At 40.0% G+C, this 65,423-nt stretch overlaps 3 long non-coding RNA genes across 6 annotated transcripts; 1 reads left to right on the top strand and 2 right to left on the bottom strand.

Moving 5' to 3' along the window:
* The first annotated feature begins 6,527 nt into the window (after positions 1 to 6,527).
* LOC111923414 (uncharacterized) lies at positions 6,528 to 16,438 on the top strand. Of its 3 annotated transcripts, none has more exons than XR_015285737.1 (5): positions 6,528 to 6,847; positions 11,864 to 12,083; positions 12,847 to 12,922; positions 13,919 to 14,134; positions 14,731 to 16,438. It is a non-coding gene; the product is annotated as an uncharacterized LOC111923414 (long non-coding RNA). The 3 variants fall into 3 exon arrangements; XR_002861072.2 differs by having other exon boundaries at positions 6,530 to 6,854; XR_015285738.1 differs by lacking the exon at positions 11,864 to 12,083 and having other exon boundaries at positions 6,541 to 6,854.
* Positions 16,439 to 20,776: 4,338 nt separating this feature from the next.
* Positions 20,777 to 22,286, bottom strand: LOC111923415 (uncharacterized). The gene is made up of 2 exons (XR_002861073.2): positions 22,230 to 22,286; positions 20,777 to 21,030 (listed from the first exon to the last, which is right to left on the bottom strand). It is a non-coding gene; the product is annotated as an uncharacterized LOC111923415 (long non-coding RNA).
* A 22,645-nt stretch (positions 22,287 to 44,931) lies between these two features.
* Positions 44,932 to 62,681, bottom strand: LOC147653695 (uncharacterized). Of its 2 annotated transcripts, XR_015285729.1 has the most exons (6): positions 62,606 to 62,681; positions 61,813 to 62,006; positions 54,545 to 54,606; positions 53,506 to 53,650; positions 52,930 to 53,014; positions 44,932 to 51,147 (listed from the first exon to the last, which is right to left on the bottom strand). It is a non-coding gene; the product is annotated as an uncharacterized LOC147653695 (long non-coding RNA). The 2 variants fall into 2 exon arrangements; XR_015285728.1 differs by lacking the exon at positions 52,930 to 53,014 and having other exon boundaries at positions 47,164 to 51,147.
* Between the last annotated feature and the right edge of the window lie 2,742 nt (positions 62,682 to 65,423).

Below are 65,423 nucleotides of genomic sequence, written 5' to 3'. Positions count from 1 at the left end.
TGCTGCTTGACAGCTAATGCACCTTATCTGTCTGTCTCAAAATCAGAAGTGGCCCAGAGCATAAATGCAGATACTTGCAGAGCCCCAGGTGACAGGTGATAACTTCTGAAAACACTATAATGTACTCACATCTGATCAGATGTCTTTATTCTCGGTTGCTATATGGTTCTTTTGTCTGATAAAACCATACCTGTCTGCAGTAGCACAGAGTATCTACTTATAACAAGTCTCATCTTAGAAAAATCAGCAGAGCTGTTTGGAAGATGTGATATTTACAGGCTTGAAACACAATTTACAGAGAACTGGAGGGGGAAAGGGGGATTTTTTGGGAGAGAGCAAGGCCCTGACAATTCGCTGCTTTCTTTTTCCTTTCTAAATCTTACTGTCACAAAACCTCTAGGCTTGATTTGATATGTTTGCTTTGTGGAATTTCCAGAATACAATCAATTAAGAAGCCTACAGTTGCCAGAAGATGGTATTTCTACACAGGCCAAGGTTGCTGGTAGCACCCAATAGCAGTAAAGTTTTGAAGCCTTTGGCATAGTACCCAGCCAGGCAGAAAAAAAATAGACATTAAATAAGATGAAACTTACCTTATACAACAAATCCTAAGATGACGTAACTGTTTCCTTTATCTTTATTAGGGTTTGTTCTAAGCTGAGCTCTGCAAAGCTTGCAGGTGGTGCAGCCTGCTTTTGTTTCTGCTGGTATTCAGATGCTCTGCCATCCTCAATTGCTCTCAGGAAATCAAAATAAGAGAGCTTGCTGTCATGAATGCTGATTCCTAAGCTAAGGGAAAAACATGGAATGAGATATCAGTGATTTTAAATCATTATCTCTTCTTGTATAAACTGATTAATTATTATGATGTATTATTTATACTGCAGCAGCACTTCAGGATATACTTGAGGTGTCAGTGCAGAAATCTTGTTAGTTCCAGCCCAAGCTTTTTATCAGGTCTAAGATACCCATCCTGTCATTTAAATTCAACCACAGCCTCAGATGCACATCCAAGTCAATCTGCAGATGCTCAGGAGGAGACTTGCTTTAGCCTGGGCACAAGTGCGAAACCTTCCAGTCCATCAGGAATGACTCCTTGATTTTAAACACAGCACAGTGTTTTGATCCCCTTTTACTGACGGGCTCACTATCCCCAGTGTGGCTGAAGGACATGCAGTCTCCCAGCTTTGTCTGTGGAATTCTTTCACATCACAGTGCAAACACAATCTAATGGACTCTGCTGAGGAATGGATGTTCTTGGTGCTATGAGCTGCTACTGGCCCTTGCCTTCCAACTTTACAAATATACCTTTGACTGCAGATGCTGAAGTGCTGCTAAACCCTCCAAAATGTTGTGATCATGCTGAGAGGAAGCAGCAGAACCACAGACAGCCTTTTAAGCTGCTGCCTGACCTGAACTATGACTATGATACCCAGTACCTTTCTGTGGTTGCTTTTTTGGACACAGCAACACAGATCTCTACTCACAATTTCTCTAGCATGTGGGAAGTAACCAAACTTTATTCCATGCAACGCTTCTGACTATGGTTATGACAAAAAGCTTAACTTCTTTCTCAACTTGCTCTTCACTTAGCATGGCTTGGCAGGCCACTAGAGAGTTATTTTACACATTCTTGGCAGGACTCAGCCTCACTGTCTCAAGCAGAGGCCCTGCCCTCTTTGTGGTGTCCAGTGAGCTGCACAGAGGGCATTTGGCATTTGGCCCTGCTGCCGGTGCCTTGTGGTGTGAAGTGTCCAGCAAGGGACACTTTTCTCTCCTGTTCACTTGTGGCTAGCCCAGAACTGGAAGCCCATTCCATTCCTGGGAGCCCATCCTACACCTGGGAACCCTGCCCACGGGCTCTGCAGGCTGCACTCAGAGCTTCCCAAATTTCTGTCTGTCACCTGAAACATCTGCTGGATCAGAGACACCGGAGAATTCCGTGTTCTGTCACACTGGAAATGGAGTGGGATACAGAGCTGACTGCAGATAGCTCCAGGTGGCAACTGTGAATATATTTTTGCATCTGATATCAGCAAGGGGAATCATGAGATCTTGCATATGATTTGGGAATGGGATTTTTTTGCAAAGGACTTTGTTATCAAACTAAATTAATTTTAATTTGCATATTTCACTATAGAAGGACTGAAATTCAGGCAAGCTTAACTTATACATAAAATATGTGACTATAAAAATTATTTAGCATGAAAAATTAAGATGATGAATAGCACTGACCATTACATGAAAAGCTAATCTCAATGTCCTGTGAGTTGTAGCTTCTTAATGAAAAGGCACTTGATGTATTTTAAACAAGGACTCCAAACAAGCCCAGTGAACTTGTAGAGTTCATCACCACAATGGATACAGGAGCAGGGGCTTACTCTTCCCTCGTTTTCCCTGTATTAAGCCAGTGCAGCCAGACTGGAATTTCCTGCTGTTAAAAGATCACCAGAAAGTCTCCAGAAGGCAATTTACACCAGGCATGTTTGATACAGGTCCACTGGCTGCCATGGAACTATTCCAGACTGACCTTAGAGTTACTATCTTTGGAGAGGTTTATAAAAGACTTTAATAATTTTATAGCAAATTATCAGAACCATAGGTTCTTCACACACATGTGTTAGGCAGACAATTCCTATGCTGCAGGGGAAAGGATGCATGATTTTTTCAGTGTTGCACTCAGCTTTTTTGTTAGAATTATGGTCATGGCAAGTCCTAGAGGGCTGACAGAGGAGATGGCCCCATCACACAACCCCAGTTTTCTTGTTTAAAAATGAATTACTGTAACACACTTTTTTCATCTGTTTCCACAGTAAATCACCAGGGACCAATGCCTCAGCTACCAATCATCAGAATATCCAGTTACAAGAATGTCTAATTAATGGGGAGAACCAGTAAAACAAAGAGGAATCTTTATAAAACAGGCTGGAAAAGAAATTAACTATAGACCCCATATCTGCTAGTAAGAAAAAAAAACATTCAAGAGCTCTGATTTTGCATCTTGCAGCTGCACAGCACTCCCACATACTACCCGTGTCAAGCTGGCTCCAATATTGGAGACAGTGTGTGGAAAAGGAAATAATCAACACCATTTCAGCAGAGAAATAAATTGCCAAGTGGGCATTAAAATTTTAGTAATAAAACTAAATGCATATGCTAATCCACTCTGTATTATTTAGAAAAGACTATTTTGGATCAAGAAAGGAATAATCTGCACAAAATTACAATGAATGGAGGTGTTTATCATCAAGAGGTCTTTGAGAAAGAAACAAGCAGTAGATTCCTATTAAGGTTTCAATTCATAAAAAGTTGATCACCCAATTAAAGGTGAACTGTGAAGAGACTTTGTTAATTTTATTTCAAAAATGAGTCTGGTGTGACAAAACCCAGTGCTGCCAGGCATGTGACCTCTGGGGGCTGGCTTGGTGCAGAAAACTGCAGTACTGAATGTTGGAGCAGGTCCTTTGTGTTCTTCTACTTCTACAATAGAGATTTTTCTTCTTTCTCTTATTAATACAGAGAATTAAAAGGATAGCTTGTCGTGGCAGCAGCACTGGATCATTTGAAAGCTAATGTTATCTTACAATGTTGATTTGTGTTTACATTTTGAACAAGATGTTGCACACCCTTGCTCAGTTAAACTGAAATAAAATAAATGAAACAACTTAGCAAAAAAATGCTACATACTCAAAGAATATTTAAAAAACAACAAAAAAAGTAATTTAACTTTTTTTCCCCTACAAAATCAATTCATTATGCAGAAATATTTTTTCACACATCTGCAGTTTTAAACCTGTGGGTATCTCCACTAGTTTTAACACAGTTTTTCCATTTACTTAACAGTCAGTGAAAGCTTATAGGCCTTGGTGGATGTGAACAAAAAGGTCCTAAGGAGATAATCACACAAAACTGTTTATTAAACTGCTGAAATCATAATCATCAATATAAGGCTTGAATTCTTGTAATGTCCTGTGCAGGCCATATATTTTTACATAGCCATCTCTATTTTTCTCCTTTATAAAAGGTATTATTGAAATCTTGGAAGTAATCCCTGAATTTATCTCTGAAAGAGAGCAGAAGTTTATTTTAGCTCCTTTGTCAAATGGGCTAAAAGGATAGAAAAAAATACAGAGAATAGGGGTGGAGGGGCAGGGAAAGATTTTGAGCTTTTTTATCTGTGTATGGTAAGTGCATAAAATTTAATCAAAGACTGCAAAATTGTTCAGAAATAATCTTTAAATCCAATATGCCCTCCACTGAATTTGTACATGGAATTGTAGTGTTCGGGCCTCTTGTTATAAGGAAATGCTACCTGGGAGATGAACTGGTTCCTCTCTCCATTCAGAACTGCAGATGCAAAACATAGTTCTCTCTTTTAAAGTCTGTCCTGATCAGAGTTACAAAATGATTATTATAACTACAGCCATTAAAATTATAAGGGTTTGGAACCATAACTTTCTGCAAGTCTGGAGGCTCCTGAAACTCTGACACAGCAAGACAACTCCAACAAAACCTGCTGGATCTGACCAAAACCTGAGCACTACAAGACCTGACCCATGCCCATATGCTGGACTTCAGATCAGGACCTTCAAGCCTCTCTCAGATATCACTTCTTGCACATGATTGAAATCAAGCCTCCAAATCTTAACTTTTCTTCCCCCTTCATTTTGTCGCCTAGACTTCACTGACATCAGGGACTTTGACCAAACTTTGGAAACTCAAATTTTTTTATGTTTTGCATTGTGATTCTCAGCATCTTGACTCAATCGATTTGTTCTCAGCTTTCCAAAATCCTTGTTTTTTTATTTGTTTTCAAGAAGTTGTAAGTTCAGTCTAGCCTTTACAAGGACAATATATTTTTGTTGCCTATTTTTCTCCTAAGAATCCAAACTTTTGGAGTGTGCTCTTCATAGGAACAAAGATTCCCCATATAAATTCCTCAGGGTCCAGGAAACACCATTGTGTATGGAATCACCTACCTTAAAAAAATCTGAACTATTATATGACTTAGGTGGGTTGTTAGCAGTTTATTACATGCTCCAGCTCCACTGTACCTTTCACTGTTACGTGGGCTAACTCTCTCCTTAACCAAGCTTCACTGGCAAGAAACCATTTTTCAACATTTTTCTCAAGGTCAGTTGAAAAGTATGGATTACTTCTCAGCTTCACAGCTTGCTTGTTCTGTACTTTAAAAGTTTTGGCTCAGCTCAGCATTGTAGTCAAATTATCTGGAGATTCCCTGCATGCTCTGTAAAGCGTCTTTGTTCAGTAGGTATTTCTCCAACCTTAACTTTATTATCAGGGTGAATGGTTTTACCTAAAATAAAACCCCAAATCACTAAAAGTCATGATATTTTTGCATTCTGGAAACTGGTCTTTCCTATGCCTGCAGAGTGGTTTGTCTCAGCTCTGACCATACAGGTGAATTATTATTACAGGTGATATTCCTTACAACCAGGGAACAGAGCCAGAGTTTGGCTGATTATAGAAATATTCCATATTAGTGTGAGCCAGAGTTTTGCACTCAGTCTATGCCCCACTCCTGTTTTTTTCCAGATGTTGTCCTAGAAACAAAGGAACAAAGGACATTAAAGGACATTTTCTTTTTTTCCTTTTTTTAATAATACTGCCTGAAAGCCATCTTTTGAAGATTTTGAGTGTCTTCTAGTGCCACTATATGTAAGGCCAGGGGTTGTCTTTATTAATGCCTTTAATTTGGAAATTCCTTTCCCACATTTACAACTTAGTATGTCAATTTTGTATACTAAATTAAAAGATACTTGCACAGATTTCATATATGAAATGAACTGTCATGTAACATTCGTGTGCAAAGGGACCTCTGGACACCTTTGTTATCTTTGTTGGTGGTATTTTTGTAATGACTCGGGCTTGTATTGTTGAAAGTTAATCTTTTATGATATTTCTCCTCCCTTACATTTGCATTTTTGTCTAATCACATTTTCAGGTCCTCAGATGTTTTTTTCAAATTCCTTACTGGTTTTCTCTTTACTCAACATCACCAGTTCAAGCAGGACAGTTTCTTCCAGTGATTGGCTCTCCCTGTGAAAAGTCAAGAATGACCTTTAAGCCTAAAGGAAATCTTTGAAAGCAAAACCTCTTGTCCAGTGGTCTAAAAATGCAATGTGTTAAATACCTTGTCAGACATAACAAAGTTTGCTTCCAGCAGAACAATCTGGATTTTTAATTTTTGTAAAAAACTACCGATACCTGCAAAAATGTATGCAGCCCTTTTATCTGAAAATATCCCTTACAGTGGCTGTCCTGAAACAGATACTTGGTCCCAAAAACAGTCTCAGTCACTTGTCTGTTCATCTTGCTGTTTCTAACTGGCTCATTTTCAAACTTCCCACTATTACTCCTTGTCCTGGGGTGACTTTATGATACTGGTATCCCCCAATCGTCTGGTTTATGTTATATATTAAGTTCTGCACCTTTAAGACTGGCTTTGAGAGCAAGAGAGGGAGAAGAAGAAGCCGCAGCTTGTGTTAAAGAAAAACATCACTCCCACACATCCCGCTCCTGGACTGTGGTGTCTGCAACACGGACAGACAGAGGGACAGAGCTTCTCTCTGGCTTTTAGTTAGTTTTAGCTAGCTGAGGCAGAGGAGTTCCCTGGACCATTTTTTTTTGTTCCCTTTTTCTTGGATCTGTGCAAACCTGCTCTGGACTGAACACCCAGCCAAACCCCGGGAGCTCACGCCTGTGGCCCACTGGGGCCTGGGCCTGGGCACTTTCCAGCGCCGAAAGGACTGATAAGAACCTGAGTGAGCTGAGCTACACCACATGAAAAGGGCTTTTCTTCCTAGACTTGCCATCCCATCGAACAGTGAGAGGTTTTATTATTTAATATTATTCAATTTCTGTTAAATGAACAGCTTTTTCCACTTCTCTCCAAGGCATTTTTTTTTCCTTTCCCAGACCAGTTCGGGGGGGGGAAGGGTCATTTGAATTTTTTTTTTCCTCCCTGGAGAAACCCCCATTTGGAGGTTTTCTCCCAAATTTGCCCTAAACTAAGACACTCCTAAAGAATCCAGCTCCTTTAAGGTCTTCTCTCTCACAACCAGAAGGATGCTCCTAGCAGCACACACTGCTGCAAAAATACAGCTCTGCATTCTGTGTCTCCTTTTTCTCTGACACTAAAGATTTTTGGGTGCTGATCTCCTGTGTTTATGGATCCTTCCTCAACTCAATGCTTTAAACAAGCCCAGGGATAGGCATATCTAAAAAAAACAAACACAAATTCTTTCTGCCTATAAATTTAAACTTCCCTGTTTATCTTTTTCAAATTAAGATAATTTGATCCTTTGATACAAATCAGACTCTTGCTAGACACCCTCAGTTTCAGTAGTCTTTCCTCTACATGGAGAGATCCCTGGGCCACATATTTTGCAGTGTGTTTGGAGGTAGCAGTGACTGAGCACCAGTTTTTAATTTAGAGGTTGGCTATTCTTAGTCTGCAGCCCACTTTTGAAGATTTTGCATAGCATTTCTTTGTGATATTTTGTTGTACTACATGTTTGCGCACCATCACATAGATCTGGGGATATGAAGGGTATTCTCTTTTGCCTCTGCTTTTCCAGTTGCAAGGTCCTGCAAAATAACTGTATTTCCTATAGCTGCTGCAGAATTTCTAAACTCTTGAACATAATGTGAACCTATACATTTTCACATATTTCACTTTGGCAGCTTACAGATAGCTCTGAAGAGTCTTAAATTTTTTCTTATTTCCTTTCCTAACAGACAGCATGTCCTCCCCTTCTAGTATTTCCATATTGTCTAACTGTCCTAGCTTGACCAAACAGATTTTTTAGGTGGTCTTTTTTGTTGTTGTTGTTTTTTTTTGTTTTGTTTTGTTTTTATTTTGGTTTGGTTTTTTGTTTTGGTTTGGTTTTTGTTTTTTGGGTTTTTTTAATCCTACTTTCCTGGAATCTTTTCTGCATCTTTGGATCTTTGATTTGATACTTTAAAATGGAATCTCTGAAATGCCATACCTACTTGACTGATCTGTTATTTTAAGATCAGCCAAAAATTCTTCAAAGGATTCCTCCCTCTGCATTCTTATATGAAATCTGTGTCTTTCAAAAGTTCAAGTTTCCTTGTGAGTGCAATATTCCTTCAACTTACTTTCTGTAACTGCATGGATTGCCCTCTCACCCTGGCTTGGTTTCATGCCATTAAAAACTTTGATAGCTCCTACTCCTGCAATATTCCAGAAAATAGTTGTGAGCTTCCTTATGATTAATCTGGGCACTGTATATAAGTTCCAAGGCATGATGTGAGGCTTTTCAAGGAAACTGCAATAATGCCCGTGTGATTTAGAGGCTCTAAAAGCCCCTACAGAGCTATCACTTTTTCTCTCACTTTCAAATCTCTCTTTTTCTGCTTAATTCCTTCCTCTCTTTCACATCCTTCTCCTGATACCATGTGGCACTGGGCTTACACTCACAGCAAGACTCGTATTGGAAAGAGTATGGAAAAGCTCTGCAGAGGGTGCACAGCAATCATGGTGCACTTACATTTCTTTCCTGCTGGCTTTGCTCTCCTCAATCTCCAGGTTCCTAATTACTGACTAACCAGATCAGACTCGCTCAGCCTGCTCTTAGACACCAGACCCTAGAGATACAACAGCTGCTAATTACTCTCCGAGTTTCAACTTTTATTATGTTCAGAAGCCTGCAGACTTTCCAGCAGAGAAACAAATCTAAAATCTCCTGTCAGAGCGGGGTTTGTTTGCTTTTTCAGAGCTGACATGCCACAGCTTAAATCCCACAGCTTTACAGCAATGGACAGTGGAGGAGGAAGATGGGGACTGAGGCCCAGCAAGGGACCAGGAAAATCACACCAAGGAGGCAGGACAGCAACTTAAAAACCAAAGCCAGCTGACCTCCCTACAGGACAATTTGTAATTTCAGCCAGACATTGATCTCTGCCAGCCCCAAAGTCTATTCAGCACAGCCTTCCATCTTGCATGGGAGGGCTTTGAAGGGTTGATATGGTCCACACTGTAGCCTCATTTCAGGAAAATTCAGCAACCCTTTTTCAACTATATTTATTTTCAGTGCCACTCTTCATCACTGCTGTCATCTTCCACTTAAATCTTCACAGAATCACAGAATAATCCCAAAGAAAGCAGAGGCTGAATTTTTGAGATTCGTATTTTTGGAAAATTGAAGCATTCAACATTTTTTGGTCTAATAAAAGATTTCCAGGTGGTAATTATTCCACTCACAGCAATAAATATCTACATGAAGAGAATAAGGATTTAAACCATAGATCAAGCTGCAATGCCAAAAAAATAATATTTTCTTGCAAATGTTTCATATTTTTTCTTGGAGAGCTGCAGAACCTCTGCACACTGTTCAATGTCTGTTTCTAATTTGGGCAATTTGTTCCAAAAGCAAAAGGGGGAAAAAAAAGAGTGCAAGGCAGTGTGTTTTGAATTGTAAGATGCCCAGAGCTTTTGTCTGCCTCACAGGGTGTGATCACAGGGCCCTGAAACTGCTCCAAAGCTGGTAGGCTGAGGTTCACAGCCCTTCCAGGAAGCTAGGAGTAAGGACACAGGCTGGATACAGCCACTGGGCAAGGAAAAACACGAGGGCTTGTGTGATCTCACGGAAGGGGGAGCCGGTACTGCTGCCAGTGCTGCTGAAGTGGGCCCTGTAAACAGCAGGTCCACACTGCAGGCAAATATCTTCTCCCAGCGAAAATGTGAAAGGTGAAAGGAATCTCTTTCCCAGCACACTGGGAAGGAAGTGTGTATTGAGGCCCATGTGGAACACTCTGGCTTGGTTTTGCAGCCACTGCATTGTTTTTTCTCACCAAGAGCTGATCTCCTTACGTCGGCCATACAGTCAGAGGGATGGTCCCTACCTCTGCTTCTCGTATCTCAGCTTTCTGGGGAGGTTCTGGAGAAGAAGACTGACACTGGGCTGGGTTCCTGCCTTCAAAGCCTCCACACACATGGATTTTTTCATCTACTGTACAATGACTCCAGCTCTAGAGTCATTTATGGTTTTCCAGAGCCTTACTTGAAATCTGAGAAGTTCAGCGGTCTGGATTCAACTTCTCTTGCACATCCAGATGTCCAAGAGAGAAAACCAGACAGGTACTGCTAACACAGGACTACTCCCACTATCCAGGAGGCGAGTGAGGAAGTGTGGGAGGCAAAAAGAGAATATTCAGCAAAACTGAAAGATGGCAATAATCAATAATAAAACTTACTTTTGCAGACCATGAGTAATTAAATAGTGAACTCAGTCCCAGACAAAGCTGCAGATGACAAATTTCAAAATATTAGAATCAGAACTGGGTGTCCAATGCATGAAAATCAAGAAAAGCAGAACCTAACAATTAATTAGAATGCAATTTTGGAAAGGGTTATTAAAGTCCCTTCTGCAAACTGTCGGCACTCAAGATGAGGGACCCCTCAGTGCAGCAGTCAGAATATTCCACGTCCACTTATTGGAACACTGCTCTATCTCAACCAGGAGCATCTGACTCCAGCTGGTAGCACATAACTGCATGGAGTTCTATGTGACCCAGTCTCCAATTTCTGTTTCTCCAAATAAAGGCTGAGCAATGTGTATCTGTGAGTGTTGTTGCCGTTCCGACCATGGTTGTTGTGACAATAGGTTCACAACAGTAAATAATATGGAAGGGTGCAGACCTGCCAGCATCACACATCCATGACTATTTTTTTTTTTACCTGGCATGTCTTCTCCATTGATTTAATTACTCTCCAGCTGCTTCAGGAGGAGTATTTGTATCTTTGACCCACACTGTGTAATTTCTGCTTGCAGCACACAGCATCTTCCTGACTTGCAGAGCTGCTTCTTATTTATAGCACTGGAGGCAGGGCTGCCTCACACTTGGCATTGCACTACCAGAAAGAAATAGAAGGTTCCTGACCAGAAGAGTTCTTCATCCAAGTCAGACTAGAGATAACGGGGTGGCATCAAAAATGGAGTGGAAAAGCCTAGAATGAGGCAGTTTCACATCCAGTGCAATAATAAACAATGCCTCTGCAACACAGCAGCTGCCTCACCATCTCTGCTTTGCATTATACAATTCCTTACAGGTGGAACTCTCGTTGATACCTGCGGGTGTCATAAGTGCAGTTTACACCAGAGAGCTGCAATGCAGGTGGGAGAGACGTGATGCTAAAAAAATAGGAGAGTCTTGCTCTTATTCTTTCAGGGTATTTGGAACACTGAGAAACAGAATTTAAAAAAGCAGGTAAAAAGGCAAAAGCCTTAGCTTACAGGCTTCTGTCTCTCTTTTGTGGGGCAGTTGTGAGTTGATTTCCACAGCTGCCTCTTTTTCTGCAAGACAAGGCTGCTCTTCTCTGTTTATGAGTGTATCAACTTTACCAACAACATCATCGGGAATTATCATTCTTATAAACAATAATTTACTAGTTTCCACAACTTCCAGACTCTTTTCAGGCACAAAAGAAAGCAAATCTGTGCTCCTGGGGATGTATTTTTACATGGGTTTTGCTCCTGAGGGTTTATACTCCTAAATAAAAAATATAATACATTTCAGGAGAAGAGTGAAAGCACTAGCAAGAAACATGATAAGCATCCAGGTGGTGTTTATCCACAGAAATATGAAGTTTTAACAGCACTGTGGTAGGGCAGAGGATTCTCCTGCTGCCTCAATCTGCTGGCAGGTGCAGAAATCTTACAGAAGCAGGAGCAGCAGGCTAATCACTGCTGACTCACTGGGGCAAGCACGGATCATTAGACTCCACTGCAAGCAGGATATCATTTTGTCATTTGTCTGTCAAATGCTCTTTGCAGGAGCAGTGACCTCTTAACTGTGAGTGTTGATTTTGTTTCAGACAGAGACTCAGAGATGAGATGCTAGTTTCTGTCACATGGAGCCAGGGTCCGTCCTTGTCAAGGCTGGTTGTGTTGCACTCCGGAGCCATTTCCTAGCAATTTAAGGAGCTGCTAGACGTATGTGAAGCTGAGTGTGACCCGTCACTCATCCAAGGGACATGGAATGAGATGGGAGCACAGTGTCCTACACACCCAGTCCAGCTGCAAGGAAAGACCCTGGTGAGCATAACCAGGTCCAAGTCAAGGTTGTCTGAAGCAGTCTGGTGGGGAGGGACATGCACATGCTCTTCTCCTTTGGTCTGAGCGGATAGCAGTGTTAGGACTGGAACCATGAGCTGACACAAATCAACAGGCCAGAGAGTGGCCTAGGCACAGGGGTCACCTGGCACATCTCTGCCACTGAACCTTCTCAGCCACCCAAAGCGAGCAGCTGACTCCAAGCTGCCCAGGAGGAGCTGTGCTTGAGGCATTCTTGCTCCCGAGCAGCGCTGGGAGGGAGGAGGGAAACCATTAGCTGTCACAAGTAAAAGATTTGGCAGTCCAGCAGCAGTCTGGGAATGTTTCTGGACATTCTGCTTTGCCACTAGAGATGCTGCCACAAGGTCTGTGTAGCAAAAGATACAACCCATGGAGAACACCTGTGAAAGATGCCTCCCAGTGCACACAAGCTAGGCTCATCTCCATCAAGTCAAGGGAGTAGCACTATGGATAAGCTTGGTCCAGCACCCTCCAGAACTCTTTTTCAAAGCCTTTTTTTTAGTAACATTGTATTTGTATTGCTCACAGTGTCATCTTGACAAACTAAAACACAAACACTGCAAGGTAAATGCTAAGCTCATAAATAACTTACTTGATCTGATTTGTAATTTCTTTTACATGCAGAGCTTTATTTTCTGCTATTCCTGCTGCTCTTTCAGCTTTGAATGATTCTTTTGTTTATTATTCTAATAATAAGCAAAATTAATGTTTGTAAATGTGCAAGACTGTCGTCTGTGATGTTTTGGCTGAGCCTGTGCCAGTCGATGGAGACTCCATCCCCAGCTTCTTAAAAATTCTCGGTGAGTTAGTTATCCTTTTTCATCTGTATCATACCTTGAAAACGAAATGCTCTTTTAAAATATTCATGTGCTCCCCATAGAAAGGCATTACAAATGTCCTTAACTGACTTAACAGCTTAGCTCTCACTGACTTCCCTTCCTTACTGAGGTGCCATACCACACTGAAAATGAATGAGTGACTTTACACAAGGTTCAAAAGATGGGAATTACGCATTGTAATCACAGAGTCACTTCTAAAAACACTATCCTGAGGAGAAAATTGCCAGGAGTATTCTCCAGTTCTCAGTGCTGCAGTCTTTCAGAGTCTGGTTTGAGATACAGGTCTCCAAAAAATCCATTCTCAAGTGTCTCAAAGTGGTCACAAAAGATGCTCAGAATTGCAATTGTCCTTCAGAAACATAGGTTTAGCTTCATAAACACTTTTCATATTTTCTGAGGTATAAATCCTTCCATAGGCTATATCCTCTGGAGTTTCTCCCCCTGCCAGTGCCCTGATGCATGGCAATGCCTAATATAGCCTCAGCTTCAGTCTAATTCCCTTATTCAAGTTACAGACATATCAGGCACATAAGAGATTTTAGTTATTCTCTAAGAGGAGTGCTGATCGGGGTGAAGTTATGCAGCAGATAACTGCATGAAAAGGACACTCTTTAACATGCCACAGGAATAAGAAATAAGAATGGGAAGTAAAATCTCATGGAGTAGAAAATAGTTCATAAATAAATCAATGCTAAGGAAAATCTATATAATTAATGCAGTTTTTAACCAATATGCAATACACTGAGATTATATATATTAGTGTGATCACTTTTCAAAATAGACCTGAAATAAAGGTAGCTTTTTATATAATGCCACATTCAACTGACATCTATCCCACTGTAAACACAGTTTACAGCACAGCTCCTCTTTGTTGAAGGCAGACAAGCTCCCCCCACTGCACAACGAATTACTTGTCTATAAAAGCATCTCATGGTATTACTTGAAATTTTTACACAGCACGTGACGCTGCTCTTGGCTGCACCGCAGCTCCGGGCTAGCTCTACGGTGCCACTCCAGCACAGGCAGTCGCCAGGAGTGGGGAACGAGGGGGAAAGGTGATCCCACTGCAGAACCTTCAGAGCACCGAATCCTGCCAGGCTCTGCCAAATCAGGCGTCGTGGGTGATGGCAAAAGGAAGGAGGAGACTCACTCGGCTGTACTGCCCAGGAACAGGTTTATTGGGGAGAGGGGATGAACACAACGGTCCGGCCTGGGAGAAAACAGGACCAAAGAGAGCCCCAAGCACCTCTGTGCACTAGGTTTTACCTCAGGGGCGGTCACAGTCCAGGGTCCAATGGGAGCTCACGGAGGGAGGGGTAAGGGGAGGAGGTTACAATGTCAGGGACCAATGGGGATACAAAGAAGGCGGGAACATAACATAACAACCAATAATATGTCGAGGAAGGGATGATATACATGGAAGGAGCTGGAAGGAGAGGTGGGGTTTACGATGATGGATGGGGAGATGGGGCAGGGTAAAGGTGATTGATGGGGAACATTCAGGAAAACTGGGAGGGCTTTACATAACAGACAACTGGGGCCAAACCAATACTATCAACAGGGGGAAACAAGAACATACTATCAAGTTTTTAACAAATTCATAACAAAATTAAATAAACGAAATACAACAAGCATGAAATTGCCTTGCTTTCTTTTGTTAAGTATTTGGTATGTGGCGTTTTTCTTTTGACTGTGTTGCTTTTATTGCGGTTGAAAATATTGGAAGTAAATGTAGTGCTCTGAAAATAAGAAGTTGTGCCTTCATACAGGTGTGCAACATGGACTGTCCATGACCTCCTGGATGGAAGCTCTGTTTGCAGTTCTCACCTGACCTGAGATATCTGAAACTGACTTTAACCCAGGACACTCTGAGCTGAGCATTTGTGTGTATAAGAAAAATTGCTGGAAAAGAGGCTAATTTAAGCAGTGTCCTACGGTGCCATCTGAGAAGAAAATGCATGTTCAGTTAAAGAGATCAGAAATACCAAAGCCAAGAGGAAGTTATATCTTTGAATTAATTGGAAACTGATGGATCTAACTGAACTTAGTATGATGAGACATAGCCTCCTATAACACAGTTGCATGTAATGAAGTCACAATCATAGCAAAAGATTTCTTGTGCAGTGTAATCTATTGTCATTTACTGCACTACCGAAGGCTCTGTAATCCTATAAAAGATGCATTATTGCAAGACCTAATAATATAGAGTTGCTATACCTTGCCCAAAGCTGCTTCAGTCCTTCCAGGGCGATTGGAATGCCAAATGGGAACAAGAACTTCCTCACGTCCCTTGGCTGTATAATGCCATTTCCTTCACTGCCAAACCCTTGAAAATTCTGGAATGCAAAAGAAATCATCACTAACAAGAACCAACAAGTTTGACAAAATGTCTGATCTATCTACAAGCTGAATAAATAATGGAAATTGAGAAAGAAGCAGAAAATAACAGAATAATAGAATAATAGAATACTTTAGGTCAGAAGGCACTTTCAAAAGCTATCAAGTTCAATCCCTGCAATGAACAGGGACATCTTCAAGTACATCAGGTAATGGACTGGAAAATTACAGACCTGTAGATTTTCTCTCCAATTCATTCTATATCTAATACTAATTAGATTTTGGTCCAGGTTTAGGTTGATTGCTTGGGTTTGTTGGTGGTTTTACCAGTCAATTTGTAAACTGAGATTACCAGTACTACTGTTGAATGCACACAGTTAGTTAAAAAATCATATTCATTTTTTTTCTTCTGCTGATTATTCGTTGACCAAATATTTCAAGAAGTTTAAGAAGATGGGAATATTTTTATAGGATAGATTTAAGACAGTCTTTTTGCATGGTGTAAGCATTACCCTCAATGGCTCTTTGTGATGGGAAACACTGAGTGCCAGCAGAGCAGAAAGCTGTGTTTGTGTACAGCCTTAGTGGTCAGGCCTCAGGTGTAGCCCATTACTCCTCTTACAACAGACACATTGAATAAAATAAACAAGAGTAGAATGTGAAGAAAGTTTTAGAGATAACCATAATAGCATCTAAAATGTAATGAATGTTGCAAAAATTGCATATTATTTAGACAGTGGATTTCTTTCTTAATTACAGAGTAACTTTTTATCATTAATGAGCTTTTTTGCATGGGTCTCTTTGAATATTTATAGAATCTGAAGATCAACATTGCATGATGTACTGAAATCTATTAGTGCTGCTTATTTATTTAAAGAAAACATTCTTCTTACCCTTACTAGGTCATACCATCTGGTTCTTGCTTTGATAACAAGATAGTAATGAGCGTGATCACAAGCTAGCTCTGCATCCGTTATCATCTGCTTTTTTCACAGAGAAGAAAAAAATAAAATAACAGCTATGTTTTACGTTAGTGGGAGCTTTAATCTCCACGAGTTTACTTCTCTTTTGTTGTTCTTCACGGTGGTAGTGGTTTTGTTTTTGTCATTTCTAAGATACACATTAAAGATTGTTACTTCACATCTGTGTAAACTTAATTATTTCAATATTGTCTTATTTCCCTGGCTGCAGGTTAGTGAAGATGTTTTAAATTTTGTAATTCCCTATTTATTTTCAAATAAATGCTGTTCAATTCTTCCTCAAACTCAAGATCCAGCCTGGATCATTTATACACATGGAAGGATATGTTAATTATCTCAGAAACAATTATATCCTGGAGTGACTCCAGGAAGATTATCCTTGCTTTACATCAATTATGTAAACCGAAACTATCTCTGTGAGTCACCAAGGCATGGCTAGAAATGGGGAATAAGGCAAAAAACATTTGCAAATTCATCCACCATCGCAAGTGCCTTAATTTTGGGAGCTGGCACTTCTGACTAAATCCAAGCATGCAGAGGAATACAGGAGACTCAGGTGAGGTTGTAACACTACACAGAAACCTGACTAAATCCATGTGCTGCATAAGGGCTGCCACACCTGAGAAGCACTTCTTGAAAGAAGAGTCCATAAACATAAATCATTGACCAACATAATAGTATGAAAACTGAACTGTGAAAATGCAAATGATCTTCAGGCTTCCCAGCACTGTGTTTTTGTTCGGTGTATTGTTGTTCATTATATTTGATTCAATTACCTTCTGTATTGTTAAGTTGTACACCACCGCCCCCTCCCAGTTAATAGTTAGCTTGTACCCTCCTACCCCAGTTGCCAATCCACCCTGATACCTGCCCCTTGTTCCCGAATGTTCCCTGTTCCCCCTCCCATTAAGTTGTCAATCCTCCCTTGTGCCAACCCCCTGCCTGGACTGCCCCTTTGGAATTCCCCTATTCCCCCAAGCCCCATTGGCCCATGTGCCCCACTCTCCTTTCCTTGTGTTTACCTTTGGTTTATGTATTGTGTAACCCCTCCTTGTGCTCCTCCCCTAAGTCTTCCCTATTGGTTTATTATTTGTACACTCCCCTTGCTCCTTCCCTGTATATAAGTTGCTGTAGCCGTGAAGCTTTTTGTCTTTCCTTCCTGGAGCCTTTAGAGGAATAAATCCCTTTTGGAAGCTGAATGGAAGACCTCTCCCTCATCCTTGCTAATGCCCTCAATGCTGGACAGCCTGTGCTGTAGAGCATAAGCCCTAAGCTGCCCTGCTTTCCAGGAGCAGCCCACTCTTGGCTTGGTGCTGGGAGCTGGCTGGGGAAAAATCTGGCACTGGTCATGTTTTCTTTGTTAAGCTTCTGAATCAGCAAGAAAATTTGAAATAGGGAAGTTATGGAGCTATCATCAAAATATTTCAATCTCTAGATGAGTATAAACTGAAACAGAAATGACAGCACAATAGTAATTAGTAATCTCAAATTCCAACTGGTAGCAAGATTCAATCATTTCAGGAGTTCATGTTGGATAATAGGAAAAATTTCATAGCTGAAAAGGTGGTTAAGCATTGGAACAGGTTTCACATGGAAGTGTTAGACTCACTGTCTTTTGAAATGTTAAAAGAATGAATAAATATAGTAGCACTTCATGATATGGTTTAGCTGCCATGGTGGTGTTGGGTCGGAGGTTGGATTCAATGATTTTGGAGGTTTTTTCCCAGCATTAATAATTCTGTGAACATCAGTTTCCTTTCTTGTTTTAGACTGATGTCCTTAATTCACTCAGTTGTCCTATTCAGGAAAAAAGAAAAACAAACCAAGCAGATAAATATTACTACCATCAGAGCCAACAGCAATGCTGTAAGAGACAAATAAAAACTGGGAAATTAGCCTATGTGTATATATCACATCATCACTGCCACAGCAGAGATGAGTTGCTGATCAGGAGCTTTTTCCTGTTTTATCTTGTCATTATTTTTTATAAATTTGTCTTTCTTTGCATAGCTAAACAGAGTTTCACACTGAGCCTTTAGAATAGTTTTTTTTATGGCTTAAATTTCATTTATCATTGATTTTATACTCAAACCTTAAAATTCTGGACATTTTAAGCAGTATCTCTTCTCACAGGAATGGAAGATGTGGGTCTACTCTCTTTATCCTCCAGCCACTCTGTGGGGCCTCAGCACATGTCTCCTGATCTTGTCTGCTCCTTGTGTTCTGCTGGCTTAAAACTCTGAAGCATGAGGCTCTGCTGTTCTGAAATACTCTGATAGCAATGTTAGTGCCAGAACTGGCAGACACTGTCTCAGGTAATACCCTGCTTTCACTTCCCTCCAGAAGGACAGCTGATTCCCAAACTGTGTCCCCAGCCCTGCGTGCTTGCAAGATGCAGCAAAATTGTCCAGTTTGGAGACTCGCTCAGCTCTAAAGCTTCAACTCAGGCACCAGTTTGTATGTTTAACCTCACAGATTAAAGCAGCCACCAGAGGTAGTTCTGGCATTTTAATCCAGACTCAATGGATTCAATGTGTAATCAAATGCAGCCAAAAATCACTAATAACTTGGTAGAGCTCCCCACTTAAGCTTGATAAAGATGTATTTTAATACCACATCTTCATTTATACCCACTACAAGTGTTCACGCTGTATATTCATTTCTGTAAACACAGCAGGTTACTGTAGGTGCTGTGCAACTTTTTCTTGCTTATTTGTGAGATGGCAAGAGCCAAGGAAGTACTTCCTTGGCTGCTTGGGTGTGAAACAGTTGACAGAATTCTTGCTAATGTAACATGAAGGTCAGGTTCTTTCCCAACAAACCCAGTGAGTACAAGAATTCCTCAAGGCAAGCAAAAAGCTGTTCAGGACTTGCTGATACTGTCACCGTTACTGTCTGTTTCACAGAAGGCGGAATAGGTGTCCTAACAAGGAATATTTAACTAAATATATTAAACTAGATATATTTAACAGGTCTACTGCATATTTTTTAAATAAGTAACAAAGGTTTGCTTTTGACTTGTACTGACAACAGGCAAGTATTTTAATGCAGTTTTAAGAATCCAAAACATTTGTAGTTCTGCCTTACAGAAAATAATAACCAAATGAAGAAAGCTGGAAAATCAGCTCTTGATTAAGATCACAGTGTTGCAAATTTTGGGGACTAAGAATACCTTCTTGAAGAATCATTCTCATGAATAGATGGGCTGTTTCATGAATGAGTAGTTCATAGATATTCGTTGCTAATTGCAGAATACTTAATAGCTGTACTTAGAAAAGGATGGGAAAAAATAACCCAGAATGTATTTTCCTGGCAGAGACTGCAGAGAAAACAATTAAGAATAAATAAAAGGTTTTGCCTTGAAAACTGAATGTATTTGAACTGGAGGTTTCTGAGAACACAGAAGACTTGAAATCCAGCATAATATTTAGAGCCACCTTCCCAACAGCTCCTCCAAACCGACTTTCAAAACAAATCGTTAGATCAAAATAGCTACCAGCTTCACTGCCAAAAGCGTACCAAAACTCGATGTTATTTACCCCACAGACATCCATCAGTATATCATTAAGGTGATTGAGATATTCTTCATTAGTCATGCAGTGATATTTAGCATCTTTTGCTCTGTGGTTTGGGCTGTTACATAATGTAGCTCCTGGCCCGTTCAATCTCCCATCTGCAAGAATGAAATTGAAGTGTAGCAAATATTAAAAGTATATTAAAGATAAATAACACAGTAATAAAGCATAAACAAACCAAGAAATCCTGCAACTGGATTCTTTACAACACAACTTGACAAAGTCCAGCAGCTGTCTGAAGCATTAGCAGCATCCATCCAGTATGCTGTAATGGCCTCAGCTGCTGTAATTTCCACATCTCAAGATGAAGAAGGAAATCCCAAACTTAAGAAAAGCCTGCTCCAGTCTGCCGCGGCGACGGAGGGGCCAGAGGGCCGCGACTTCTCTAGCGAGGCAGCCCTGAACAGGTCTGGGCCGAAGCGTGTGTGAGCGGCTTCGGGCAGGCGAGTGATTCCAGCTCGGCTCAGCGGCAGCGGGCAGGCGACACGGGAAGCAGGGACGAGAAACCTGGTCCAGCATTCCGCTAAGCACAAACCTTTATTCAGGCAGAGCTTTGGCGAAGGGAGCTAATCTCCCGAACAGGAGAAAACCCGGGATATTTATAGGGGAGGAGAGGGGCGGGGGGAGCCTGAGTTACATGTATCGGGTTGGGACAGCAGGGGGGAACACCAATAGGGCACAGCAGTTTAACATATCTAACTCAAAGATCCCTGGGAGTGATACATTGTCTCTCTCTGAGTGAAAGGTGTCTTGCCTCCAGGGGAGACCCAGGAACCAGGAGCCAGCGGGTTCCCCGGCCCCCACACAGTCTGAACACCAATTTGAGCTGTTTCAGGGGATTTGCCATCAAAGTCCCTTAATTTTACAGAGCATCACCCCTAAAACTCTGATGTTTTGGCAAGGATCAGTCCCACACAAGCAGCTTTGCATTGTCACAAATTTATTATCCCACAGCTCACCAGGATCAGCCACTTTCCCAGCAGGGCACTCATGTACTTCCAGTCCTGAAGGGCTAAGGTACATTTTAGGCCATAGAAAATCTGTTTTGGTGACTGTTGGAGATATGATTCCTTCTGCTCATCGTGCAGTGCTACTCTAGGAGCCTGTTTTGCCTTGCTTCCGTGGGAAAAAAGAGAAAAAGCATCTTGTGTAACCTCTTGAGCATTTTATGACTTTCCTGCAACATAGGAGTCACAAAGAGGAGTGAAGAAATTCATGACGTATTTTAAAATGGAAAAAACTTGCAAAGAAAAATGTACATGCTGACATTTCACTACACCCTACTCCTGACTGATAGACAAACCGCTAAGATAATGGGTTTTTTAAAATTATAATAATACAATTAATAATTCTATTATTAATCTATAGTACAGATTATAATCTGTAATAAGATACCGTTATGTTATAACAAGATAATGGTAAAGGAACATTTCATTTATTTTTAGAAGATTTACATACAAGAGGCATACAAGAACCTGTACAACTGCTCAAAAAAATCACTAAATAGTTTTCATTGCATCATTTTAACTTCTCCTAATTTTACCCTTTAAACCCTGTTCACCCCTATAGACTTTCACTATCCTTTCTGTTTTTTAAAATATGAGTTTCTATTGAAATATAGTCAAGAACATTTGCACTTATGTTATCTTCCCACTAGAGATTATGAGAACAAGATCAGGTCTCTTTTTCTGTAACAACAGACCACACTCTACCCCAGTGAATCACAAATCATTGAAAAAGAAAAAAAGTTATGAGGATTTTTTTTCCTTTGCCTTCTGGTTTCTGAGACTTACTTTATATTAAATGTGGGTCACACTTCCTTTTACAACTATGCAATATAGTAACATATGGAAAGAAAAGCTGTGATTCTCATAATTGGCAAAAGCTTTAAATACAGACAAAACACTGTTGATCCTTGATTTATATCAAAGAGCTGGCGCACTCATTTCCCCTGAGGTCAACTGTTTCAAAAATCTTTTATTATGCTATTGAATATAAAGGTGCAAATATTTTGGTGGATGTCTGATTAGCTGGCTACATTCACAAACAACATTCATAAACTTGTAAATTTCTAGGCCCGAATGAGGAAAAGACTGAATATTATGTCAGCCACCCACAAGTCAGCTCTTCCTCTTGTCTTACTCCTAAAGGAGAAATAATGACAGCAGAAAATAGTAGTAACAGCATGAAAAAAGTAAGTTCAGCCTCTGAGAAAAATTACAGAGGCACAATATGGAAGTTAAAACAAGGCCTTGAAACCAGTGACAAAATTGTCTTTGACTTCAGTGGTATCAGAATTTTTACCCAAAAATCAAACCTTGAGCATAAATTTGAATTATGAGGAAATAATTCAATGAGGAATAGATAATTACTTACTAGCTGTGGTCTACACTGAGGAATTGGCTCAGATTCCATGAACTTCATCTTTAAGGCCTGAAAAAGAAAACCCTTGACTACAGTGCCTTGAAATCAGTGGAATTACTGATGGGGTAAGGCAAGTAGCTGAGATGAGAAAAAAATGTGCTCCCAAACTATGAACATACTCTTCTTCTATACACTCCTTAACAACTGTCAATCAATAAAGACCACGTCCTTGTTATGTGGGTGGACAACACATCTGTACCTATAACAACAGCAAAACTTGCCTTATTATTGGGATTCTTATTGGGATTCTGGATACCCTGATAAAACCATCAATTGCATTATAGGCAATAGCATTTCAACATTCTCTTGTAACAACATTGCTTAACAGCTTAAACATCCCAAAGCAGTATTTTAAATTAAACCCAGGCTACACCACAGAGTTCTCACTGTATGTACTGCCTGTAAAACAGGGCATTAATGTCTTTCCTTAAAGGACTGGTTACTGTCTTCTGGCTTTTTACACAGAGTAGAAAAAGTTGCTGAACATAACTACTATAAGCTGTCGACTATAAGATATAATATAATTCCATGATTGTGAGTAAGAGTTTTAAAATGCTGAGGATGAGGATCTGCCCAAGGCAGAGCAATCAGTCATTTACTTTTTGCAATCTGTTAGTGGTGACAACTGCCACAGCAACTACCTGTGGATCTTAAGTCACATCCCACATGTTTCAGCCTCCCTCTTGGCCTGGTCAGCTGGATCAGGAGCCAAGAATACAGACAGTCTCATAAAAATCATATCATTGATCTCTTCCTAATTTCACTAATAGCCTTCACTTGAAATAGAAAAGTTCTAGATCTCTCAGGAAAGGTTTGTTTGTTAACTTTTATTTTTTTTAAACTTCCAATATTGCCACAAAATCCAGATAACCCTCCATCTGGTAACCCTAACTTCAATGAACTAACAGTAGATTAAATGGACTGTCATCCACTGGTATGCCATGATCATCCAACACATGTTAGATGAGAAATTAAGTCCTACAGCAGCCTTTTCTTTCCTTCTAAACATTCTGGTTTGTATAATAAGTATCTTGGTGTTTTATCCTATGGCTCAATTTTAAATTACACTGAAAATTATCTCCCTTCCTTGCATTGATAGTGAGCTATTTAAATAGAGTTGTATTGTATACAACTTCAAATCTGCCCAGGAGGAGTCAGAGAGCAAAATTTGATTATATTTCTGAGACCAGTATTTTAAGCAAATGCACCAAGTGGCAGACTAAGATAAAACTTCACCTGGAAAGCAGCAAGTGCCAGAAGAAATCACATTAATTCATTTAGCAAACTTGAGGAAAAGTGTAATTTTTAGAATTTGCTGCTGTCCCTGATCCTCACAAGCCACAATTAACTCCTGGACAAGAAATGCTGCAGAATGGATTCATACCCCAGAACCACACAGAACTGCAGGGAGGTGGGGAAGCATGATTCCTTCAAAGCAGATTTAGGGATCCATTTGAGATAATCTGTTTTGACAAGGAACTTTCTCATCTTCCTCCATTGTGCCTTTCTTTTCTATGCCTTTCTGTACCTAAGAGGAGCATCCGTCTTGATGGTAGTAGTTTCCCATTGTGCCCCTCTTAGTGCTACCTATCCCTGGTTTTCTTCTAATGTTCCCAATTCCTGTTTCCCTGAAAAGTTGTAGTTGCAGCCCTTCCTGCTGCTAAGGGTTTTCTCCAAACTTTTTTTGTTTCCTTGAGCTGCTTTGGAACTCCTGATTTGGTTGTATTTTTTTTTTTTATAACTATCCTGCACAGCTCTGTCCTGACTTCTCAAGTGTTCCTGCATTGATTATTCTTGCCATCATATTTTACTTAATTACACAGATTAAAAGAAAAAAAATCATTAAATAACTGAACAGCATAAGGAGTGCTAAAATTTGAGAATAATTAGCAAATTATCATTCCTTCCTATAAATGTAAAGCTTCGGGACAAGCAAGCACATTTTATGTTTAGTTGAACAAGTGTTTACCATCAGATCAAATGCTTAATAGTAGTGATAAGGAAATCTGGCTGCACTAATCAATCAAAGCTGGAGAGAATCAGCCACAATAGTAATGCTGGTGACAACTTTCACATGGAGGAAAAAACCTGATAAAACTCTGCTGCAATTGCATGCAAAATTAATTGATATTAAATTGCGTGACTAGGTCATTGTTCCGTGTTCACAAAAGGCAAAGTGTCTGTTTATTTAGAAGAAAGGGATTGATGGCAACCTTACAGGGAAGAGGTACTGGAAACCTTAACCAGAGTGAAGTCACACATAGAAATGGTGATGTTATCCCAGGGTCCTTAATACAGCTGCAGTTACCATCTTTCTGATTTTGAACGGCATTAAAAATTAGGCACGTCCAAGGGTGCAAATGTAGGGTCTGCACCTACTTGCACAGTTCCTAGAAAAGCCATGTCAGTGAAGACAGAGATGCTAAGGTGTTTTTTGGAAAGGAGCTGAGTTTGACATCCTCATTCACTCAACATGCCTCACACCCTTGGCACTCACACAGAATCCCAGAATGGCTCAGGCTGGGAGAGAGCACAGTGGCTCATCTGCCCCAAACCTCTTGATCCAGCAGGACCATCCCAGAGCACATGACACAGGATTGTGTCCAGAGGAGTCTGGAATATCTACAGTGAGGGAGACTTCACACCCTCTCAGGGAAGTCTGTAATTTCTTCCTTGTGTTCAGGTGGAACTTCCTGGGATCAGTCTCTGCCCATTCCTCTGGTGCCATTGCTGGACCCCACAGAGCAGAGCCTGGATACCCTCCCTAAAAAACCAGGAAGAACCAACAGCGTAACCCTGCAAAGGGTACCTGATGATGTTATGTCTTCATTTCTGGGTTATTCAGGCATACCAAGATAATTACCCCTCAGAGGGTGCATTCTGCCCACTCCCGTAATACTACTGTAGAATAATGTTATACAAATAAACAAAGCTTACCCACTCCCATGCTGGGGACAGCTTTTGCCCACTTCTGTGGCAATAACAAATCAAAAACAGGTACACTTTTATATTTACCACTATCTCACCATGCTATCACTGTTGGAGTGACCTGTGTCACCTCTGAGGAAAAGAAGCTCTGCCCAGCCATGCAGCAGCTGCCTGGCTGCTCCAAATGAAGATGTGGATCAGGGCAGTAGTGTCAAACATGCCACTATGGTGGAAAATGGCCTTGGCTCACCTGCTCAGCTACGGAGCCAGGACGAAAAGCAGCTGTGCTGCTGCCAGGACAGGAATTGATGAACCTCTTGTTGGAAGTGTCAGGGAAGTCAAAGCAGGAAGAATTTGAAAACTCCTGGTTGGAATTCTACCCAGACAATGTAGTGCAAACCCCCTCTGTTTTACAAAAGTAGCAGAGATCCTTAAAGACTACAAGTGATGGAGAATCAGTTTCAGACTGCATTCCACCAGAAAACACATGTGCCCAGGCAATTACCAGAGACATAAGGTAGTCTGTCACTTCAGTTCTGACAAGGAAACCCATTTAACCACTTTATTCACACAGAGCTCTCATCCTTGCTCATTCCAGGCTTATTTCAGTCAGCACAAGCAGGGCAGAACAAGACTATGCAGGGAAGCATGTCCCATTTGAATGGTCATAAACAGCAGCAGGAGGACTTTCTGGGCAGTCTTAGAATCACAGAATGATTTGGGTTGAAAGGACCTTTAAAGATCTGCTCATTCCAACCCCTCTGGCACCTTCCACTAGATCACAGTATTCCAAGTGCCATCCAACCTGGCCTGGAACACTTCCAGGGATGGGGAAGCCACAGCTGCTCTGGACAACCTGTGCCAGGGCCTCAGCACCCTCACAGGGAGCAATTTCTTCCTCATATCCAGTCTAATCCTGCTCTCTGTCAGTGTGAAGCCATTCCCCCTTGTCCTGTCACTCCAGGCCCTTGAAGATTGTTTCCATCTCCGCAGGCACTGCAAGGCTACAATGAGGTCACCCCAAAGCCTTCTCTTCCCCAGGCTGAACAATCCCAATTGTTCCCTCAGCCTTTCCTCCCAGCAGAGCTGCTCCATCCCTCTGATGCCCTTGGTGTCCCTGCTGTGGCCTGGCTGCAGCAGCTCCCTGTCCTTCCTGTGCTGGGCCCAGGGCTGGATGCAGCCCTGCAGGGGGGGCTCAGCAGAGCCGGGCAGAGGGGCAGAATCCCCCTCCCCTGCCGCCCTGGGGCTCTGGGTGCTGCCCAGCACAGGGGCATTCTGAGTTGGGGCATGTCCTGCTCTCACCCATAGTACTCCCAGGTCCTTCTTCCAGGGCTGCTCCTTCTGCCCTTCTCCAGCCTGAATTGATTCCAGGGTTTCTCCGACACAGATCTTACCAAACCTTATGAGTTTTCCAGGGAACTGGACCCAGCTGAGCTCACACGATCCAAGAACATCAGGAATTGCATGTACATGGTGATGTTTTGTGCATTGCCAAAATCTGAGAAATGCAACATCTCCCATGTAATAAAAGAACAATGAAATCACAAAGATTAACTCTTCAGTTGCTTCTGGTTCTACTGTCTTTAATAGTTGCTTCCTGTTGTATCTCTCTGTCCTACAGCCTTTTAATTACTTCATCAACTGTTGTACTTTGGGCATTTTTGTTAGTCTGGTCTTCAAGCTGTTTGATTACAAAGTTGAAAGATTGTGCATGAAGGCAAGTTACTTAATTTGTAGTTTCAAACATTTGATTCAGCAATAATGAGAAAGACCTGTTGTAATGAGAAGCAAGATATAGCATGGAAGAAACTTAGATGCAAAACAAAATGATAGGTTCAGCAAGTTAGAATGCATGTTGATTTTAAGGCCTGTGTTGTGAAAACATTTTCTTTACAGAAAAAAAATAATTAAAGGATGACTGATGCTGTTCTGAATTATTTCCTTTGCTAATGGAGATGCTAGACCCCCAAATCATAGGCTTAGTTTCTAATGAACCCAAGTTTGCCACCAGCTAAGCAGCCACCTTGATCCTTTAATACCTCCTCAGCATGAGATGGCTAAGCTAATATGAAAGAAGTTAATGGAAGTATTTTCATTGAATTTAAAAGGAAAAAAATATATATATATTTTGACATATTCTGTCTTTTGGTATCCCAAGTAACTAATTTTCATGCTTTTTCCCTCTGGAGGAACATTCATAATACTTTTTCTTCTTGAGCCCTATAAGAAAGTGCAGAGATATGGACTATATAGCTTTGCTGAAATACCACAAGCTTCATCACTGAGCCATTAAAATAAATAACAATTAAATATTTAGTAATTTTTAAAGACAGAAAGAAATTAGTGTGTTTGCAATGTGTCCCACTTGTATCTATTTTACATCTATTATGGATTTACTATAACCCATGAAAAGTAAATAATAACCATAAAAGTAAAAGAACAATTATTTTTGTTAAATTTTGGAGCATATATTTCCATATATGCAAGATGCAGAAATATTCAGTAGTCTCATTTTATAGATTTATTTAATGTGTTTTATAGTATTCCCTAAATCTGAAGATAATCTTAAGATTTTAACTCTTACTCTAAAAAATATGCTAATGAAAGGAGTTTTGCTTTGATCTGAGCAGCAGACAGCAGATTAACTCTAAGCCTCCAAAAAAGGGATCAAAAGATGACAGTGATGGGGAACTCCCTCATGAGGATCTCAGATACACTCATGTGCTGAAGGCCCCTAGTCTTCTGAGATATCTGCTGCCCTGACTGAGTGGGAGATGTGGCCAAAACATCACCAGCTGTTCTATGATGCATCTGCCTATAAACACAGGCCTTGCCATGTATATCCCTGAGAAAAATGAAAAGGTAATTAAAAGACAGGCGATGAAGACAAATTTCCTTTCTACCCTTTCTCTCTGCTGAAGTTCAAGCTTGAGGAAAAGTCTGGCTGTGTTTGGGAAGTGAGTGACAGTTGTGGGCTGTCATCTAAAATCCATCTCCCCTGTCAGGGTCTTGTTCACATAAGAGCTCTCTTTGTCTATCAGCTTTATAACCTAAGAGGCAAGCCTTTGACCAGACTCAAGAAAGGAGCTGCCAGAAAAGAAGGGATTAACCACAGACACTTAGCTGAGGAGTAAGGAAAATTACTTGGACTTGGGTTATGCATTACAGGGTCATAGAGGAGACAAAATCAGACAGAACAGATCAAGTATGATGGTTGTCAGCACATGAATATAAGAAATGTGGTATAAAGAGCATGACCTGAAGGTCTTTATGGTTCTTAGTAGATCCTGGAATCTCACAGGTCAGTAAATTAAGATTTTTTTAGAGTTCTGTGGATAAAAACCTATGATAATGTCAGTGCTATGGTGGTGGGATGGCTACTACATATTAGCCACAGGGATAATAGTATTTAGATTTCAAGATCTAGGAGATATGGAGATTTTTTTTTCTTCTCCCTAACAGTAAAAGAGCTGTTTGTAATTGGCTGAGTAATGATTACAGCAGAACAGGGGTTGTCCAGAAGATCATTAGAATGTAGCAGTGACATCCTGTTGATGCCACAAAGTCCAGTGAAGGGAAGGTATTTCTATATTTTATCCTGGTTAACACAGAGAGACTACTTGAAATGGTGAAATACAGCTTAGGCAGGAATGATGATGGAGTGACAAAGTTATGACATTTACAAAAGGAAAGCAGGAGAAGAGGGAGAAAAAATATAGATTTATACTTTCTCAAGGAACTGTAGTCTCACAGGAAATGAGTCTAAATAGAAAATAACTTGAGGATAGCTGGAGGTGCATCAGTGAAGCATACCAGCACAATAGATACAACCAGAATACGAAAGCCCAGAACACACTGTGAAATTCAATATAAAAATAAAAAAACCCAAACAAAACTACCAAGAGTAATAAGAATTCTTATTGCTGAAGCATTTGTAGAATGAGAGGGGCCAGGAAAAAATTGTCTTTCTATTCAACAAAATTGTATGCTACCAACAGATTGCATTAAGGGTATAAAATGCTTAAAGCCTCTTTTATACCCATCTTTGATAAAAGTCAAATATCAGCAGGTTTCTTGAACAACGCATATCAATAGCAAATAAGGAAATAATGAATTACAGAATATTGCTATGTATTCATATTAGCTCTTAAAGAACTAGCTAAAATTGTCTCCTAAATCTATGCAGAAATGCAAAGACACTACCTAGGTTTGAAAAGAGGAAAGAAGAACTGGAGAGCTACTGACATATTTCTAGGAAATCTATTCCTGCTTTCAGGCAGTAATTACAGAGTCACAAAGAGTTCAAACCTGTTAAGAGACACAAGAGTCACTGGGGATCCTTGAGATCTATCCTGAGTTCAGGCAAGCTTATATTTTAAATTATGTTCCCCTCCAACATGCACAACTTTCACCCTGCTTTCCTAGGAAAACAAGAATAATGTTATCAGCTTTTTCATCCACATCTGTCCACCTTTCCCCCTGAATTTGGTGTTCATTTATCAATTTCAGTCAAACTGGAGAGTGCTAGGGGCCTTCAGACACAGTTATTACAAGTCTTGTGAAATTGACTGTCACAAAAGGGAGAGACTCCTCATGCTTCTAGCTGGGAAGGTAGATCCATTATTCTTTCCATGTGTTAGCAGCTGGCCAAGCAATCAGCATTTGTGTTTCTCTGGGCTGGCCATGGACTGTGTCTTGCCCAGCTGCTTGAAGCGTGCAGTGAGAGGAATGTTGTTTTTCTGCCTCTAAGTAATAAGTCACAAGCACACTTCCAAACTGTGTGAGGCACCAAACTCGCTTCCTGCACATTCCCATCTCACTGGGGCTCGGTCACAGAGTTCTTCTTTCAGGCCTAACAAACACAGCCTAATCCTCTACTCTGACATACTAGTTCTGGGTACCAGGAAGCTTGCTGAAGGTGTGGATAAAGCTCCAGATGGTGGCTCAGCAGAAGTTGGGGATGGGGATATTTATTAGTGGAGTCACTGTTTTATGTTGAATTTCATGTACTGTGTCCTGTGACAGAGTTCATTCCATGTTGGTGAGTCATCTGCATTTTTTGTATCTTGCCAGCTCTCTGCTTTGACAGTCTTTCAGTAGGAATGGTGTTGGACCTCATTAAAAATAACTTTGAGGATTTTCTGAAAGATCTTTTGACCTCAAGAACAGGAAGGACAAACTTAGCTTGCAGAAAAAAAACCCATGTTTGATTTCTTGACTGAAGTACGGCTCACATTGGAGACAATCTTGGAAGGCATCTGCAGGAACACTTAGTACCCAAAAAACATTACATAGAATGAGCCAACCATAAAGTCTTAGATATATCGTAGTGTCATGCAAAAACAAATTTAGAAAGCATTCTGGATGGAAACAGAGGCAGCCTGCTAGAAGTTTTGAGGATTAATGAAGGTCATGTGGAACAGGATCTTTCACCTTAACCAGTCCAACCTGTTAAAGAACTTAGGGGTGGAAAGATGTGGAAATATCAAGATTCCACCCATTACAGACCATTGGTCCAAAATTAGCACTGTAGTAGCAGAGGCCAGATTTGCTTTTCTAGAGAAAATCTAGAAAAAAAGTAATGTAATATGGGCAGCTAGGGCCCGGCCGTTGGAAGATATCGGGATGTAACAGAAAGATAGTCATCCCCCCTCCTCCATAGTTTATGGTAATGACCCCCGTAATTAGCCAATAGCACCTAGCTGTGATGGAAGCAGATGGGAGTGACACTGTGAACCTATGTTACAAGGTGTCAAATTCTTCAGCAATAAACGCCATTTCTGCCATCCATCACATTGATGTGTGCGAATTGGACTGAGTGGCCTGGGCATGGCCACCGTGCTGCTCCTGAACCAGGGTGTCTGCCTCGCATAAGGCAGCAAGTGGTGCCGAAACCCGGGATTCAAATTTGAAAAGCAGGATCCAAATCCAGAGAGTGGGGATCGCCTGGGAAATGGGAGCGGTGGTCAGGACGGCTGGACCAGTCCTGGTGGGAGAGACATTCCTGGGCCCACAAGGAGATGGAAGCGCTTGTAAAGGTCGTATCTCAATTACATAAACAATGGGGAATAGATTGTAAACCTAAGAATTTTATTCTTGCTGTTGCAAGGCTTTTGCATATTGGGGTCATAGACCAATCAGTAAATATTATCCACCCTAAGGTGTGGGACAGATGTACCAAGGCCCTTGCCGAAGAAACTTGGAGGGCGGCAAAAAACTGTTCACTGGCCACCCTGAAATCTGGGGTCAGAGTAGCCACCCAGACATTACAGCCCCCAGACGAGAGTGGCTTGGCTGAGCCAAAGGGGCCACAAGAGGGTGATACGTCCCCTCAATTCCCAAATCCCGATCTGCTCACAGAGAAACAGCTGCAGGCAGAAACTTTCTGGAGACAGTTAACAGAGGAAGCCAGGGGTGCTGTGGGGAGAGCCCGGGGGGGACCACCGCCCTATGTATCCCAAGATGGCGCTGAGCAAAAAGACAAAGAGTGAGGGGAAAATGTCCTTGGTGGGAACAGGGAACAAACACTGGCATTGACAAGTGTACATGGTCGGGAGGACGAGAAAGAAAAAGTGAGTGAGAAAGAAAGAGAATGTGAAGCGAAAAAGATAAAGCGTGGGAGTGGTGCACAGAGAAAGCAGGAAAGGAATGTGAAGGAGAGAAGTGGGGGGGCGAGCTGAGAGGGGGAAAGGAGCAGAGGGTGGAGCAGAGGGCAGAACAGAGGGTGGAGTGGAGGGGAGAGTGAAGGGCAGGAAGAACCAGGAGGGAGGGAACAGCCCGCCCACAAGGGATGTAGGCAGGGCCGGAGCCCAACAAAGAGGCATGGAAAACCGGAAGTAGCGAGCCAGTTAAGTTTCAACTCAGACCGAGACTCTAGCGAGGACGAGTAGTCCGAGACCGACTCCTTAGAGGAGAAAACAACAAAGATAAACAAGAATATCCCCCTCCACATTAAAAAAGAAATGAGAGAGGATACTCCTCTAATGGACTGGGGAGAGATAAAAGCCGCATGTGCCAGCTGGGTCCCTTCAGCTGCGCTGGTGTTCCTGGTCTGGGTGACAGAGGGGGGACAGAGAGTTCACTCACCAATAAATCCTAAATTGCAAGGCTCCAGCCTGCAGTGGCTGATGGGCACAGATGGGACAATGATTACCCTATGCCTATCAGTTTATAACTTCAGTGTTTCTAATGATTTTTGTGTGCAAGTTGTGATTGTTCCCAGGGTCCTGTACCACTCCAGAGAAGAAGTGAACCAGTACCTGGAGCGAGCAGGCCACCTTCAGAAAAGAGAGCTGCTGACAGGAATGTCAGTAGCAATGCTGCTCGGCTTGGGAGCGACCGGTACGGCCACTGGTGTCTTCGCCCTGGTAACCCGGAGTCAGAGTCTCTCTCAGCTACAGATGACTGTAGATGAAGATCTACAGAGAATTGAGAAATCCATATCCTTTCCAGAAAAGTCAGTCTCCTCACTCTCCGAGGTTGTTTTGCAGAACAGGCGAGGTCTCGACCTTCTATTCATGCAGCAAAGAGGCCTCTGCATCGCCCTGAAAGAGGAGTGCTGCTTCTATGCAGACCACACCGGAGTAGTGAGAGACACCATGGCAGAGCTATGAGACAGGCTATCTCAACGGAAGGCGGAGAGAGAAGCCAGCAAAGCTGGTTCCAGTCTTGGTTTGACCAATCTCCGTGGCTGACCACCCTAGTGTCCACCCTGATCAGGCCAATCATAATGATCTTATTGGTGTTAATCTTTGGACCGTGTGTTTTAAATAGGCTTGTGTCTTTTGTCAAGAGCTGACTAGAGAAGGTCAACATACTGTTTGTAGGACAGCAGATGCTTTGAGAATGCACTTGGTCACTGCATGTGCCTTATGTTTCTTAATGAAAAACTGTGGTGTCTATTTTATAAGTTTTTAGCCTTTCAGTTAAGTATAGTGTACCTTATATTTTACTCGTCTATGATATCTACTTTTAAAACTTTTCATAATATAGGTAAGTTAGATAAAATGTTTAAAAACATATATACATAAAATAACATTAGAACTTTCAAGAATAATACACCTTATATTCTAGCAAATTTAGTCAGGCATAAGGGGGAGGGGAAAATGTGGGCAGCTAGGGCCCAGCGGTTGGAAGATACCGGGATGTAATGGAAAGATAGTCACCACCCTCCTCCATAGGATAAGGTTATTGCCCTGTAATTAGCCAATAGCACCTAGCTGTGATGAAAGCAGATGGGAGTAACACTGTAAACCTAGGTTATAAAGTGTCAAATTCTTCAGCAATAAACGCCATTTCTGCCATCCATCACATTGGTGTTGTGTGCGAATTGGACCGAGTGGCCTGGGCATGGCCACCGTGCTGCTCCTGAACCAGGGTGTCTGCCTCGCATAAGGCAGCAATGTAATACATTACTTTTCCATTACCACTCACAAATTCTCACAAAACTGAAGAGAGGAGCTGGGGGTCATAAGAAACACAAAAAGGTCACATCATTTAAGAAGAAATGGAAGGCTGAGAAGAATCTGGGGCAAGACAGGGCATACTCCTGTCTTTAGAGCTGTTGACAGAAAAGTGAGCGTTGCACAGGGTGTTCTGTTTTATGGAATACTAGCGAAAAACAGGGGAAAATATGGAGTGGGCATGCCTCCAGGGACATATCAGAGTAAAGCATCATCTGGGTCAGGGGAAAGGAAATGCCTGTGTCTTGGCTCTAACCCCACATGGAGGTTAGAATGCAAATACAAGAAGAAATACTTCTAAGCTCACCCCATTACAAGGGACAATTTGGTGGTGTCTGCTGTGTCATTGTTCTCCATCCCTCCATGATTAGGCAGGCATTTGCATATATTCAAAATAAAAATAAAACCACAAAATAATAATAAATATTATTATATATTAATATTTATTATTATTATTATTATTATTGTTATTGTTATTATTATTATTGTTATTATAAATAACAAATAAAAAGAGAGGCAAATCAGTAGGTGGTACCTGTGTGCAACCTGGGCACCAATATTGGTGCCACAGGTGGCATGGGGGTGTGGCTATGGCCTGCAGCAGTCACAGCCATCACAGGCACAGACATCACAGATGTGTCAGAGCTTCTGATCCTCTGAGAACATCCAAATCCAGGTCCTGAACAATGAGCTGTGCCGATTCTGCTGAAGATCACAAGCTTTCTCTTCAGCTGTCATCACTGGCAGCACCCCAACTTTTGAGTGATGCACTGAGATATAATCTTTGTGGGCCTTGTAAAGGGAGCTCAGCATTTTTACCTGAATCCCAGAGTCTTTAATGAATGATCTGTGTGTGTTTTCTCTCCTGTTGCAATGCTTTGAGAGTTGTAAAATTTTGAATACACCTCTGTGAAATGAGAGATCAGCCCAGGACAGTACTTGCCATTGGAAAAAACAATATGTATCCTCAATCTATCTGGAAGTCTCCCTTCTACACATATTTTTTCCTTGTATTAAACAGAAAATTGTCTATAATAGTAACTTTTAATAGCTCTGTTTGCCTTTTTTCTTCTCTTTGTTGTGTTTCTTTTGATATATGTGAGCTGCTACAACTTAAAGTCACCAGGAAGAACAGCAATTTTTAGCTTATCCAAAAGCATCTTATAAAAGATTCTATCAGAAAAGTTATCCTTCTATTTATTGTACAATTTGGAAAAAATAGGAATATAAAATAATTTGGGAGGTTGAGAACAATATATAATACAAATATCTTAAGGCAAAGACAATCAAAGCAGTAAATTTCCTTTCAACACACAGCTAAGGGCATTATTAAGAAAGCCATCCTTGGAAAGTTATCTTTCCAGGCTCCTTCTGTTAACTACAGAGATAACAGGAACCTAATTTAAGCCCTGTATCATTAACTGGAAGAGCTCTATTGCCTAAGAGCAATAGAAGGAGTCTAAGGATACAAACCTTTGTGAATACCCTGCATAATTAAAGCTTAAATTGTATTGTGGATACTGGGAAGAAGCTTGGCTCACCTGACACTGACCTGTCAAATCAGCTGCACTGGTAGAAGAGGGAGCTAAGATCACAGCCACTGCACAAATAAATCAGTTGGAAATCATGAATGAAAGCCCTTGTTTGCCTTCATTCAATGTCTGGCGTACGAATATAAACTGAAATCCCTGGCAGGCTAAGTTAGGGCTCCACACTGTTTGCTCAGCCCCTCATGTTTTTCTGAGGGGAACTTCCAATGGAGAGGTCGAGCTGGTATTCCCTGTTTAGTGACCCTCTGAAATCACTCTTGTATAAATTAGCAGTGTTCAAGAATCAGAGCCCTTGTTATCACTGTGTCACTGCTTTCCTGAGCAGTTTAACCTTCCAGGATTTCATCCATGTTCATTAAGCTTTGGAGCAGTCTTGGATGAAAGCAGAAGGCTCCTGTGGACACATGGTGTTCTCTACACTTGACTTACTCCATTTCTATTCAGAAGACACTAAATACCTGTGGTAAAAAAAAACCACTTGTAACTGAACATATCAAGTGCCTCCTTCCTATGCATTCCTTCAGGGGAAAAATAAGAAGAGAAAAGAAATCAAAGGTTTCATTTCTTTTCAGAAATCCAGTCCACACCATATATACTGCAGGAGATAAGGTGGTGGGGTGGGTGACAAGGAGGGGAAAGAGTCACCATTTTCCATCAGTTGTGAAGCTCTGTTTAGCTAAAACAAGTGTAGCCTTCACAGAAAATGGCTGTGAACACTACACAGCAACATCTGCTTTGTGATTCTAATCCATAAAAGGCTTCCAAATGCCCTTAAAAATTGTTCTCTCTTTTCCCTAGTCTGAATGCCATCTCCCAGGAAGCCATCTGGGACAAGCATGCCAGTTATTCTGCTGTAGCGAAGGCAGCATTGTCCTCAAGTGTCTGCGGATGAGTCACATCAATGCAAAAGTCCAATTATAGCAGGAGCCCCCCAAAGCAGAAGTATCATTTCAAATAAATAAGACTGATGTAGCTGAACCACTGGAATTCAGAATGTAATTCAGTCACTTCATCACCTTTTGCTCAAAACCCCTGCATCCCTTCAAGCACCGGTGCTAAATCCCCAATCTGGTTACAACATTCCCAGCACAGATGTGATAGTCTTAAGCCAGTGTGTATGCATTTAGAGGAGTCAATTACCTTTTTTTTTTTTTTTTTTCCCTCATTATTTTAAAATACAGCCTTTTTAAAACTGACATTTCATACCACATTAGAGTAGCGAATGAACAGTGCCATCCACTGTTTCTCTACATAATCCACAACATTTTCCTAGGATGTCTTAAGTAAGATTTAACATAAAAATTAATGCCACATTTGGAAGTAAGAAATATAGATTGGTAAAGAGGCATGAGGCAAAATGCATATTTAAGGGGTCAAGCAAAATCACAGAGAACTCTAAAAGGAGGTTGCAACAAGCGGGACTTTATGAAATATCTCCTCATCCATGGGCAAGCCATTCTAACCTAATTAGCTATACCAAATACTACTCCAACCAAGTAGGTAATTTTTACACTGCTGACTGTGAATTCTCTCATCATCTTATACTAAGAACTGTATTTCTTCTCCAGAGGAGTCATCAGCTGCCTAGACCATGACCCTGGTGAAAAATATTACTGACAGGTGCCTTAAGAGATATTTACTACAGAATTAATTACACAGTGTGAATGAGACCCTATTTTCTAAACATAGGCAGTGCAAGACTGTATGTCACTGAATGCCCCTGACAATAGAACAGAAGCCTTGTCTTTCAGATGTGTGGTTTAAAGGCTGTTCCTGTAAGAGGATTCCAAACTCATCTCATCCATGGCATTGCACATCTTGCTTTGCTAAATACCTGCACTTCTCAGAAATGCCACAGCTTAATAATGCAAATATGAAAATGTGTTCCATGTTCACCCCAACAGAATCTTAAAAGTGTTATACACACACCTCCCTGCTGCACTTTGCTAGAGCACAGCCTCAGTGCCCAGCATTTTCTTTGACTGATCTCACAAGGCTTCTCTTTCATCCTGTTAAAACAAAAGCAGAACAGCCATTGACCACAACGATGAATGAATTAAACTCTAACAGTTTGCCTCTCAGTACCTTACTCTGTATTATTTTCTTAGAGATAAATGTTTCAAATTTAGAGTAAGGGCCACTTTCCAATTCAAAGTGGCTGCAATTCCTGACTTTTCTTACAGTACAGATCTCTCATTGACACGAATAATAGTAGAAACATTATTTAGAAAATTGTGTAACTGTCGAGTCCCAGGTAATTCAAAGGATAATTACTTGTTCATGATCAATGACTAATTATATACTACACAACCCAGAGCTATAAAACTGACAAATGGTGAAAGCACATAGTTATATACACTGTGCTGGGAACATGACTTTCATGAACCCAATGCATTACACACAAAGTTTTCTCTTAAGATATTTATAGAAAGGAAAATGTGTGTGATAGAATTGGCTGCACTGATCATGCTCAGGCTCATTCATATTTCAGGATAAAAGATTGTTTTCCAAAATCCATTTCCTATTTATGCTCTTGTGTTTGCTTCTCACACAGAATGATCAGCAGGACACCAAGGTGTGAGGGCCAGACTGGAAATTATTTCTTTGATTTTACTATTATGTTTTCAAAAGTAAGAGAGTTCTACATCTTGCTGAAAGTCACTGGCTGTAAGCAGAGAAGAACAGAGTTCCTGGGAGAGTAGATTAGACCTGATTATAAACTGACCTGATTACATAACTGAAATATTATTGCAATAAAATGCTTAATACAATTCTCTCTCTTTGGGGCATGGATATTTTGGCCCCATGCTATACACGTTTGTAGCTCTTTCGACTCCTCACTTTGGGGACCCTATTTATACTGAAAATTACATTTTATATTGACAATATTAAATATCAATTCCTTGTTCTTTACAACAACAGTCTACTGAAGGAAAACATTAATTAATTTTGATTTCTTTGTGTTTGTTAGTGCTAAGTAATATTTGTTAATATCATGGATCTGCAGCATGGATTTCCTTTGTTGAAAAAAGGCTTGTCTCACCTCTGAAATGCTGAAATAATGTCAAACTCACAAGAGTTTCCAGCATTCAGAGACTAAGTAAGTCACAAGCTGATCACATGAGGAATGGGGAATCTCTTCCATCAATCTTCTCTTTCTGATATGCTTGTGGCGAACCAAAAGACTCAAGATTTCCAGCTATAGCTGCCATATTAAAATACAGGAAGAATGTGATGGTAAGAAAAGAACCTGTTACAACTCACACATCATCAACTTGCCTCCCAAATTGTTGTTCTGGCAAAAGAGGGACACACAGCTGTAGAACTCATTGTGCAGGTATACTCAGGATCGCAGGACAGCAAAACCTTTTGAAAATCTTTCCAATTTTCCATGAAATTTATCCAAAAGGATCTCCTCCACCTAAAAGATGAATGAACTTGTAATGCTGGTAAGAAAAAAAACCAAACAAACTGTTCCTGTAGTTTTGATAGCATTAACACATAGAAAAATGAACTAAAATGACAAATTTTACAGTTATAATGACCTGGGTTATTGCTTACAGTATTACAAACTGGAACAAGAAAGGCAGATCTCTTTACTTTATATGTTCTATTAATATATTTGTAAACCATCTAAGTTAAAACATTATATTCACCTAAAATATTTAATGTACTAATTTCAAAGGATTGTGCAACATCAGGCCCAAAACTCACCCATGAAAATACTTGTTCTGAAAACAGACTGGAAATGCTGCAGGAAATCATCCCCTCACATCTCCCTTCATAGAAGTGCTTTTGAAGAAGGCTGGAGAGGCATGTCTGTGACTGCTGAGGACACTGAGCTTTTGCTGTCTGCTCCTCCTCTCAGCCTGTAAAACAAAACCTACCAGGACTGGGTGAATTACAAGTGGCACTCAAGTCACTTAGGGCATAATTTGAAGACAATGGCTTTGCTCAAGGGAAAATAATGATGAGATCTGGCCTACTGAACCTGCTTTAGGATCTGTCTGTAGGAATAGCACTTAGATTAAAAGTGTTTTCATGCTTAAATTAGATGTATTGTTATAGAAGGCTCCAAGAAGAAACAAAACCAGGATCCTGTGTTGATAAAAAAAGAGTCTCAGCATAATTGCAGATCTGACAAAACATTATACTATGCAAAATTTCAGGTGACCTTGAAGGAGGTCAAGAAACCCTTTGGGTTTTCTTAGCTGGCTGGGGACCTAGATTAGTTCCAGGTTCTAGTTCTACCAAAATCCAGCTGGAATGGACTTGAGCAGCTGCATCAAATGTTGCTGTTGTTGGAGCCATCGAAGTAGAAAATTAGCCTGTTTCAGTTCCTAATATCCAAATATTTCAAAGCAATGCACACCATTCACAGCTGTTCAATGGAACCTTCTTTTTGTACATTTAGTATCTCTCTTGACACCTGTGTGCTCCTTTGGTATCTCTGTTATCTCTCTTGACACTTTGGTATCTTTCAAAAACACTCTCCAGAGTACATATAACAAAACTAAATATGGAGTCTGTTGGCACACTATCACAAACCTAAAAGAGAGTTGGTATTCAAAATTATTAGCAGCTTCTTTACACTAGGTAGTAGATTTGCAAACAGCAGTTTAGGTTATTTCTTGGAATAATTCAGTGAGCAAAAACTATGTATTCCTGTCAGGGAAAACAGGTTAAGTGTTGCCTGTGGGTTTCAGCAAATAACCTTTCTGTACTCTGGGTGAATGGTTCCAAAGGAAAACATAAGGCAGCTGCAAATTCAGAAGTGTCAAAGCTGTGCCCAGGGAAATACGCAATGTCTGTGTAGTACATAACATATATTTTCATAGAATCACAGAATATCCTGAGCTGGAAGGGACCCACAAGGACTATAAACTACTGTTGCTGCCCAGACACCCCAACAATCCCACCCTGTGCACCCCTGAGGTTGTTGTCCAAAAGCTCCTGGAGCTCTGGCAGCCTCGGGGCCATGACCATTCCCAAAGGAGCCCGTTCAGTGCCCGACACCCTCTAGGAGAAGAACCTTTCCCTGATATCCACCCTAACCCCCTCATGATGTTCTCTCAGGTCCATTTGAATTGATGTACATTATAAAGTATAATAGATATAAGAAGAAATTGCAAAATATCAGAAAAACAGATCTGACAACAAAAAGCTAAGAAATACTACTACTGTTTCTCTGCTGCATTCACATGGGTGAGCTGGAGATTCTGCTGGAGTTTTCAAAAACTTGTAGTAACCATGAGATTGTTTTGCAACTGATGCTTCAGAGATAGCGTCTAGAAGCTATGATTAGGATTATTTGGTTGCTAGAATTAATGTGAACCTACTAGCTTAGCTAAAAACTGCACACAGAGCATAACATCTTACAAAAACACAGTCTGGCATTTAGTCAATTATAAATGAGGCTACAATTAAAGAATTAAAAATAAACACTTACTACTGGTTCTTTTTCTTCAAAAAAGTCTTTAAATTTATGATAGTCAAGCTATCCAGTCTGCTTTGGATCAGTTAATTAACTCCTGGAAGGCTCTATTTTTCATTTGAAATACCAGGTTCTGTAAAAGCTGATGAAGGTAATTTCTTGTGGTCTTTTTGCCACAAGCATAAAAAAGAACAAACACAAAAACAATGCTGATTCCAACATGTTACTCTACACTTGCCAGATCATCCTGACCTACAATAACTGGGAGGTTGCACATGTTTCAGTAACCTGCATATTTTTTAAGATTGTTTCTTTATTTTTTTCTGAAGAAACCTGAGGAGACATAATGGGCAGAAAAAAGAAAAAGTGGAATAAAGGCTTTGGAACAATAACAGAAAAAATAAGAGTAAATAGTTCCTTCAGTGATTTGGTTTTCTTGGCTAAGTACTAGACAAATATCTTTCTGTTCATAAAATTCACCCTAAGAAAATTCTGTTTCCCTTTATTCCTCCACAGAGATCCAGGGTGGCAGTAATAATATAGAGGATGAGCAATTATTTACTTCATCAGTTGGTCTGGGAAATACTTTGAAGTTTGGCAATCAAAAAATAATGGTCTTTTGAAACTACTATCTGGTATTTGAATTTTCTTTAGAGACTTTTGTCACTGTATTAAATCATATGGAAGCAAAACTTGATAATGTACCTACCTCCTCCAGTAAATAACTTAGGGAATCTAGCACTGAAGCTACAAATACAGCTTATACTTCACAAGTAACAATTGTAGAGACTGACTAGAAACATAAAAATGAAATATCTGTTACGATAAAAAGAAATTGCATTTTGTTCAAAACTTAGCTATTATGGGAATGCTAAGATGTACTACTTCAGGATTTATTAAACATTTTCTTATTTGGTCACCTTGCAAGTTCAACTTTATTTAGTCAAAAGGATTTAGTTTTGTTGCCCAGATCATGATGTAAGTCAGTTCAGCATCAGTGATGTGACTGGGGATATACTGATCTATTCCAACAACAAAAAAAAATCATCATGTTACGCATAAATATAAACTATTTTGCATGTATTTCTTTCACAGTGGCAGCCTTCAGATGCTGGGGATTAAATAGCTCTTTCTTCTGCCTCTCTTTCCACCATCTTCAATACCTCTGCCTTTAACAACTGCATTGAGTAATGCTCCTGTTCAGTAAATGAATAAGAATCATAGTAGTAAAGTGCTTTACTGAATCATTGTCTGAATGTTGTAAACATTATTCTTATTATTATCATTATTATTTTATTATTATTATCTACTACAATATGAAACTGATTTTCTTTCCCTATAAATTGCTAAATGAATTCTTTCCCTCTGAGGTCATATATCTATATAGATAAAATACTGCGGAGCTAAAATGAACAGTTTTTTATGTAATTATATTAGAAAGGAATTGTGATACATCATCTATATAAAACCATCTAATAAAAATGCCAAGAGTGCTTCTGAAGATACGCCCAGTGCTTCCTTTGCTTGTGTCACCCAGACTGAGAGCTTTAATTTTTTCAGACTATTATTTGCTCACTCAATTTAGAAATGCATAGCCTACTAGTTAAGGAGTGCAATATGTAGCAAATCAAAGTAATAAAAAAAAATCCAGCTTGTCCACCAAAGGGATGATCACACAAGCCAGTGTGGGATGCACATATCATGACACTCCATCAATACCGACAGAAAGGTATCCCAGCGCAGCTCTGTGCAGCAGGAGGGCCATGGAACTGGCAAGGACGGTTCTTATCAGAGCTCTTCTTACAGAACTAAACACAAAAAGGAATCCACAATCTAGGAAATGCCAGATGAAGGTACTGCTGAAAATGGAGTGAGCTGTGGGACAACAGGTTCAGCACTGCCAGTGTCACACACGGTGTTACAGTCCAGCTGTTGGATGGGAAACTGCAAACACAGACCTTTTACAAACATGAGAGTGCTCTATATACCATAATATTATCTTACAATAATTGCTACACAGTTCTGACTCTCGTTAAATTTGTCTGTCACACTGATTTTATCTCTTCATCTAAAGAAATTTGCCTGTCTGTGGTTCCTCCCATGTGCTCGGGGACCAAGGAGGTGTACATCCATTGCTAAGTGCCACATCTGGATGTACACACCCATGACACCTGCCCTGCTTCTCCAAAATGCTGTATCTCAGTGTAAGATGTAGCTTCATCCTGCACATTTTAATGCTTGCCTTTAACTGAAACGTCAATCACAACCCACTGGTCTCCTTCTGCACGTGATGTTTAATTGGTGTTCATGTTCTGTAGTTTTAAGATATAATATTAAACCCACTGTATTCCTTGAAATATTTTAGAACTCTCTGAACACTAAAGTTTACCTCATGCCATGTTGCAGAACAGGAGAAAAACCAGATTTATTTTTCTGGTGAACGTGATGCATTTAAGAGCAAGAATAAGGAGGCATTCCAATACCACCTGAATTCCTTGCCCTGAGGTGAACAATCTTCTCTTAGAAGAGGCTGAGAGAAAAATTAATAATAATGCAGCTGAAAGGTTACAACTTGATACTGCAATTCCAAATTTCCAAATTTTTAGGAGATGCAACAATGGGGCTGTAAGTAATTTAAAAAATGGTATCTTATCTTCAAATGACACAAATGCCAATGTTTTAGGTGACTGAGACATCACATATTATCAACACAAGAAGTACAAAATAATTCACTTCATATAATGCAATGTAAAAAAATAATAGACACAGCAAAAATATTTTTACTTAAAAAAGCACAACTAATTTATACCAAATATTGCTCATTCAAATTATTTTCATACCTTTTGGTTTCTGCATCTCCATATATGTGGAGAAACTTTCTGAAAAGATTATAGGAGGCTAGAGAAGTTGTTTATTGCTATTTCTTTGGTGTTGAAACACTTGCATCACTATTTTTTTCTAGGATCTGAGATTTTAAGCAAATCACAAAATATTACAAGACTTACAATAGAATATCATCATTTTATAAAATATCAATCTCATTCAACATTTTAAAGTCAAATTTATAGTACAGGTAGAGGAATTATTATATTTCTAGCTTGCACATTAGAAAGCCACAATACTAGGCTGAGGTTTTGTTTCAGAATATGGATTAAAATGGTAGGGAACAGTGGCATTTTAGACTCCAGCACACTGAGAACAATCTGGAAAGGACATCAGCTGGAAGAAAAGGGAATAAGCCATTACTTGTGGGTTGGACAGTGACGTGACAAAAAATCAGAAGGCTGCTGCATGAACCTTTTAAAATCCTTTAGATAAGAACATGAATGGATGTAAGTCCTGGAACAGAAGATATTTCAGTTCAAATATACTTCTATCTCCTGAAAAAAAAAAAAAGCAAGAAGATTCCTTTTGTTGTTTCCAAGACAGGAAGAAATATCTTTATTTGGTTTATATGGGTTTTTCACAATAGCTGAAAACCTACTCACATTAATACAAAAATTATTTAAGAATAATACAGCAGCTGAGCATGAGAACGGTATTTGTTAAATGTTACTATGCACATCTTAGTGTGAATAGAAAATATGATGTCCAAGGGGACTTTTCTTGTATTGATCATGTGGGTCTGAACATTTTTCATAGCACTCCTTCTCCATTAAGTGTCAAAGCCAGTAAGCTTTGTCACATTTCCATTCACCAATAAGGCAGTCAGCTTTTCTGGGAGCTACGACACTTCATGGTACGACACAATAATAGTTGAGTCAACAAAGGGATGTCAACAGCTGCAAATGTACACACCTGGATCCCTTTTTATTGGCAGTAGCAAATACTAGAGTGTGGTGAATAACAGAACCAGGTAACAGAAACCTTCAAACAGATTTGTGGACAATAACTCATTCTCAGCTAGGTCTGTTTCTAATGAGGTCTTGCAGGGGCTGATTTTTAGCCCTGTCCTGTCATTTCATGCACACACATCCATGTGTATGTGTCTGTGTGTGTGTGTGTGTGTGAGGGTGTATAAACAGAGTAAACACATGCTTCTCCATAGATATCTATATAAATAAATAAGTACACAGATGTACAAATAACCTGAAAAAAAACCCACCAAAACTTTGAAAGATTGGGTGACCATAGATAACTGAAAAATAAGTGGAATGGTGAAACGATAAAGGGAACATTACACTAACACAGCACGAGTGGGAAGAATAAGGAAAGGACAAGATTTATAATGAAGTCCTACAATGAGAAACAGAGAAAATATGCCAGAATAGAAAGGGAAGTTTAATTACAAGCTTTATTAAGGGATTTGCAGTTCACAACATATAATCAAAGCATAAATTAATTGCTGGTATGATGTTAGACACAAGGGACTCAGGCAGTTCTTGGCTGTGGAAATGGGAGCACTTAGCAGTGCCTGAGAAGTTATATTATTTATTTTCCTCATACCAGTGTAACTTCTGTGAAAGCACCAACTCTCATTTCTGCCATAGCATTTCATGTAATGTACAGAAAAACTAGCAGGAGTTCAAAGGCAGCCACAGGGAGGCTTAAACTACTGGCCAACATGACTTGAAGTGAAATTATAGGAGGTGAAACATTTTTGGTCATCAGAGAAATTGTTACAGATTATTTAGTCCCCAAATGCACATACCTATATTAAAGGAACTTGAAAAACAGACTATGTGTTGCTTTAACAGGGAACAAACACTGGCAACCACCAGATGACTTTGAAGAAGATATGAGACAAATTCTTAGCTGTAATAGTAATTAATGGAGGCAGCACCTAAAAATAATTGCTCCTACCTCATCAAGCATAAAGAAAGCTTGCTTTAAAGAGGGAATAACATATTGGATGTATCTGAAGGACGGTGCCACTAGAGAAATGTTCATCTCCTTTAGCTGGATCTATTCTGCTAGAGGAAAAAAGAGTTTGTAATGCTTTCATGTCTCACCCTTTCACTCACTGTATTCTTCTCAGAGAAGGAAAAATAAATCACCTCATTAAGACTAGGTTGGGTAGGATTCAAAATAAGAATGCACTTGGAGGAAGCATTGCCAGGAGATATTTTTAACTGAATTTAATCAAGGGTGATCTCTGCATGGATACACATCTTTTTTTCAATAAATACGTAGCCACAGGTGACTCACAACAGGAAACATATAGGAACTTACAAATCATTTGAGAAAATGTTTGCATTTTCTCAAAGGAATTGTCTGCTTGTTTTCAAAGGTGCTCCCAAGATCCTGGAGTTTTTCTCAAAATTGTTGACACACAATTTTACTTGTGGCTTTCAGTCCAAATCTAAATTTAAAATAAAGAAAAGCATTTTTTAGAGACTTTTTTATAAAAGTACCCTACGTTCCAATAAAAATTTTGAACTGTGATCATCATCACTGTGATGCCAATGTGTGCAGCTCTCATCATTAGAGTAAGCTTGCAGAGCTTTTTTTTGTAGCCAAATATGTAAACGGAGCCTACTTATTTTCTCCTTTCCAAGTGCCTGACTGTGGAATTCATCTAACCAAATGTACGTGCCTGCACCTGAGCAAGCCACTCTCAGTTCCCTATATAGTCACTGGGGAGGAACAAGCCCTTTCTGAACAGGATTCATCTCATCCTAAAGCAGACATCTCTAACTGATGAGATGAATCTTGCCCATTGTTCCATTCCAGTGCCTATAAAACAGAGTCCAGGAGGGGCAGTTTAGGCGTATGCATTCACATTACAGATGCCTACAATGAGATAGTATTTAATGCATCTTCTCATTATTTACACATAACAGTAGAGAAACTAACTAAGGGGAATAGGATATTGTGCTGTTTTAAATGTACATTGTACACAAATTTGAAAACATCAAAAGTAACATGGAAACTATGTTAAACTATGTTAAAAACTCTGGGAACTTAACTAGTATCATATTTCATAGATAGTCACTTGAAAATCAATAAGGACCTGTCCCCACAACCCCCCAAACCATTGGCATATCTCCTATTCAGTTTCAATGGCACTGCATAAAGATCCAATGCCTAAATGCATTCCTACTTCAGATGGCTCTTTGCAGTCAGCTACATCCCTCAGGTATTATCAGAAATGTGCTGACTTCCTACTATAGTCACCTCAGAAAAGCTTTTAAAACTCCTAATGCTCCTTAAAATGGTGGCAGATGGTATTAAGAGCATTTGCTAATCCAGGATGCAAAGGACAGGACTAAAAAACTACCAGAGGTATGCAAAGCTTACAGGATCTTTTACAAAAGACCTCCTGGTTTTCGACTGCCCAGCAGTTCGCTAAACTCAGCCTAAACCATAGCAACACAAGTTAGAAGAATCACAGCATTCAAGGTTTGGTCAACTGCAACCTGACACCACAGGGTGTGGAGGAAACTTGACTTCTTCCCAGTGGTGCTGCCTGTGAGCAGCAGACACCCTACGGCTCAGGGGCTGAGCATCTTCTACTGCCCAGAGCCCAAAACAGGGGCTGGGAACGGCCAGGTACCAAAGACTCAAGATAAATGAAGACAAAGGCAGTGCTGGCATTCCAATTTCACCAGGGGAGTAATTTCATTCCCTGCAGGGAAGGGCTTTGCCAACAATACTGTTGAGGAATGGGTTATAAAATAAAAAGCTGTGGGAAGGAGAGATATTTTATGTCTGATTATTGTCTTGGATAAATGAATATGAAACAAACCGTATGAAATAACACATTATTTCTAAAATTAAGGCCAAGATACCAACAGTTATTTTGAGCCCCCAGCTGAGATCTCTTCACACTCGAAAGTCTATGGGCTGCTTGCTAAATCTCTCAAATCACACTGTAGAGAGCAATTCTGCACTGAAAATGAGCAACCAGCCAAAATTGTGTCAATCAGAGCAGCAGACCTCTCCACTTCCACCTCCTTGCTCAGTAATCCTACAGTTGCTTCTCAGATTCAGCCATGACAGCTGCCAAAATCCTAGGAGAGTTGGAGGGAGCTCAGGAAGAAACACCAGTGTGGATGTGTGAAGGTCTGGAATTTCTCATTCTGATTTGTGGTGCCATTGATCAGCCCAGAAGGTGCAGTGGTTTTGCCACACAATGCAGACTGAGGAGTGGATTGTGGAGCTCTTTCAGTGCTGCCTGTGTCTGGCCAACACAGCACATTTCTCTTGCAGATTTTATCACAGAAAGGGGATGAAATTGGTTCTTCCAGGAGCCCAGGTGGGGAGGTCAGGGAGGAACTCACCAGCATTAAGCTTTAGTTTTAGATAAAGCTGAATCAGTTGGAATAAAAACTGAGGAGGGACTTCAGAGATTTTTTTTTTTTAATTTCAAAACATTTCCTCTTTATAGTTATGAAATTGGCCTTCAGATTTCAGGCTGTGCTAGAAAGGTGATAAGTACAATATTTAGATGCTATAGGTAGAAATATTGAGGAATAGAAATATTGCTCCACTGTAGAGCCAGATAAAAATGTTCATCATTTTTTGAGGGATTATCCAGCATTTTATCTACTGTAGGAGGCCATCTAAATTATAAAAGTTATAAGAATAATTCTCATGGCTCTTTGGAAGTATGCTTATGGATACATCCAAGTTCAGAAGAGTATATTTCTAAGAGCCTGATCTTAGACTAATCAGAGACTGATTAGAGCCATAACATCATGAATACCTAGCAAAATCATCCCATACTGGTCCTTTACAAAACACTAGGAATTTTGACATTTTTAATCATCAGTGCCTTAACATCTGATACTTTTATACAAATAATAAATCAAAGAAATTAAGCATGAGGGTAACACAAAAACTACTTCCGCTGCTGAAAATTGTCTTTGTGTTTATAACTGATATTATGTTCATCAAAGTCCTGACCAACTGAGAATAGTGATTTACCCTTATCACAAATAAAAGTCTCCAATTAAAAATCCTGGCAGTGATGAGAAAAGTGTCTTAGAAGTGAGGTCCTCTGCTGGCAAACCCTTCACATTGATCATGTATGATTTGCTCCCAGCCACTGTCCAGAACACCCTTCACTCACACCTCTCAACTCAGGAAGGGACAAAATCCACAGCAAAGCTCAAAGATACAACCTCAACCCCTCCCACAAGGGAATGCTGAAAGATTTTGTGAAATTACTTCCTTCAGTTTTGCAGGCTTTTACTCAGCCTCAAGTAATGATGTTTTACTTCTAAATGAAAGAAATTCAAAGAATGGAAGTGATGGAATTCAGGGAATTCAGGACTCAGATGAGTGAAGAACATCTCAACAGAGCCTTGGATGTGCTTGTTTATGCTGCAGAGGGGACATACACAGACAAAAATGTGTGGGTGATCTGGTCCTAAACCAGGCAAGGATAAAATTGTAGCTGAAATCTCCAGGCAAAATTGATTTCACTTCAATGGGCCCTGGATTTTATATCAGGAGCCTATGAGATGTAAATACCTCAAACAACTATCAAATGCTGTTGTGTATTATTTCTCACAAACAGGTGTCTGGCAAACAAATGTCATATAAATGTGATATAAATAAAATCTTAAAAACCTTGAAATCACATCCCTAGCCCATTAATTCTGTTGTATTTATTATCAAGTACTGTTATGTTACTTCATTATTAAAATTAGATGATGAGGAAGAGCTTTTGCTGTTGTTCCATTCACCTGGTGGAGCTTTTGAATTGTATTATCTAAGAAATATCATCTAAGAGATACGGCATGCACAGGCTTGAATGTTTCTGTTTACAGCATCATTAAAATGACACTATATTTTTCAATGCTAGAATAAAGCTCCAGTGAAGAATACATGCAGAAATCTTTCCATTTTGCAACTGCCCTTAAGAGTATGATTTAAACTTACAAGTGACATTAATCAAAAAAAAAAAAAACCTTCCATAACAGCAATTTTTTACAAAGTAATAGTTGATCATTGTTACATCCCACTGTGAATGATTAGAAGCAAATCAGATTTATCTGCTGAATGCACAAAGCAATATGGTTACTGCAGATAACACTCTCATACAGCACCTGCTGCTGCAAAATGTATATCTGCACTGAGCTCTGTGCAGCTAACTAGTGCATAGGCAGAAAAGAATTCCCAAATTGTTATGTTCATGGGCAATTCCATTCTTTCTACAGGTTAAATGGATAAACTGTGAGTTATGCAATCATTAGGTCTATTCCTGATCTGGTTACTGACCTCCTCACACTGTTTGATTTGGATGCCTGGGTAAGCTTAAAGAAATATTTTGGAGTAAAAATGCTGTGTAAGAGTTAAGTTGTTCTCCCTTTCTCCTTGACTGGCCATATGCCCTCAGCACTGTTGCCAACAAGTATAAAGTCTATTCTGTCAGTTTTCTTCTCACAGCTTTTGGTTTCTGAGTACAAGAGATTAATCATGAGATATACTGGACTAGATTTAACCAAAAGCCACAAAAAAGTTTTTCATTCCTATGGTATTTTGACCTTAAAAAAGGAAAAGGTGATTTTAGGAAGCTGGTCAGTGTATGTTAGTGATCCTATTCAGGAAATCACATTTTGGAAAATGTCCTGTGGCCTAAAATCTGTCTGCTGAGATCCTTGAAGCTGGGCTGTAAAGTGTTTTCTATCTGTTTATATTTTGTACACTATTCTGCCCATAAGGTGATTTGTGTTTTGGTCATATAAAGCTGCCTGGCTGAAATAAAATAGTACATTGACTTGAATTCAATAGCTGGCATGATTTCTCAGTCTTCAAAGAAGCCTCAATAAAAGTATTTGCAATTTCAGAACATAAGTTCAAAAGCTTTTTGCCTCTTTCTGGTTTAAACTTAAATTCCCAAGTATGAAGTTGCTTTATTACAAAGCACAGAAGTGCCCCTTCAGTTGTCTCTTCCAGTGACTGACATTGAGCAGTGCAGAATGAAAGCTTTCACCGTAAGTTCATTTATTCACTTTAGTTTCATTTTTTCCTTTCTTTTCCCTGCCACACCCTCATATTTAAAATGGAGAGGCTTGTAGAACCACACTTTCACTATGCAAATATGGTGCAAACTGTCATGAAGCTGCTCCAGCAAATTTACACCATCCCACACCACTAATCATTTGAATGCAAGAAAGTAATACTTCCTTTAGGGAATTAAATACAAATTAGTGAGAAAATGGAATTAGAAAGCAGTAACTTAAAGCTTCTACTCCATTAAACTTCTGCATCTTACTGCAAGGGAAAAAAAAAATGGTTTTTTACTCTGCTGTATCAAATTTTGCATACTGTGCCATATATACAGCAACACAGGCACAAGTAAGATGAATTAATGATGGTAGTCACAGGAAGGAATAATAAAGTTATAAGACAGCAGTGTTAAAAAATGTCCCCTAAGAAAATAATATGATACGTACCTATTCATTAGCTCTTGAAAAATTTTCATTTGGCAAAGGAAATATAAAGCCATTTATGACTGACTTTGAGTAATCCAAAGACACAAATCCACTCTGACTGACATCAATTTCTCTGAAGGCTTTTTCAATGTCCTGATAGGCTGAACACAGCTGTAATGAATACAATTTATAGTGTTTTGCTTAGAAAAAAAAAGTTCATGGAGCTTTTAAAACAATGGTGCATTTTTTTACGAGACCTTTTCAAATGTTCTTTGCTGTTAGCTGATCAAATAGGTTACCCTGCCATGCTCTGATGGTCAGATGTTTAATTAATAAGCTCACTACACAACAGTATTCCAAATCACATGCTCTCAAATGACAAGTCAGACAAGTTTCTCAAATAATAACTCTGCTTCAAAATTCAGAGCTAAAAATACTTTGTGGATCAGCCTGCTTGATAACACCTATCTTAATGTAACCTCAAAGCCATTCATGGCATAAACTACTACCAAAGTTCTCATTATTAAATGGGTCATGAGCAAAATTAATACTGGGCAATGTTAGAAGATGTGGAATAATAAAAAGACATGTTGTTTAAACATATCACACATTTCTTTGGTTGGTTTTTATTTTAATTTATGGGTTGTTGCAAAGGAATTTTGTGGATATAGGTTTATTGCTTATAGGACTTGTAAAATTCCTGAAAGTTGACTTACTGCAGATTTTTAAAAGCTTTGTGAAACAATAGGAAGACTGGTCTGTTTTTCTGAAATGTTAGCTCACATTGGGCTGTTGAATACTGAGTGCATCCCTGAGGCTTTTCTCCCCCACCGTTTTTTGACAAGCACCCCATCTGCTTCTAAGCTGATTCTTGTTCATTCAAAACTGGTAAAATTCCAGGGTGAAGATACAGGATAGGGAGAGCTGAGAAAGGCCAAAATAAACATTCAGCACTGGGAGGGTTTGTAAGGTGAGGTGCACCATGCTTCCAGTCTAGGCCTTGCCCTCCCTATCAAAGATCTCACAGAGTATTCTGTGCTGAGCTGAGGAAGGGCACCACAAGGATCAAACCCTCACCTTGGCATCACTAGCACCCTGCTCCAACCATGAGAAGAATGAGAGGATGAGGAGAATGAGAAGGATGAGAAGAAAGAGGGTCAAGATGTTGAAAGTCCCTGTAGCCTTGTTTTTCCCTACTTTCCTGGATTTCCAAGGTTGAGAAAACCCATTTACAGGGCTGTATAACTGAACCTGTAGTAGAATATTCCTGATTCAGCTTCTCTTCTATTAGAGAGTCAGGATGTTCATAAAGGCAAAGTATGGAATATTGGAAAACTTTGTTTCTTTTCACCTTCCCATGAAGCAGGTAGAACACAGTTATACTTCACCATCACACTTCATGACCACCTTCTGTTAAATTCACATCTAAGGGCATGTGGAAAGGTCATTTGCCATATCTATTCCAGTTCCACTCACTCTATTCTAAGCTTGCCACCACATTTTAAGAATGTGTTTCTGCAATAGCACCTATATATGCTAATAATTTATTTCAGAAAATAATTGTCACACTGATATGAGTTGTTACTCAAAGTTGTTATGGAACTTAATCTGACAGAGTGATCTAGAAATTCACATCTTGAAACACAGTTTTGATGCACTCTCATTTTGTTTTAGCTGATGAAATTCAGAGTTCCAATACCTTTGTTTCAATGCTGTGAATCTAAGCAAGACTGAAGCACACAAAATAAAACAGAACTGCTCCTTTTCCTAACCGGCTCAAACAAGCTGGCTCCTTGTAAACTCGGACAAGGAACCCTATGCATGAAATTGGTTCATAAAAGAAGTGGGTTTAACTACCAGGCCTCAAAGCTTGGCAATTTTCTTTTCCTGTGATGCCTGGCTCAGATTTGCTCTCTGTCAAAATATTGCAAAGTATTAATGGCATTCCCTTACCCTTTCTGTGGGTGCCCTCTGAATGTAACCAGACTGCACCCTGGCATGCAACACTCAGCTGGTGGGGACTGCAGAAAAGGTTTTACTGGTGGAAAAAACAGAAAACTGTAGAAAAAAAATATTTTCTGCTTCTGCTCCTTCCATTTTATTTTCTGGTAGATTAGTGCTATTAAGGAAACTGTCTTAGCAAATTCCAGAGATTTGTCAGCTTCAAAGAAATAAAGCCGTCTAAAACTCTTCAAGATAGCTTTTGTTAACTGGATATATCTTTGTTTACAAACAGGCTAAACCAAACCTGAAACAAAACTTTCTTTGTATTTGTATTTTCTTTGTATTTCAAACTTGATCAGTAGTTCAAAATTATTCTAATTAATCTGTGCATTTGTTTTATTTTAAAACTTAATACAGTTAGCTTAAAATCTTAACAGGCAACTTCATTAGATTTAATATCAGAAGGTACCACTAAAAAATATCTCCCTCTCTTTGTCTGTATGCTTTCAGAACGATCCATCACTAAAAGAATATTTTCAGAAAGTGGAAGACAGTATCCTGAATGGCCTTTGATAACAAACATACCTGTTGAATTTTCCTTGGTCCCTTGGTTTAGGGAACATCCTGGCAAGTTTGACAGCTACAAGTCCATGGGCCCTGATGGGAAGCATCCACAAATGCTGAGGAAGCTGCTGGACACCACAGCACCACAGCAAGGCCACTCACAATCCTGGCAATCGGAGAGGTATGTGAGGACTGGAAGAGAGCAATTGTCACCCCAGTCTTCAAAATGGCAAGAAGAAAGACCCAGGGGATTACTGGAAAGTCAGCCTCCCTCAAATCCCTGCAAAGTGAGGGAGTGCCTTATTCTGGAGGACATCTCTGTGCACATGGAGGACAAGAAGATGTCAGGAGTAGCCAGCAAGGACTCACTGAAGAGAAATCATGTTTGGCCGACCTGATTGCCTTCTATGATGAAACTACCTGACTAGATGAAGGGAAGAACAGTGGATGGTGTCTACTTTGATTTCAGCAGGGCTTCTGACACTGTCTCTCACAATATCCCCCTAGGCAAACTCAGGAGGTGTGGACAGGATGAGTGGAGAGTGAGGTGGACTGAGAATTGACTGAACATTAAATCCTAGAGGATCATAAACACTTGGCACAGGGTCTGGTTGGAGGCCTGTGACCAGTGGCATCCCCCAGTATTAATTGTTTAATATATTCATTGGCACCTTAGTTGAGGGGAAGGTGGTGACACAGAGCTGGAAGGAAACAGTCCCCCTGGAGGCTGTACAGCCCTTCCCAAGGACCTCAGCAGGGTGGAGAGATGGGCAGAGGAGCTGTCTGAAATACAGAAAAGGCAGATGCAGGGTCCTGCACCTGGAGAAGGACAATCCCAGGGGTCCTGGTAGAAAACAAGCTGTCCCTGAGACAGAAGTGTGTCCTGAGGACAAGGAAGCCAATGGGATCCTGAGAACATTCAAATCCTACATAAGGTGTCACTTTCTTGACCATCTACATGAACATGAATTTTAATATATCCTCACATTTCTCTTCCAATAATTTTAGAATATTATGATATTCTTATACAAATTCCAGTGTAACTTATGGCAAGCCTTACCTATGCTCTGTAGCAAGTTGTCTGGATCTTATAGCAGGCTGGATAATTTGCAGCAGCTTCATCTGCATGAAATGGAAACCTCACTTTGCAGTTAGAACTCATTTCCACATCATATTAACTTTTACAGCTTGATTGCAGCATTTACTTTTTAGATATTTCCCTTGATTGGCAGTGAAGTTGCTGCATACGCCTCTTAGACGGGAAGGTTGTTCAGAAAACACTGCTGTGACTCAAGCTCATTATTTATGTTACTAAGCAAGGAACCTAGGAAGATGTAGTTTTCAAAATGAAAATTAGAATTCTGTCACATAAAGAGTATCCATAAATTCTACAGCTCAAATGGCACCATTAGCACATCTTGTGTATCACAGGCAACTAACTTTTCCTTGATTTTTTTGCATTTAGCCTCATAATTAGTCTCTAAATACAATAAATCTTGCATTTGATTAAACACCTTACAAAAATGTGTCTAGTTAGTCCTGATGAATTTGTTCCAAGAATTGATTGCCTTACTTTTTCATTTGAATTTATCTACTGAAGATGCTACACCATATGATGCAGACACCTCTTATACTCCCTTCTCAAAGGTTAAACAGATTGTCTGCTAACATTAAGCTCTAAAAGATTCACCACCTCTTGAATCACAATTATGGTACTTTAGGGTTTTTTTTCAGTTTTCCAACATCCTGGGAATGAGAGCAGCTGATGTGAAGCGGTGTTCTGGTTTTGACTTTCAACAATAGATGAAAATAGAACTTTTATTTCTTTAAGACTTTTTCTCAACATTTTTTGGGACATTAACCCTTTAGAGGTCCCTTAGCAGAGGCCAGGATCTTAGGGATAACCCTCTAATTGTGTCAAACATGGGGGACAGTAAGAGGCAGGGGAATTCTATTTGCAGTTTTTGGGACTACTTAAGTAATAATGAGAAGTGAACCTGGTTAACAAATTGTCAAATTCCATTTTGGACAGGAAATGAGAGCTGCACTGAACATATCCTGTTTTCTTCTCTATTATTTGGGTTCTTTGACAAAGCACAAAGGTATATTTCCCTGCTAAGGTCATCATAATTACATGATGTACATTTAATAAGCTTTTGTGGGGTGCTGAAAGACAGGAATTCACCATCACAATATTGAATTTACTTAATAAACTTGGAAAGTTATTTACTTGCCTCTAGCCTCAGTTTCCCATTTTTAACAATCAACTGTAAACAATTAAAATTTGTAATAATTATTGTAATTAGTTAATTTAATAAAAATATAATCCTAGCCTGTATGTGACAGTAAATCACACACCTGTTTCTGATGCAGGGAAAACATGGGTCTTTGCATAATTCATAGAGGACTTTTCTGCTTTTCCCCTGAAATTCCCCCCACACCTTATTTCCCCTCAAGACTTCTGTTTGTGTCTTGCTAGACAGTGAGAACTATCTGAGAATTACTTTTCAAGGAAATTTTAAAGGGATTAAAATTGTGTTAGCTGGGAGTTGTGCATATGGAAATACAGATTGAACATACAGGCAGTACTCTGGCATATGTGAAACATGGTGAAAACATAAAATAAAATGGAGAGATTCAGTTCCACTTTGAACAAACTTTTCATGCCTACAGACAAAATTAAAAGCATACTTTGAAAACATTTGTGATTGGATTATTTGGGGATGGACTTTTGGATTTTGATTTTACAATGAGAATGCCATGAGAAAGATCAGGTAAAGAGTAAATCTCAGAATCAGGAATGATACTCTGGCACATTTTTGGAGTGTCTGAAAGTCTCTCCTGATCACAGTTTACTTTTTGAATTACAAAAATAATCCCAAGCTATAACATAAAGAGATACATTCACCAGTTATCGTGGCTTACTACAAAATAGGAATGCTCTTCAGTCAAGATCCTCCATTTTTGACCCTTCCCATGGGGATTGTCTCATGAAAACTGTACCATTCCTTCCCCCAGGAACTTTCCACTGGTTCATTCCTTCAATTCTTGCTGCTTTGAATCAAATGGCTTATTATGCACCCATAAAAATCTTGGCTGGAAAGAGAACCCCATTTGATTAACAAATAGAAATACAGAAGGAACAACTATTTTAAATTTGTACTTTTGCCCTCCATTCTTAATGCTCCTGCTTCTTATACAGGATCCCATGGCTAGGCCAGGATCACCACCATGCACATCAAAAAACAAATCCCTGCAGAAGGGCATGGTACAGTTTGGACCTGTAATGAATGAAGATTAAGGTGGTTTTGGCAGCAGCCATTAAAACTGGGCCAGAGCCTTGTTTTCATGATAAGAATCAATAGAATTTTTATTGCCTTCACTTGGGAGTATGCAGAAAACATAATTAAACCCCCAAATTTTTGCTTCTAATCATGACAATAATTGGTTTGCTTTCACAGATTTATCGACCAAGAAAAGTGTTCCCAAAGAGTGGCTTTAGGCACAACTGTCTCTTCCATACTTCTCCAGTGAGAAGGAGGAAAACCAAGAAACTCTAAACTGTTGTTCTTATCTGCTTGCTCTCTGGATATACTATTATTTTTTCACTTACTAGGAAGCGTAACAAGCCCTGGGGACTTCAAATTAGCTTTTGGATGGCCTTGGTCTTCCTGACATTAAATAATTTCCATGTTTATTTCTATAATGTCTTTACTTACATAACCTAAACCATTTCACAGGTTATAATCTGAAAAAAAAACATTCCAGTACCTGTTTAAGTTTTATACCTCCATGAATTTGGACAAGTTTTCCCTAAAATCTACCTCAGTGCTGATAAGACTTCGACAAATATTGTTCTACACATTTTAAAGTCTGGGTTTACTTTAACTTCAATGTATATTCCTTAAGCAACACTTCATCTGAAATTGTATTTTTAGGTAGTAATTTTCAAAAACATTGAAGCTGCAGATTTAATAAGCATAGAAATGGCTCCTGGTTTTCTAAGTATCAAAATATGCTAATTATAAGTATCTCTATTCATTATTTTCCTACTTCCTATTTTTACACCCATATGGATACTCCTAATTGTTAAAACTGAAAAACAAACAAATGTACCCATTATACTTTTTATGAATCCAGTCCATTTTTCAAGGAAAATAAATCATTCTTTACACAAAAGTTTGCTCTGAAATTGCTGCCAAAGTAAATAACCTTGAGTTATTTGCTGCGTAACTGCCACATAAGAACATTAAAGATGCCTAGGGACAGCTTCATCTTGAGCATGTGACTTTTAAGGAAAAGCTTTTAAGTTCAATATTTAAAAATTGCTGCCATATCCTTTTTCTTCCTCTGATCTTTAAATTAAACCCAGTTATCACATATAGGAAGACCTTGGGTGGTTTCTGTTTCTATAGTTCTGGCCATTTATCTAATAAATGAAGGTTTGTATCGCCATAAATTCAGGCTATCACTGGAACGTTCAGGAAATAGGTAAGTGTGTATATATGTAGGTATGAATATTTCATGGTGGCTTTTCCCCAGAAAACTGGAGAATGAGGCAAGGCCCTGATGTGAAACCTGAATAATTCTGCTGACCATTAAGACTAATTGACCAAGCCCAACTCTGAAACCCTAAAAGTTTATTTGGTCTTAGGGAGAGTTATATTTTCCACATAATCAAGTAAATCCTTAGATTTGAGGTCCATTTAAAAAGGGTTCAGTGCATCCTAGACAAATCTGGGTTTCAGAACTCTCGTACTTCTGAGTTTTTTTCAGAATTTTTTTACCTTTTGGTAAGGCAAAACAATTGCTCTATCTCTCTAGCATTGGTCTGACTTATCTGAAAGAAATTTACTGTGAGTACAAACAGGGCTCTCTGGCTGAGTTTGTGGATCCAAAACACATCTCTAAAAATGAATATTTCCCCTATACTACATAGTATATTTCCTCAGCCCAAAAGAAATGGATGAGCTGTGCCTAAGGTCAGGATCTTGACAGAAAAACACTCTTAATAATTACAGGACTCGTGCAAAGTCCATTAAAGTTAATTAAGAGACTCGACACCATAGCTCAGAGCAACCATAACAGGATTATGGGAAAAAACAGTTGTTAATTGATCCAAGGCATATATTTGGCAGAATCTGGCTTGAATCAGAAGGAGCAACAGAGTCCAAAAAGCAGAAATCAATTCAGAAGACCACACTGTGAAGGGACAGCAGGAAGAAAGTTGGTGGCAGAACTTGGCCCAAAGACTAGGTTTGGTTTTGTCTGTTTGGGTTTTTTTTTATAACAGATCAATGCAGCAAGAAGAATTTTAAATGGATTATATTATACTATAACTCAAAACTAGAAACCTGAAGAACAGCAGGAGCACAGGCCCTATCAAAGAAGATGCATTTTCTCTGAAAGTCACAGCCACAGGCCCATGCTGTGAGAGGTGCATTGTCCTGAGGAATGTGGCAGACAATCACATCAAACACAGCCTGGCAGCCAGCTGAGCATGGGACATCCTGGAATGTCCCTGGGCACACAGCATTGAAGCAGAGGCTCTTTACATTCACAGAAACATCAACAACAGCCTCAAAAGTAGAAGAATCCAAGATTTTTGGCCTGCTGGCTTTGGAATATGGCACTCCAACCTTTTGCTTGAGGATGGGAGCTGAGTGGGAAGCAAAAACCATTAGCATTTCCTTGGTCTCCCTGCTTATCTGCTCTGGATGTGCTAAACAAACTCCTCAGAAGTCTAAGGGCTACTGATATTTGTCAAGGAATTCCAGAGATGAAAATTTGGAGAACCCAGATATTTCATCAGAATATCCAGATTTTTTGCTGTTCACACTGGATTTCCCAAGTTTTACAGCCATTACTGCTACTGTCAGCAGTACAGATTTTTGGTGCAGTCAAAAGACTCATTATAAGTTCCCAAAAAGCAAAAAAGTATTGTCCTTTATATTTTATCCTGTCCTTGAGATTTAACTGAAACTGAGCAAAACCTTCAGCACAGAAGTGAATTTGATCCACGATTTTGATGACACTTTATTCCTTTGACTTGGGCAGTAATATCCTCCTTTAAACATACTATTAACTATTAATTTGTTCTTCAAGAAGAAAATACACTTTCATTTGCTTTATGGTTCACCCATAAGAAGAAATTCAGATATAATTCAGGTATATTTAAACACCCCCAAATTTAATAGACTTCTTCTGAACTTGCTTGTGTGATTTTCCATCAGTAAGAAAATTAAATAAAGATTACATTTTATCTCTGTATTGTGTCTGGTATCCTGCTGTTTCATACAAAAGTGACTCAGGACCATTATTTTCAACTGTTAAGCTTCAGAAGTTTTTCTAATAAAATTTCATTTTACAGATTTAAATCCCCAAAATTAAAATGTGTGTTCTTCTTTATCATTCATCACTTTTGGGATGTGGCAATATTTTTATAAATTTATTACCTTTCAGTTTGGATTGCCAAACATAAGGTTTATTGCCAAATAAAGCATCTTTTTTTTTTTTTTTTTGATTGCCTGTTTTAGAATAGTATTGCTTCTGTTCTATAATTGCCTCTACCAAATAATTTAACTGGTTTTGTTGAAAACTAATTATGGAAAATATCCCAACCAGAAAAAAATACACAAAGTGAAATAGTGTAACCAGGCAATATGAAATGAGAAAAAATACTTTGGAAGTCTCTCACAATGAAATTAATACACAAATATTAAAAAAAACCAAACTGAGTAAACCCTCAAACAATAAAACACCACCCTAATTTGCTTTGTTTTCTTTTAGGTCCCTATCCACCAAAGATTACCTCAAGTGATATTTCCTGATGAATATCACAGACTCCAAAATCCACAGAAAGTCATTTGAAATCATAAGACACTATACATTCTTTGGAAACAGAGCCTGCAGGATCATGGAGTCACAGAATAGTTTGGGTTGGGCATGACTTTTAAAGCTCATCCAGTCCAATGCCCTTGTAATGAACAGGAACACCTTTGACTAAAGCAAGTTGCCCAGAGCCCATCCAACCTGACATTGAATGTATCCAAGGATGGGCATCCACCACTGTTCTGGGCAACCTGTGCCCAGAACAGTGTTTCACCATCCTCACTATGAAAAATTTCTTCTTTAAATCAAGTCTGATTGTCCTCTGTTTTAGTTTAAAACCATTTGTTCTGTTGCAACCAATCCTGCTAAAGAGTTTGTTCCCATCTTTCTTATAGGCCCCTTTAAGTACTGAAATGCTACAATAAGGACTTCCCTAGAACCTTCTTTTCTCCCGGCTGACCAACTCCAATTCTCCCAGCGTGTCTCCATGGCAGAAATGCCCGAAGTCTACTTGGTGCCCCTCACTCCGAGACATCAAAGAAGCATGGGAGGGTTTGGGTTGGAAGAGGACCTTGAAGCCCATCCCATTCCACAGACTCTGCCATGGGCAGGGACACCTTCCACTAGCCCAGGTTGCTCAGAGCCCCATCCAACCTGGCCTGGAACACTTCCAGGGATGAGGCAGCCACAGCTGCTCTGGGCAACCTGTGCCAGGGCCTCAGCACCCTCACAGGGAACAATTTCTTCCCAATATCCAATCTAACCCTGCTCTCTGTCAGTGTGAAGCCATTCCCCCTTGTCCTGTCACTCCAGGCCCTTGAAGATTGTTTCCATCCCCACAGGCACTGCAAGGCCACACTGAGGTCACCCCAAAGCCTTCTCTTCCCTAGGCTGAACAATCCCAATTGTTCCCTCAGCCTTTCCTCCCAGCAGAGCTGCTCCATCCCTCTGATGCCCTTGGTGTCCCTGCTGTGGCCTGGCTGCAGCAGCTCCCTGTCCTTTCTGTGCTGAGCCCAGGGCTGGATGCAGCCCTGCAGGGGGGGCTCAGCAGAGCAGGGCAGAGGGGCAGAATCCCCCTCCCCTGCCACCCTGGGGCTCTGGGTGCTGCCCAGCACAGGGGCATTCTGAGTTGGGGCATGTCCTGCTCTCACCCAAATATAAACAAATACAAACAAAACTAGATCAGAGCAAAAGGAGGGAATCTTCTTTAACAAATATAATATCTAAACGTAGTTCTATTTCAAGAAAAAGAAAATTTTGTTACATTTTTACAATTGAGAGTAAAAAAGGATTAAAAAAGGTTAAAAGAATGAAATTAGTAGAAAATAAAATTTTTCAAAAGCAGTGACTTATTGTACATTATTTGGTTTTTTTTTTATTTGGCACTCCCAGGTCATTCTGCCAGGGCTACTCCCTCTGCTCATCCCCACCTGGATCATGAAACATGAAGGTGATAAGAAATTTTTCCTTTTCCAAAGGCATGGTTTCGCTTCTCACCTGTTTATCAGGCTCTCTTTCTCTGTGAGAGACAGTAGCACTTGGCTCTCTCCACTTACTGATATCAGCAGGAGGGGGATCCAATTTCTTGTTCAGAAACTAACAACTTCAAATCAGCTGCAAAAGGGATGGTGTCTTAACTCCTGTAGGTGTGTCCTGCACACATACTCTGTCCTCCTGATATGTTGATTCTGCTGAATAATATTTTTTTAAAAAAATTTAATAACTCATATATCCAGTGTCAGACCAAGAAACAGAAGGAGTGAAGCAAAAAGCTGTCCTAGCATCTCTTATAAGCAGAGTAAGGAAAACTCTTTCTTCTTTTCACTACTTCTTCCTCTGGAAGAGCCTCTGGGGTTCTCACTATCTCTTCTGTGCAGCTTTCAGAGTCGACTAGGCACAAACATCGCCATGCAGACTCCCCAGCCTCATCCTGGGTTTGAGGCCAGGAACATCCACCCCCAAAGCCACTCAGTGGGACTATGGGCAAGGGCAGCCACACTTCATCTCTCCACTATCTTAACCTCCATCCTGAAACTCAAGGTGACTGGGATGAATTTAGATGCCGGGACTCATGCCTTTGGAATGAATTACCAACACATTTATTCTTGCATACTATTGCATCCGTTAGTCAGTGAAAGGCTGAAGGCTGCAACTTGCATATAGAAGATAAACTGCCAAATTACCCTGCTGCTACAGCCTGCAGCCACTGTCACTCAGAAGATCACAAAGACCTCATCATTTATTGCTATTTTTACTCTCACAGCAAAATCATGGCTGTTTCTTTACTTACTTTCAAATTCCAAGCCCTTCATCCTAAACCAGGTCATCTCAAGCTGTCTTCCTCTCTATCCATCCTGCCTGGCTGCAGCCAAAAGGTCTGCAGCACCTGATAATGTTTTCCACATTCTCTGCAATCTACAAATTACAGGTGATTCCAATGAACAGGAATACAGTACAACCTTTCCTGGCACATTAGGAAATGTTGCAGTAGCACCCCATGAGAAATGAGTATTTTTCATTTATTCAGTGTTTTAAGGCAAATTTCTCTTCAAATGCCACTAGTAAACTTCAAGACTATTTTAGGCAAAGAAATTAATTTCAGATTCATATATATTAAATGATAGGCAGCGGATGCTTTTCCTTCAATACTAAAACCTGAAAACAAAAGATCAGTGCAGGTATACATTTCCAAAGTATCAATGAACTCCAGAATATCAGTGATTTTTTTTTTACATACACCAAAATATTTTATTTTTTTTCACTTCTGCAAAAATTCCCCAAATCAAGAAGAGGTTGAAAGAAAATGAATACATGGGGGAAAAGGACAGATACGTTAACATTCTAGCACCTGTCACTGCCTTCTCCCGGTGTGTTAAACATCTCAGCAGCCTGGACCTTAGAGGAAACTTAAAAACTGAGAACTGACAATAAAAGTAGTATTGTAAGTCTTCCACGCTTACTCTGTTCTGTGTGGAATTGTTCAGCTTGCAAGAACAGAGCCTTGTTTAAAATATCACTCTTTTTAACTGCTTTTTTCTGCAGAAGCAACTGGGGAATTGAGGCAGGCTGTGCTCTCTCTGGCTCACATAACAGCAACAATAATAAAGATACTACCACTGCTCCTTACTCACTTATTGGAGTGTGTCTGCCTGAGACAAACTCAGCTTAGTTGTATCTGCTCTGCAGTGCTACTTTTAGGAGTAAGGAGGAAGAGGAGAGTCCTTCTAGGGAATCCTAATCACAGAGAAGTGACTTCAGTGGAGCCAAGGTTCAATATTTTGGGTTTTCTTACCAAAAGAATCAACAGTCTAAGCCAAATCAACATGTCAAGCCCAGTCCTCCTGCTGCAGAACATTTTTGCAGAGGGAATAGGCCTTCTTGTGGCTATAACCAGCCCCTGAGATAAGCAAATGTTGCCCAAAGTAAGAAGCTGTGAGTCAGGCAGATTTGATTAGTCCTTGGCAACTCTGCCTTCCAAAGAAGGGTGGAAGAAGACAAAGCTTGTCTGGCTAAAGATGTGAAGACAGAAAAATAGATTTTACTCACTAAAAAAATATTTTCTTGTAATTCTATGGGAATTTATATCTATAGTTCCTATAGATGTAAAACAACAAAGGAAACTGAAATTCAAAGATAGGATTAGACTTCACCAGAGTAGGGATTTCACTTCCTTGCCATGATTGGCAAAATGTTTCTATCACAAACCCAAGCTTTTCATGGAGAAAGAAACACATAAATCTTGACTCCTTTCTCCCTGCAATCAGATTTAACCAAAATGCATTATTTAATGAGTGAAGCACAAGTTTGGATGCTGTGGTGTGTGGCACCAGTGTCATGTTTTTCTGCCAGCTTGATGCGACCATTTGTCCTTACAGGTTAGAAGGGCCACAAACCCACCAGTTACTACTATGAGAATCTTTCAGCAGAGCCACTGGAAGCTCTGCTCCTGTTTGTTCTCTGCAGTGTTGCTGATATCACACACTTTCAGCAACCACAAGACCTTGCCACAGTATCCTTGGCATAAGGTGCTCTGTTGTCACTGACATGTGCCAGCTGGCTGCTGCTCCCCACCCCAGCAATGACTGCATTTCAGCAGCATTTACGCGTGTAAAACATTCAGGCTTCCCTTGGGAAGAGGGAAGACGATTAATATTTTAAATATTTTCTTATTCTTCAGGAGCATGTAGGATATACAGTGAAAACAGATCCCCTGCAGGCATTGCAAGGGGGGAACTTCCAGGCACTCCCTTCTGCACACTGTGGCTGACTGTGAGATGATTTTCTGCCACAAATCACTGGAATTCACTTTGTCACCCACACAAGTATTGCCAGCCTCTCTATCTGCTGGCATTTTCCTCAGCAACTGAGTCTGCCCCATGGATCTGGCCTTGAAAGGTGCACAAAGGAGGCTGGGACAGACCCAGTGGCTCTTATGAAGGAAGGAAACAAAAGCTGCTCGCCCTTGACATGAGGGTCAGAAGCAAAATCTGTGTTCAAACTTGTGGCTGCTGCCCCTCATTAGAACGATACAGCCACCCTAATAAACAACATATGGGAAATCTAGGGTTCTTCTCTGCCAAGAAACTGAAATAGCAAAAATTTTAATGGCAGCATCAAGAAATATGCTGCAAAGGATAAGTTTGGGATAGAATGGTAAAACATGCTGTGTTCTTGCATTTTTTGTAAGAATGTGTCAAAAATGCATAAATGAGTAAAGAAAAACCTGTACTATAACACCTGGTACTCTCTCTAGCAAAAGGACTGGAGCTCAGATGTGCTTTCAAGGAAAACGCTGTGACACAGCACAGCTTAGAAGCTCAATGGCCCACAAACTGTCCCTGAGAGGTCTCAAAAATACCCTTCTTCAGAGTGTAGGAGGGACACCTGAGGGCAGGAGAAGGAAGAACCTCAGCCACTCTGCTTCCACTCTGCTTCACTTTGCTGTCTCAGGACAGTCTAAGGAATTTTGCAGAAGTCTCTGTGTCTGACTGTCCCTTTCCCTTCACCCAGCACATCCACGCAGGGATGAACATTCGGATTTCCTGCCCTTCGTGGCAGCCTGCTGTACCAGGTACTGCAGGAAGAAAGGGGATGGTGAGGAAGATTTT

This window comes from Cyanistes caeruleus, chromosome 4 (genome assembly GCF_971803275.1).
Source record: "Cyanistes caeruleus chromosome 4, bCyaCae1.hap1.1, whole genome shotgun sequence".
NCBI lineage: Eukaryota > Metazoa > Chordata > Aves > Passeriformes > Paridae > Cyanistes > Cyanistes caeruleus.
The sequence above is the reverse complement of the archived record's forward strand: the minus strand, read 5'-3'. Positions and strand labels throughout refer to the sequence as shown.